The sequence below is a fragment of the Diospyros lotus genome, chromosome 12, assembly GCF_014633365.1.
Source record: "Diospyros lotus cultivar Yz01 chromosome 12, ASM1463336v1, whole genome shotgun sequence".
In the NCBI taxonomy this organism is placed as follows: domain Eukaryota; kingdom Viridiplantae; phylum Streptophyta; class Magnoliopsida; order Ericales; family Ebenaceae; genus Diospyros; species Diospyros lotus.
The window spans coordinates 29,334,101-29,406,189 of record NC_068349.1 but is presented as its reverse complement, the minus strand read 5'-3'; the positions used below and the strand labels follow the sequence as shown (position 1 = coordinate 29,406,189).

General features: G+C 37.3%; 2 protein-coding genes across 3 annotated transcripts in view; both read right to left on the bottom strand.

Moving 5' to 3' along the window:
* The window catches only part of LOC127786969 (uncharacterized), a gene marked incomplete at its 5' end in the record, with an annotated part of 5,157 nt that extends 4,427 nt beyond the window's left edge, over nucleotides 1–730 (bottom strand). Inside the window, one exon of the mRNA XM_052314781.1 lies at nucleotides 412–730. Within this exon, the coding sequence (XP_052170741.1) occupies nucleotides 412–730 (319 nt within the window). The remainder of the gene's footprint in view (nucleotides 1–411) is intronic.
* A 15,561-nt stretch (nucleotides 731–16,291) lies between these two features.
* On the bottom strand, nucleotides 16,292–61,105 carry LOC127814083 (ubiquitin carboxyl-terminal hydrolase 24). Of its 2 annotated transcripts, none has more exons than XM_052355333.1 (7): nucleotides 60,628–61,105; nucleotides 50,092–50,775; nucleotides 49,805–49,992; nucleotides 47,478–47,725; nucleotides 40,449–40,594; nucleotides 32,919–33,095; nucleotides 16,292–16,867 (listed from the first exon to the last, which is right to left on the bottom strand). In XM_052355333.1, exons 2-7 carry the CDS (start codon nucleotides 50,773–50,775, stop codon nucleotides 16,673–16,675), a joined length of 1,638 nt encoding a protein of 545 aa, XP_052211293.1. In that variant the 5' UTR covers nucleotides 60,628–61,105; the 3' UTR covers nucleotides 16,292–16,672. The 2 variants fall into 2 exon arrangements, with proteins under 2 accessions (XP_052211293.1, XP_052211291.1); XM_052355331.1 differs by having other exon boundaries at nucleotides 60,624–61,104.
* Between the last annotated feature and the right edge of the window lie 10,984 nt (nucleotides 61,106–72,089).

Here is a 72,089-nt window from a genome sequence, read left to right as displayed (position 1 = left end):
CTTCCACTTCTTTTATTTCTTCAAGATCTTGATTTCCTTCTTTGGGTCTTCTCATGAACTCTTCAAAACAGTCATTGGTCAGTGTTTGGATCAAGTCTACCTCCTCCACTTCACTCTCAGTGTCCTGATGTTTGGCTACCCTAAAGATATTCATTTCTACAGTCATGTTCCCAAAAGATAACTTTAACACACCATTCCTACAGTTGATGATGACATTTGATGTGGCAAGGAATGGTCGACCTAAGATGACTGGCACAGGAGGTTGAGGCCCCTGATGCGGCTGGGTGTCCAAAACGATGAAGTCCACTGGAAAGTAGAACTTATCGATTTGTACCAGAACATCCTCCACAATTCCTCATGGAACTTTGACTGATCGATCAGCCAGCTGAAGGGTCACTCTAGTGGGTTTAAGCTCACCTAATCCCAACTGTTGATACACACTGTATGGCAACAAATTGACACTAGCTCCTAAATCCAAGAGTGCCCGATCAACCTTTTGACTTCCTATGATGCATGTAATGGTTGGACAGCCTGGATCTTTGTATTTGGGAGGAGTTTTCAATTGGAGAATGGCGCTGACTTGTTCAGTCAAGAATGCCTTTTCATGCACATTTGTTTTCCTTTTGACAGTGCACAGATCTTTCAAAAACTTTGCATATGAAGGTGTTTGTTTGATTGCATCCAACAGCGGGATGTTGATTCTCACTTGCTTAAACACTTCATATATATCTGCATTTTGTTGCTCTTTTTTCAAATGATTCAACCTTTGTGGAAAAGGTGGTTTAGGCCTGTATTGAATTTCTTTCTCATCTTCTTTTTGTTTTTCATTTTTTTCATTTTTCTCATTTTTCTCATTTTTTTCATTTTTTTCCACGGTGGATTCATGATCTTTTGGTTCTTTTTCTTCATCAACATGTTGGTTTATCCTAGGATCAGTTGGTTTCTCAATTATTCTTCCACTTCTTAGGGCAGTCACTGCTTGCACTTGTTCATGAGTGTTGGTTTCACTATTTGAAGCTTCTACCTGGTTGGTTTGCCTAATTGGGTTAGGATTAGTTTGGGATGGAAACCTCCCGGGTTCTCTCACACTCAATGTTTGTGTTATCTTGGTCAACTGGCTCCTAATGTCTTCTATGGCTCTGTTTGTTTGGTCTTGATTTTTGACAAGCTGAGCAACCTAATTATTGATACCTGTTTGACTTTGGATGAACTGGTGCAAGGTATCTTCCAAAGATCTCCTATGAGGAGGTTGGTAAGTATTGGATGAAGAACCTTGATTTTGTTGGAAGGTATGTTGTTGTGTAGGGAAGGGAGGTTGAGAATGATTTCCAGAATCATTTCTCCAAGAAAAATTGGGGTGATTTCTATTATTGGGATGGTATGAATTGTAGTTCTGATTATTCCCATAATAGGCTCCACTCTGATTTTGATTTTGTCTCCCCTCAAAGTTGTGTGAATGATTGTTATTAGTCTGCCCATACAATACCTCCTTGAAAGCAGGTAGGGTAGGACATTCTTTAGTTGAATGATCTGTTGCATCACACACAGCACACTTTACTTCCACTTGATTAACAGATTGCACCTTTTTGGGTTGCATGTTTTCAACTTTCTTTGTTAAAGCAGTTAGTCTTGCATTTAAATCGTCACTCTCACTCAGTTGGTATCTCCCTCTAGGTTGTGGATTTTCTCTTGAATCAAGAGCAGATGTTGGACCAACTTCCCAGTTCCTTGTATTCTCAGCCAATGTGTCAAAGAAGTGGAAAGCTTCTTCTGGAGTCTTCTCATAGAATTCTCCATTGCACATTGTAGAAACTAGCATTTTCAATTGGGGAGTGAGTGAATCATGAAAGAAACTGACCACTCTCCATTGCTCAAAAGCATGGTGCGGACAAGTGTGAAGAAGGTCTTTAAACCTTTCCCACGCTTGAGCAAAATTCTCATTTGGTTTACAGGCAAAGTTCATGATTTGTCTTTGAAGAGTAGCAGTTCTGTTGGCAGGGAAGTATTTTTTTAAGAAAGTTGTTTGTATTTCTCTCCAAGTTCCTATAGATCTAGGTGGGAGAGTGCTTAACCATATTTTTGCCTTATCTTTCAGTGAGAATGGAAAGAGTTTTAATCTTATGACATCCTCATTTGCTGTATGGTCCATGCAAGTGCTACATACTTCCTCAAATTCTTTCATATGAGTATATGGATTTTCAGAATCCATGCCATGAAAAGTTGGCAACAATTGGATTGTGCCAGGTTTGAAGTTAAACCTATGATGGTTGATGGGAAGAATAATGCATGAGGGGGTTGTCTGCCTAGGAGGATGAAGATACTCCCTAAGGGGTCTGATCATCTCCTGATCAATGGGATCAGGGTCACCGTGGTCACTACCACGTGCAGACATGTTCTGTGGAAGTGGCATGTTCTCATTATGTTGAGACATGAGTGACTGATTTTCTACAGTTTTACCTGACCTAAGTATCATACACTATGCACAAATAAAAATAAAGTAAAAAGAAACAGAGTTACCGAATTTATCAGGAGATGCTTATTCTTATATTTTTTTTTTCCTTTTTGTTTTTGCCTCAATCTCCCCGGCAACGGCGCCAAAATTTGACTGCACTCTCACCCTGCAATTAAAACACAAAACAAAACACAATAAAAATTTTATATTTTATTTATTTATTTAGGCGAGAGGTTTATACTCGTCAGTGTACGAGTGCAGTTGTAGTTCAAATTTAAATTTATACTTTCTGGATAAGTCCAGGTCGTCCACTGAGAGATTTATTTATGGCAAAAAAAAAAAAGAATGTCACACACACCCACACGCATTTAGATGGATTGATAACATGATTTTTTATAATTTTTTTAGATAACAAATACTAGAAAATAAAGCAAGACAGAAGTTGAAATAAATACTAAACGTGAGAATATGAAATTGGAAAGTACTTGAGTTAAGACAATTTCAGTGCCAACCCGTTGATTCCCAAATATTAGCATAAAAGATTAGCAACATTAATTTAATTTCATATATGAGGATTTGTTATTAAATGCAATTAAAGATAATGATAGCTTTAGTTTAAGCAATCCCCATACATGATATGCGGGATTCTAATTTAAAAAACTACCATAAATTTAATTACAATTAATACACAAAACAACTAAATTAATCATCCGGGTTTGGGTATGATAGCGTTTCCAGTTCTAGTAACTCTCATGCGTGACATGAAAGCTCTAAGTTAGGTTTACGCTCCAATCCAAACCTAGTGATTTTTCAATAATCAAAACAAACTCATATTGAAGTTTAAACCAATGTTACTCATTTAAAGCGTAGCTTTCTTTGGGAATCATTGGCGTTAGACACTGTCCTTGCCTTAACCCAAGATTAGATTTAGCTACTCATCTCTATTAAATTAATTGACAACAATTTAAATGACATAATTTAAATAACAGAATTTAAATGACAGGAATTAAAATAGAAGAAACTAACCGGCCATTTAGGCGGTAGATAATTAAAATACAAAAATTAAAATTACAAGAATTTAAAGGCATAAACTAACCGTCCATTTAGGCGGTGAATAATAAAGTAATAATAAATGACATAAGAATTTAAAAGAAGAAAGGAAGAAAGGAAGAAAGTAAGATCACAAGAGAAAATACTAAAGAAAATGAGAGAGAACAAAAGCAATTCTCAAAGAGAGAATTCTAAGGAAATAACTAAACTTTGATTCAAGAATAATAATCACACTTACAAATGCAATCAAGTGATCTATTTATAGGCCACAAGATGCAATACAAACCACACAATTTCAATTATTCAACTAGACATAATTATATCTAATGGGCACTCACACACTTAAAGTTAAATGGATTTTAGCTATAATACACACCTAATATTAAATGGATTTTAGCTAAAATACATACCTAATAAAGCATTCATAAAGTTAAATGGATTTTAGCTATAATATCCACCTAATAGTTAAATGGATTTTAGCTAAAAAACACACCTAATAAAGCTCTCACATAAAAAATAAAAATAGATTTCTATAAATTGGTTTTTAATCTTTATTAGGATTAAAAATAATCCTTGGGCCTTCTCCAAATAATATCTTCCATGGGTTGCTCAAATTGGGCCTTAATTCTTCATGAGCTTGATTTCTTCATGGACTTGAATTCTTCATGGGCTTGATTTTTCCATGGGTTTGATTTCTTCATGGACTTGAATTCTTCATGGACTTTAAGTCTTCATGGGCTTTAATTCTTCATGCCTAAAAAAAAATAAAAATAATTTAATATTATTAATAAATTATATATTATATATATGTATTACACATGGCACATATATATATATATTATATTATATTATATATATTACATGAATGCATATAATGATGTATATGTATTATATATAATTTTATATATTATTATTATTATTATTAAATTTTACTTTAAAATTTCATTTCATTCATTTTTCAATTTAAACTTGCATATAACCATAAAATATATATTAATATCTAATTTAAACTATTTTTAAGATCAAAAGAAGGGTATAATTATAACAAAATTTTTATAAAATTAACCACTAATCATACCCCCCAACTTAAACATTGCTAGTCCCTTAGCAATCAGATTATACACCTGCCAAACTTTATTCACAATAACTGTATGAATGTAAAAATTTCAAATTCGAAACCGAAATGCATAAAATTAAATAAATAATTTAGCATTCTAAATCAGATTTTTGGTTAAAGGTCATACAATCTCAGGAATGGAAATTAGGATAACCAACACACAGACTTACTCCCTCGAAGTTTTGACTTCAAATCTTACTATGGATTTTCTCTCCAATAAAAAGGATTCCTCAGGTGTACACACAAAGGGGTGCACCGTTATAAGAGTAAATGCAGAACAAGTTCAAAACTCGGTGCCATCTCAAATACAAGGAACGTATTTTCATGAAAGAACAAGGAAATTGACATAGCTTCATGATTGGAATAATGCTCTAGATGGGTAACTTCTGAATTTAAACATGATTCCCTACTCCAATTTAAACTTGCATATAACCATAAAATATATATTAATATCTAATTTAAACTATTTTTAAGATCAAAAGAAGGGTATAATTATAACAAAATTTTTATAAAATTAACCACTAATCAGTCCCTCATGTGGTTGTGTTGATGCCAGGGAGGAGGTTCCTGCTAGAGGGTCGGTTGCGGTTGTGCTTGCGGCTTGGCTTCTGTGTGTCGGGCGACCGAGGCTTCTTCCATGTTGATGTACCCCGCCAAGCGTGTTGTAAGATCGGCCAGGGTGGTAGGGGACTTTCAGGCCAAAGAATCGGTAAAGAGACCTGCTCTTAATTCGACCGTAATGGCGTGTAAGGATACCGCAGGGTTGAGATCTTTGATCTGGAGAGCTTCTTGAAAGAACTTGTTCATGAATGCCAGTAATGGCTCGTGCTCGCCCTGTTTTAGGTTGATAAAGCTGGTTGAAGTCTTACAGTAGGCTCGATTAGTGGAGAAATGAGTGAGGAAGTAGGTGGCTAGTTCGAATAAGTCATGGATAGAATTCGGTTTTAAGGACGAGAACCATAACATAGCCAATTTCCTCAGGGTGCTAGGAAAGGTCCAACACATGATTGGGTCCGAGCTTCCATTTATCAGCATGACGGCGTTGAAGGTGGTAAGGTGATCTTGGGGGTCGGTGGTGCCGTCATAGGGTTCTAAGGCATAGGGAGGACGGAAACCATCAGGTAAGGGGACATTCATGATAAACTCGGAAAAAAGGATGGCTGTGGGAGTATAGGGATGTGGAAGGTAAAGGAACATGGGTGTTGTAACACTTCAAATTTCTTGAGCGTGTTATAACTTAGGATTTCGGGAATATAAAAATTTTTCATATCACAATAACTGTCATACATCACATAATATTCCAAAAACCCTAATTTTCACATTCTTAGCTTAACAAACCTAATAATGGAATAGCTAAGACTGGCGTTAAAATCTCGAATGTGGAAGCTAGATCGAACTTGATATAGTTCACAACCATAATCCTTTATTTATCATAAAATTGTTTAAGATGTCTACAAAATATATTACATGGACATCATCAAGTGATAACTGAACATCTTAAACATATCCAAAATTACATAGGTTCGCACATAAACAAAAATATGCTAATCATGCTACAAACAGTAATTTAAGCTAATTCTTCAACTACCTCCTTTCCCTTAGAGCCGCTCGTCGAACCTGGAACATTTAAATATTCTAGGGACATAGTCCAATTAGAAGATGAATATTCTAGTGAGAAACTCTAAAAACAGTTTATATTGATGCATGATCAGGTATAAAATGTATGAGAAGACAACGAGAACTACTCGGAAGTGCCTCGTGAACACGTCAACCTTTTCCAATGAGAGCTTTCTCAATGGCGCACGCATAGCGCCTCTCGGGAGGTCCCTAACCATGTCATTTCGGCCTGACCTCATAGAACTCATGCAAGCACCACATCCGTTGTTCCTTAGACTCACGGTCTTCCCCACGAGAACTTTCTCGATGGCGCACGCATAGCGCCTCTCGGGAGATATTCAACTTTTGCCCTCGGCTAACAACAAATAGGCACAACAGTATGGCCACACGAATTTTATAAATGCAACAGTTAAAAAGCTAACAACATATATTTTTCAGAAAAATATATTTCATATATACAATATGATTTCACGTAAGAGAATAACAAGAATCTACGTACAAGAACTTCACAAAATATGTCTCATGCAATAGAAGTCTCTCATAAGAGAATAAAAAATAGGATTTGGAGTATAGGAGTCTCACCTTGTTGGTTTATCTCTTCGACGGTATAATTTCACAGCAAACGGCTTAGATTTCTGCAGAAAACACATGTTTTGGTAAACCTAACCTCAAATATTTTTATATAGGGTTGAGGGGCATTAAAGTAGGGAAAAAACTGAAAAAATTGGAGAAAAATAGGCCTCTCACTCGCACTCACGCGCTCTAGAAAGGTGGACCACGCGCCTTCACGCGCAGCCACTTCCGGCGTGTGTATCTCAGGCGCTGCACAGCAAAATTCAGATAACATTGCGTTGTTTTCGTATTTCGGCCATATCTCCCTCGTTTTAACTCCGATTCGACCCCCGTTTGAATCTACGCGACCCTCTCTTCCCCCTCTACAGGATTATCAAAAAAAAGGGACTTACATCACTTTTTTTCTGACTGATTTTGGCGAACTCTGGCAAAGCCTCATAACTACAACGAGGCTCGTTCTTTCCTGGCTTCTCCTTCGATTTCTTCTCGCCTTCTTACCGAACTTTCTCTTCTCTCTCTAGAGCAAGCTCATCCTCTTAGAGTGCCTCAACTCTCAAACTTGCTTGGAATGATTTGAGAACAACCCATGATGCCTATTTATAGATTTCTTCAACTAATCACATTATGCCATTTGTCACAATCTAAGCCATGGATTCCAAAGACTCAAAGATATAATTGAATGGCTTTTGAAATCCAAAGTTAGAATGAATTTAACTTTTGAAATTCAAGCTAATTCCCCCAACTTCTCCCAAATAGCATTTTAGCCCTTATTTCAAGTCCTCAACTTTAATATTTTACCACATAAGCTCTTAATTTTATCCTTATTTCGTTTGGATAATTCTTTAATTATATTTACACCCTTAAACATCAAATTTATCGAGATACTTAAAATCTCAAAATTTCTCGATATGTATGATTTTCAGGAAGCCTTTACCATCATTCGGTCTTTTCAGGCTACAACCTAACTTAATCGAAAAACTGTCTCTGATTTAATTTCTTTCAGTGTCATAAATCTCGCCTCGAGACGCTCGTAAAAAATATACCTTTATCCTTAGGTATCTAAGCTCTAGGGCACTCCCTGCGACTGATTTGGTCACTTGTTGTCATTTCAAACATATTTTTCGATATTTTAAACTCACTTAAAATATGTGGCATCTTCACGAAAATATGGGGTATTATAGGTGTGGGTAGCTTGGTGGTGTTGGTGGCCTGCCTTTTGTATCACAATCAGTTTGCTCATTGGGTGGTCACGCTGCTGGTTTTGTGTTAATTTGGCGACTCGATTCTGGAGCTGCTCGACTATCTGGAGAAGGACCTCTATGACAGCCGGATTTTATGGAGAGTAATTGGGGTTATTTGGTTCTTGGGTAGGGGCGCTTTTGGTTCGCATCATGGTGTGGCAACAGGGAGGTTGGTTCGAAAGAGTTTTTGTAAGCTTATGAGGTAGGTAAGTTTTATCAGACCCCACGGTGGGCGCCAGATGTTCCTTCTTGACCTAAAAAAGGACGATCGAAGGCAGGGCACAGGCTCCGGGGACGGGTTCGTCCTGGGGGCGGCTGGCACCTGCAAGTACTCCGACGGTCGAGTAAGTAAAAGAGTGAGGAGAGACAGTGTATCAGTAAGTTAGAGTTCAAAACATACATTGGCTCTAAAAAAAGCTGGTTGATATAGAAGACGGAGATGTCCTCCTGCATGCATGAGTTGTGCATTTGCAGGTGATGAGACTAGGTATCCGGCGCAGGTGGAGGTTCCCAGGCAGTAGCATGGTGGCGACATAATCCTCATTAATGTGGATGGGATCCGCCATTAATGAGGACAGGATCTGGGATTGCCGCTCGGATATCCAGTGAGATTGCAATGATGATGTGGCAAGTTGGCGCTGGGTCAAGGTGGGGTCTAGAAAGAAGACCATATTGGGCCTAAAGAGATGGTAGAGATTGGGCTGGACGGTCCAATTAATAACAAATTATTAATCCTTTTAGTCATGTGATTTGTTATTAACGTCACATTTGGTGCATTATTCAACTAACAATCACCCACATGTTTACTATATGTATTTTATTCTTTATGGCATGTGACTCACCATCCTTTGTTTTTAGTATCTCATACAAATCAAATGAAATAAATTTATGTGTCAGTCCATACTCAATTAATTAAAATCCCCATTTAAGGAATCTAAGGATTATGAACAATTTACGAAATCTCATACTAAATAATCTTATCCACATATTCTTAACAACTTAAAAATGATATATTTAATAAGAAATCTAGAGATTCATTTATAAAATCATAGAGGGATATGAATGAAGATACTGTGCCATATTATAAATTATAATATGCAAGAGTATGTCAAAATGCCCTTTTAGATGTCATCTATATTTAGTATTAGGGCATATCACTAAAAAATACAAGTGCAACTAACTTATCCAAAAACCCAATATTACACTCAAGAACAAAATATGTTGAGATTAGGCATCATTTTATAAGAAATCATGATCAAAATAAAGATGTAAAACTTGAATATGTGTCTACAGAAAATTAATTAGTAAATATTTTTACTAAAAGAGGAAAGGTTTAGTATAATTAGAAGAGAATTGGGTATCATAAATCCAAATGTTCAAGCACAAGTTAACCACTTAATTTTTTTTTTAGTGTTGCTTGATGACCTTAATATAAAGTATTTATAAGATATTATAAGATAAAATATTCTATCTTTATAATGTTTGTGTGAATTAACAAAGTACTTATATAGGTTCTAAGTAGAAAATGACAAGAAGGTTTACAAACTAATTTAATTCATCTGAACATTGGTTATACTGAAGACAAAGTGCATGCAAATCCTCTAAATTAAAACAAAGTACAAAGGTATATCAAAGGTTTGGTAAAATACAATAATTTTAGAAGGTTGGACTCAAATAGTCGACCTGAAAGTAAACTATTAGGTATGACTATGCCAATTAATTAGTCAAGTAGTCAAAGTAGTAGTTGGCTACTAGATCAACTATGGAAGTGCATAAGTGAAACAATGGTGTTTTCACTTAAATTCAAACCCTTATTCTTTTCCTCCTCTTTCTCCTTGATCTTTTCTGCCCAAAAATTACAAAAAAGAAACCCTAAGCCTATTTCGAACATACCTTAACCAATCCCTAAATCTCTTCCCAAATACCTCCAATCCATTGAGATACTCACCAAATTAATTAGACATCACAATCCCTCCAATCCATTGAGATACTCACCAAATTAGACATCACAATCCCTCCAATCCTACATCTTAGAGAGTCAATTGGTCTGCAAATTGGTTCTTGACAGTCCATTATTCAGTGATTTTCAATTCGACTACAACTGTCTTTTGCACCTATTTTTTTCGATTATACTTGACTAATGGTAGTTATCTCAGGCAACTTCTAAGAGACAAAAAAATATCTCTAATAAGAGTAAGCACACTAACACCTGTCTATTTTAAGATTTTCCAACTATAGAGTCAGGAGAGAGATACTTTGCCTTATTTGGAAAACATAATGTTTTCAAAGGGAACTACATGGACAAATTAAGGTTTGATTTAGATGATATCTTAATTGAGAAATGGCTATATAAGGATAGAACATCGGGTAAAATTTTAGACTTGAAAGAATCTGTATACCCCCATTGATGAGGTTTTTTTTTTTTTTTTTTTGCAAATTTGGAAGGGGAATCCTCTATTGTGAAGGTATTCAAATTCCCGTCACTGAGAACACCATGGCTAGCAGCCTATTTGATTTGGGTAATGATGACAGTGATCTGCCCTGAATCAAATGAACTAAAATCCTATGGTTTGAGAAATTGCCAAGCAAGACATATTTTAGCCAAAGTGAACATGTAAGGCAACTCCATTTAGTTCTATTAATCTCTGTGGCACATAACATACTGTGTCACTACATTCAATCACTTGAATAGTTTAATTCCGAAGAGGAAAAGTAGTTGTGGGCATTTGTGAATGGATAGAAGCTTTTATCTTTCATTCCTTATTGTTCGATACATGTAGTACACCATAGAGGGATTCAATGATCCTACCCTATTGGTTGATCATTACTATGATCTTTTGACATTTTCATGTTGATTTAGAGGACGAGAAAGGCAAAGCTCTGGAGCATTATGAAGCTATTGACAAAGAGACAGTTACACGAATAGACTACAAGTGGTGAATAGGTAGGTATACACACCTAAAAAAGGAAAGATGGCAGTGCAATCTGAGCATCTTTAATTTGCATGAGATCAGTGATGAGTTTGACGCCATGGAAGTTGATCAACAAGATGGTTTGTTTGAATCCACCTAATCCTCCACCTTCTAATCCTAGACCGTCCCGTTCATCTACCCTTACCCAAACCATACTCGTTGCCCTTGACACCTTTTGTATCCATGCAGACACTCTTAACAGTATCGCCTCCGCCAGTACCCAAATGGTTGCCCAACTTTCCACCCTTTAAACATTGATTTGAATCCCAACTCAACCAAATTGCTGAACATTTATCCTAGGTTCAAACCAGTACCAATACTCTCACATCCTCTTGACCTCTAACCACCAGCTTTTTCTCACTCTTCCCTTGCCACATCCACCACCCACTTGGCACACACTCTAAAACTTATGCTCGTAAATCCGAGTCAACCGAAACACCACCTTCGTGGGTGTCATGTCTCGTTTAGATATTTTGTCTTTTACTTAATAATATTGTTCAAATCCTTTTTGCTAAAATTGTTCTATGTTTGCTATTAGTGACACCTTTACGTTAACAAAATTGTCTATTTATTTAATTATCCTTTGGTTATTGATCAACATTGTCATTTTTATTGCTTTATATTTGTTTTACTTTGATAATGGCAAAAGGGGGGCAGAAGTTGTATAGTTAGAAATTGATGAGCAGCAGCTATGAATAATATTGGTCATGTTTAGTTATTCTGAAGAATATTGATTGTTTAAGGTAAATTTTTTTGTCAATTTCTGGAAATTTTAATAAAATAGGGAAAATCTATTGATTTTTTTGTCCAAAATTTAAAATTTTGAAACAACCAATGTAAGTACAAAAGAAAAGGGGAATCAAAAATCTATTTCAAACTGAACTATTGAAGCTCTACCTATTTTCTATTGTTCATAGAACTGTCATTTGAAAATAAAAACTTTAGTTCTTGCAAAAATGAAAGTCTTAAAGTGTAAAAAAGAGGATGAGTAAAGATATATATATATATATATTCTAAAACAATTTATGCTTCTCATCTTATCACTCTCTTGAGTTTTTTCATAATAAAAAAATGAGAGATTGTTGGGTTAACTTGTGGTTTTAAGACTATTGATCTTAAGTTTTAATGGCTGACAAAACTAATGTGATCCAAGCACAAAGTTTTTTATTGAAACTTTTGTGTTGAAATATGCTTAAAAATATTTTCAAAGTAGTGATAATTGAATAATCAAATCTAGGATCATAGTTGAGTAAAATAATATTCTGACCCAAAATGAGAGAACTCGTAGTCGACTACTGTAAAGTAATTGATCAAATATATAGGTCCCAAAATGGAGAACAAAATAATATATTATTTTAGAGTAGGTAACCAAATCTATACATTCTCTTAAAATAAGGGGACTAATAGTCAACTACTTTGGAATAGGCAACCAAACTTATATTTTGCCTCTGGATAAGAGAACCAATAATTAACTACTCCAAGCATAGGGGAAAAAAAAAAATTCAAATTTCCCATAAGAAAGGAGACTAAGATAGTCAACTATTTTGTTTTAACGACTAGTTTGTCTTCATGTTCAAATTCCGTCCAGAGCAAGCATTAAATGCACTTTTGGTCATTGGAAACATTCAAAGATGGTCTTGAAGTATTAATACAACTTCATAAACATAAACACAAGAGAACAAGATTGATTGCACATTAAAGGCTCTCAACTTACAATCATCAAAAATCTCTCATTTACAAATCTCTCAAAGTTAATTGAAGCAAGAAAGGCATTCAAGGTACTCAAAAAAACAAAAAATTCTTTTTAAACCCTTGATCTATCAATTTTACAAAACATATTTTTCTTTAGGATTTTTGTTTTGTTTGAATATTTTACTCATTACTATTATTTGTTCATGTATGTGTGGACTTTAAGTTTCTATAGTTTGTATAAACCTTTACGTGGATTATAGAGTGGCCGTTTTGATAGTGAAATGCAAGTTTTTGAGGTGAGCTTGTGGAAAACATTAGTGGACGTATTGATAGTGAAATGCAAGGAAGGTTTGCCTTATAGAGTGGCTGTAAGCATGGTAGATGACTAACTACTATAATTTAATTTTCATGTGCATCCTCTTATTACTATTTTTTCTTAATATTGATTGGGTATATTAACTATCTCATATTTTCATTCAAATACAAATATATTTGAAGAAAATTATTTTAAAAACTAAAATAAACTAAGGGCGCGTTTGATAGTCCAAATTTTCCAAGGAAAATGTAGTTTTTCCACCAATTTTTCATCTTTTGTATTGTTTGATAGCATTTTTTTTCTAGGAAATTTATTTTCCTATTAATGGTCACGTGAGGCCATTTTCCTTCAAATTAAGGAAATCAAATTCCTTGGGGGGAGGAGATGAAATTTTTCAGGGAATTGGAAAATGGAGTTGGGCGGCCGCTGGGGGGGGGGTTGGTTTTTTTTGAGGGGTTGTTATTTAATAAATATAAATATATAAATATATGTATAAAAAGTGAATATGTCAAAAATTATATATAAATTATTTCTTTAGAAAACAAAAAAAAATTAATTTTGTAGTTTTATTTTTTGAGAAAATAATTTAATTAATTTAAAATATGTTATTATTTTAATTTTTCTGTACAAAATTTAATATTTTTTAATATATTTTTACCATTGAATTCCATGAAAAATGTGTCATTTTTCATGAAAAATAATGCCTATCAAATACGAAATACCAGAAAAATTATCCAATTCTATAAAAAATATTATCAATCAAACACCAAAATATGAAAAATAACATTATTTTCTAAGTAGAAAATTATACTAATCAAACAGCTTAAATTTTCAATTTCTAGGAATTCATTTTTCTTAGAATTCAATTCCCTAAAATTCATTTTCTTTCCACTCAAATTCTACCATTGCAATCAAACACACCCTAAATTCAACTCCCTTGAGTCTATACACAAGAAATGGATCAACAATTGGTATGAAGACAGAGCTCTTAATAAGATTAACAAATTAGTTGATCAATACTTGAAGAGATCTATGAATGATCAAACACATCACACCTCATAGATGAAGGACCCTCAACATCTGAATCGCCCTCGTTTGATTGCAATAGCTATACTTAATAGAAAATAAAGATGGAATCATACTTAACTTCCAGAGATTGAACTATGAAAAATTATGAAAGTAAAGTAACAAATTCTAAAGAAAAGGAAGAAGAATGGACACAAGAAGATATCAAGAGCAACATGTTAGATGATAAAGCTAATTTCATAATATTTTTTGCAATATTATTAAGTGAAAATGAAAAATTGACTATTTACTCTACATCCCTTGAAATATGGGGTAAGTTAGACATAGTATATAAAGCAACTGATCAAGTAAAAGATACAAAGATCAATCTAGTCATGTCATAATATGAATAATTTAAGTTGTTACCTAATGAAGGGATTAATGATATGGGTGGAAGGTTCCAAAAGATAATGAATAGGTTTAAAATGTTATCTAAATCTATCTTAAAAGAAGAACAGTACTTAGATTTCTATTAAAGAAATTAAAAGAAGTGATGGAAAAAAAAAAAAAAAAAAAGGAAAGAAAACACTAGCACTCAAAGTAGAAGAAGAGATTGAGTGAGTGATAGTGATGATGATGAAACAACCCTCATCACAAAAATAGCAAAGAAGCTAATTAAAAACAAAGGTACCCTTTGTGGCAACAATAAATAAAGAACGCCTCCCGCTTCTTGTACATGTAAAAAGGTAGGACATCCACAATATGAATGCCCCGAAAAAAAAAAAATAAAAGAGAAAAGATCGAGAAAATATAAGAGGAGAGCTTTTGCAACATAGTTTGCGGATGATTTAAGTGAATCATCTTCTAAAAAGGAAGAAGAGCATCAAGGTCGTATATGCTTCATGCCTCATAACATAGAAACAATTTTCGATTCTTCATTGGAATTGGAAGAATTCCAAAATGCATTTAAAGAACTTTATAATCAATATAAAGCCTTGAATAAAGAGCTAAAGATAGAAAAGAATAAAAATATGGAAGAATTAAGAGATTGAAAGAAAAACTCAAACTAAGCGCAGGAGAAAAGGAGGAATCAGTCGATTTGGATCAAAGAAAACTAGAGGAACTTGGAAAGGATAATAAAAAATAACTCAAAGCTAAAGTAGAAGAACTACAAAATAAAAATAAATAGATTAAAGCTAAAAGAATAGCAATTGGGATAACACTTATAACAGATTTAAATCAAAGAAGTCAAAAAAGAAAAGGATCACACTAAAAGATATAAAAGAAATCACTCCAAGAGAAAATACTACAACAATAAAAGAACCCCCCAAAAAAAGACCCCTAAAATGTGGGTGCCAAAGGATCACTCTTAAGTTTCAACTTTAACAAAGGAGTGAAACAAAAATACTGTATTGTGCGTACTAATTATTATGATTTGAATGTTTCACAAACAGGGATTGTACATAAAGATGGCATCAAGACAAAGAGACACTACTCAAATAGGTGTCTTTAAGTCTAAAGCTTGACTTGTCTCTTGTAGATGTGTGTGAGGACCTCCATAAAGAACAAATGATATATGGATGGATGGTGGATGCCCGCGGGTACCCAACAAGAGAGAGAAAAAGAGAGAGAGGGAGAGGAATTGTCCTTGAATAAATGTAAACAAAAATTCTAAACCTAAACTCAAAACTCTAAAACTTGTCATACCCAAAAGCTGATCGGATTGAGTGGTACAATAATAAACCTTGAGATGCACCAAATACCAGTACGTCAGATATTAGTTATTTTTTTTGCTTTGATTAGTGCACGTGTAAACATGGAATCAAGAACAGCACATATGCTCGGTGCAATAGGTTACAATCTATGTATGAGCTGCAGATACTTCAAATATATTTTAAACCTCACTTGATTTACCATGCCAAGTTGCGTCTATCTATTTAATCTCCCTCCATGTTAAAAACATTGTTTTTTTCTTTCCGTATCAGTTGACTCGTCATGATTAGTACAATGGAAAAAACAAGCATGTGAACAAATGAACAGCTGCAGAAAAATAAAATACATGACACTCACATGAAAACGCCTTTATCCATCCCATGCCAATAGATTTTTTATTTTTGAAAAATAAAATAATAATTAGAACTAACTAAGGGCGGGCAGCAAATAATAAATTGTGGTCAAATAATCAAAATTCAACATGAACCACCTATCGAAAAAAGAATGCGCAGCCAAGTCCGGATCAGTTGAATGAAGTCGGTATAAATTAACGCGAGCGGATGCTCGTCTACTTTCATTCAAGGATGCCAATCTCTAGTCTCACAGTGCAACTGCAACACCACACAAACTTCGTTTTCCCTCTTTTAAACCTAAATATCAATCTCTCGGAGAGAACAGAGACTGAACTAACATTAAAGATTTTACATAACAAAGAAACAAAAATCTGTACTCCATACAAACCTCGGTTAGCTTCTTCAAGGACCTGACGATTCAATCCCAAGATAACGATCTGGCAGAAACTTTTCAATCCCAAATCCATTGATCCATCTATCGCGCATGTGCCAAATAAATAAATTTTCTTCGCGGTTAATAGTGAGTGCGATAAATATCTCTGAGGATGCAATTTGAGGACAACGCTACTTGTTACCCTGAGACCTGTTTGTAGAAAAGAACATAGGCCTGGTCGTGCAAAACCTTGTTCTTGCCAATGGCAGTGACAGATGCATCATCAAACCGTAACCACTGGCCATTAGATGTGCGAGCATCAGTAGTGTAATGCCCCTTTGATGCTTCCCTCCCGTGGTGGGTTATTGTGGAGACAAGTTCATATCTTCGACCCTGTATAACTCAAGAAGAGTCATTAGTAAGTATGTGTCCAAAACTCTTAAGACACCACCTAATTGGATTATAGACTAGAAGGGGATTAGAGACCAAGCATGTTGAATGAATATTCATTATACAGTTCCACGGCATAGGAAATTTCTTCATATGCATGATGAATCATTTTCAAGGATTTATCTGATCTAGAACTCAGTTATGATTCCTTCAATAAACTTTTAGAACAAAAAGGTGCACTAGGCTCCCACATTGTGGGAACTAGCATAAAGCTAACAGCAGAACCCCCCCCCCCCCCCCCCCCCCCCCCCCCCCCTGCCCCCCCAACAAAAAAAAACAAAAAACAAAAATCACCCTGTAAAACAGCATCTATCTCTTGCATTGACCAGTTAGGAAAATGTGTAATCTTCACTGTGGTTCGTGTAGAATGAGTAATGCCTCATCAGCTAGGGTGGTCTCCCAATCTTGGAGGGGAGGATGCCCTTGGAGATGAGATAGCAAGTAAAGGAAACAACATTAATTGTGCTTCATGTGGTGCCTTGAAACAATGTACAGCATTGTTCTTTTTTAGGCTTAGACTGCAGCCCCAAATTAGCTTCAATGGGTTGAGTTGATAGCCTGCCATATACAAATGGGTTGCATATGTCAAGATCATGTACTTCAATGTGCCCTAGGCATTGTTGTTAAAATCCTGATTTTATGCGTACGATTTTACGATTTTACGATTTGAAGACCCCCAAACGATTCAAATCCCATGTAAAATCCAATTTGGGATAAAATCCTATAAAATCTCGATTTTACATGTACGATTTTACGATTTTACGCTTCAGAAATCCCCAAACGATTTTATGATTCAAAGACCTTCATTGATTTAAGTTGTAATTTAGAGGATGCTTCCAACGTCTCAATGTCACATAGCATCTGACATTGGAACTTATGCAATGAATTGTTATATTTTGCCTCTAAATTGGAACTTGATTTAACATTGATTGCATAAGTTCCAATGTCACATAGCATCTAACATTAATTGCATAAGTTCCAATTTACTTGATTTAAATTATAATTTTTACTTGATTTAACATTGATTGCATAAGTAAATCAAGACAAACAAGTAATTAATTAATGGACCACCCAACTCCAAATCGGGATATTACTTGATTTAATCAATGTTAAATCAAGAAAAAATTGCAATCTAAATCTAATGGAAGACGTTGGAAGCATCCTTTAAAGAATTTTAAGCTATATTTTAGCTCTAAATTACCTATATTTTGCCTTTAAATTGCCTATACCAACCTGCTAGTTTTTGAGCTATATTTTGGAAATATCATCTTTTGAATTATAATAAGGAATAATTAGGTTATTAAATGATATTAATTCATTTTCTACAAAATTATGTTATTATAAACATATATTTACAAAAATTAAAGGGTATTTTTAATTATCTCTAAAATCTTACGATTTTACGATTCGATTTTACGATACGATTTTATGGACCCTTTGTCGATCCCACTTAAAATCCCGATTTTAACAACCTTGGCCCTAGGTATTTTCCCTAGTATAGGATAATTATGTGGAAGTGACAAGTAGTCCAACAGCCATTATTCAAGTTGAATTTGGAGTTTGGAGGATTTCTGTAGGACTTATCATGATTCTTGAAGCATGGAAGTGTTTCTTGTTGCCAAAGTGAGGATGGGTCAGGTGTTGGCTCTACTCCCCCCTTAAATACACAGGTGCTAGATGTAAGTAAGCAACTCCTTGACATGGATGTCTTGGAGGGTCAATCATGCCACAAGGGCATTACAGTTGGCATTGAGCTTTATGATTGGTAGGTAATTTTGCTTATAGCCAAGGTGGGGCCAACTCCACAAGGACAAAGGTTCTGGTGTGATTTGACATTAGGTCATGGGGGCGCTAGTAGAGCTGGCAATTTTGGACACGACCCGATTACACGACACGACACGACACGGAGTTAAGCGGGTTAGGGTTGGGCTTAATCGGGTTCGGGTCATAAACGGGTCAACCCGTTTATGACACGATTATTTTCGTGTCTTAGGCGGGTCAACCCGTCTAACCCGTTTAGACACGAAATGACACGTTTAATTAAACGTGTTAACGGGTTGACCCGAACACGTTAACACGATTATATACGAAATGACACGTTTAATTAAAAGGGTTAGTGGGTTGATCTGAACACGTTAACACGATTATACACGAAATAACACGTTTAAAACTAAATAACACGTTTAACAGGTGACACAACATGACCTGTTTAAATTAAACAGGTTAACAGGTGACACGACACGATACGACACGTTTAGTTAAACGGGTTAAACGGGTCGTGTCGTGTTACACGTTTAATAAACGTGTCGTGTTCGGGTTTAAGGAATTTGACACGATTATTAAACGGGTCGTGTTCGGGTTAACCTGACACGTGTTATACGTGTGTCTCGACACGACACGATTACGACCCGTCAACACGAATTGCCACCCCTAGGCGCTAGTCTTAAGCGAGCACCTCCTGACATAGGTGTCTTGGAGGGTCAGCTATGCCATGAGGGAGTGTTGTAGCCCCCACATGCCACTGAGTTTTATACTTGGTAGGCAATGTTGTGCGTGGACAAGGAGGCCAATATGCAACTTCAAAAGGGCAAAGGTTCTAGTTTGAGCTGACATTAAGCCATGGGGTTTTCCATCAGTGTCTTGCATGCGTTGGATAAAAAAGGCTATTGCATGTCATGTTCCATAAATGGACATATGCTTGGGTTTGTCCTCGTCCTTGCATCGGTGTAGATTGGCTAACATGAATATCTAGATAATGAGGTTACTAGTGTGGGATTCCATTAGTATATGCTTTTAAAGGTAGCTAGGGGCAACCAGTGCCATTAAGGCGCTAGGTGCCAAGAAAGTGGTTGCCTGAGCACAGTGAGTTGCTAAATTAACAAAAGAATAAAAACAACAATAATAATAATAAATAACATATTTAATATGCAAAAGACAATCAATAATGCATATAATAAAAATATCTAATCAACAATAATATTTAATATTCAATATCCAATACTCTTAATAATATATTCGATATAATATCATATTTATTATTATATTCAATATTCAAGACACCCACATAGATCTGACAAGACTCCAAAGGGAGAGAGTGAAGAAGTTGTAGGAAGGGTAGGCCATGCATCATTACATCCCAAGGGTTACTTGCACGTGACAACTTCAACCAACCTCTAATGAGTCCACTCGAACTCGCCTACCTCAAATCAGCAAAATTATGTCCATTATAACAATTGAAAAGCAAGAATCATTGGAGAAAATGGAAGAAAGTCACAGTGCTTCATGTTGATTTACTTTGCAATAGAGAAACGACCTTGTGCATGCTTTTCTCTAACTTGATTTCTCATTTTTCCTCTACCTACTAGATTTTCAAGTATGCTTTGTGTTCCTTCTCCAACTTTTGAAGTCAACATCCTTTCATCTCCTTTTCTATTTGTAGAATTCCAGCTGTGCATCACAATGTCCTACATGCTTTCTATCTGCTAGTGCCGTGAATGAAGAATGGGCTGGCTTAGGCTTATCATCTTATTTGGAAGAAGAGCTTATCATCTTTAGAGTTATCTTATTTATCTGTTCGTGTATTTTGTTTATCTTATGAATTAATCTAGTGTATAATCTAGTCCTAAAAATTAGGAGTCCTCATCCTAATATCTAGAAGCTAAAGTCTAGGATAGCAAGAGCCTCTCTCACCTTTGGCTACACTGATACTTATAGCTTGGTTGTGGGAAACAATATCGAAGTCTGGCCTATATTAATAGAAGGCACCAACCCTTGCAAAGGTGCTTTGTGTATCACTTGGCTTGCTAGGTGCCTTGCAATTATGCATGGTCCCGAGATGGCTTGTGAAGCAACAATACTAGACAATGCACACTACTAAAAGCCTTACATGAGGAAACAACTTGTGGCCTGTTGATTGTGAGAGACATCGTATCTGTGGCTAACTTTGATATTGCAGAATCCCTTAGCATATGAGGGCGAGTGTGCTACACTAATTTGCTCAAGGCATGCATGGATAAGTTCCATAAGGAGATCTTGGACGAGGAGAATCTAAAACCTCTTTCAAAAAGGAAAAGTTGAGCCCATGGGACTTGGTCATTACATGTTCCTACTTCCCTTGTGTATCAAGAAGGCTTGTTGGGCAAAAATGAGTATCATAGCCACAAAAGTCCCAAACTAAGTGTCACGAACCTAGGGTCTACCTAGGGTTTGGGCGAGAAATTGGAAGAATTCGAGGGAGAATTAGATAGAAATGGAAGGAGAACAGTGTTCTAAAACACGGCCTAGGTGGCCGCCTAGGCGTTAGGTGGCCCCTTGCTATCGTGAATACATGCAAGTCAGCATCCTAGGCGGCAGCCAAAGCCCAAAACGACACTGATCCCCAAAGAAATCCCCCCTTTTGTACTTTGCGTGATACTTCAACCTTTTCCTCAAAGAAATCCCTAATTCTCCTCACTCTTTCCCTTGTGTCGTTGCCGCTACAACCTATAACCGTTGTCTCTTTCCCCCATCGCCACGTTGCCACCACTACAAGTAAGTCTACAACCCGTTGTCATTTTCTTCTTCGAATCGTTCCTGTCGTCGTTCTCTTCTTTGAACCCAACCCAACCCATCTTCACTATCATTCTCTTTGTCGTCATTTTCTTGTACTGTGCAGAGTATCCAACCAGAAGAAGAAGATGAGCAAGAAATCAATGAATTTGATTTTGAGTCCAATGAATATCGTGTTGGAAGAATATGGGGAGGAAGAAGTCCAATTAGATACTTAGATTCTTCGGATATGGTTTATGTTGCATTATTGTTGCTTCTACTTTCCTGAACCTAGAACTAATCTACAAGACTACAACAGTTTGTTTTCTCAGACTTAATTCTATTATTTCACTTGTCTTTCCAACTTTGATTTACCTAAAAATAACATCAAATTACATGATATATCAAAAAATTAAAAAAAAACACGATTTTTTCTAGGCCTCGCCTAGGCGCTGCGCCCCAGTCTGGCACCTGGCGCATTTTAGAACACTGAGGGAGAATAGCCAGAATAGAGGAGATTGAGAGGGAGAATTAAGAGAGAATTTTAGAGAGAGAATTCAGATTATCATTCACTATCTGACTAATTCTCTAGGATTAAGCCTATTTATAGGCTTTACAACTGAGAGGTACAAGCAAGTAAAGCTATAAGGTACAACACTAACTAATACATGTGAAATACTATGCCAAATATACCCTTGGGGTCGTGACAATCCGCCCTCCTTGAGAGGTTTCTAGCCCCAAGAAACTATTAACAATTGAGCCGTCATTTCTTCATCCAATTCCCATTTTCACTATCTGATTTATCCTCCTCTTTTTGTTTTTTTTCCTTCTCCTTTTCAGCTTCTTCCTCTTTTCTCTTATATTCCTTTTCTTTTGCGTTTCCTACAAATAGAAAATGTAGACCTCAATGATCTCCATGTCACAGCTCTATTCTCCACTTGATAGCTTTGTTCCAGTAATTTCCTTGACCTCTACTAAGACCAGCACCAGTGGTAATATAATGAATTTTGCTTCCTCCGTCAGTCCATCGAATAATTCCTCATTCTCCTCTTGCAACCTCTCAGTAGGCACATCTTGATTTATTAGCGCTTCTTTTGGATTCTTAACGACTGTAATTGAACTCATTTCAACAGATTTCTCCTTCAGTGGGGCCTCAACAACTTCTCTAGCCTGAACTCTATCCACAGCTACAGTAGAAAAATTCTAATTAGGTAAACTACGGTCCTTTGCAGCATCAGCTGCCAATCTATCTGCAACGATATCGCCTCCAACGTTAGAATCAACCATCGACTGATCAAAACTGCCGATTGCAGGTAATTCATCAACTTCCTGCAAATTGGATGTCATAGGTAGGAGCCTATGCTTTTTGTCTATTGCTTCCAAAGCAAGCTCTTGTAACCTTGCTTTCTCAGCAGCCTGCTTAACAGTGGCAGGCTGCATCATCTTGACAGTTGACCGTAGTTCATCTTTAAGGCCACTGATGAAATTGAAAACAAAATATCGCTTCGTTAAGGCAGGTTGCGAGGTCAACATCAAGGACCTTAATTTTTTAAAATGGTCCTGATACTCCATCATTGATCCAATCTGTTTTAGTTTATGAAATTCTGCAATCACATCAGCCCTTGCTTTCTCTCCAGACATGTCACACCTATCCTCCACAAATTCAGTCCAATTAACCTCGATTTCAGTCAGAATTGCCTGGAACTTCTTGGCGATCATATTCATTAATTTGTCCAGTTTTTGGACAACATGATCAAGAATTTCTCTGTATTTATCAAATTATCTTTGCATTGTGTGGTTGCCTTCCACCATTCCCTCAATTCACCTAAAAAATTGGCTCTGCTGCTTTGAATTGTTAAAATTAGAGTCAGGAAACAACCTAGATCTGAATTCCAACAATCTGGATTCCACCATAATCAGTCAGAATTGAGAAATCAACAGCTTGAGAATTGCCTCTAGCTCAGCTTCCGGAATCACCTCATGTGACTCGATCAGTTCCGTTGCAGCCGAGAATTGCTTGCTCCACTTCGCAGTCAAAGGATAAACTACTTTGCTCAGTTACAACTGGTTTCTGATGTCTTCAAAATCGAATTGGAACAATTGCTAGTAATCGCCTATTAACAACTGAGACAAATCATCAGGTCTCTGTTACAGCAAATAGAAGTCGGCTGGATAGCTGAAAATCATTGTTTCACTGAAGCTGCTTCGTCTGCCTAACTCCACCACTTTCCAAACTTAATTGGCTCTGTACAGCCTCTTGATTATGAAACCATTTCTAGAATTCTCCTTCGCTTAACTGAATCGCAGCAGCCAAGGAACGTTGGTCTGGATCAACAGCCGGAACTCACCTTCAATAATCCGAACCAACTGCTACGAGTTTGCCGGAATCCCAACTAAGGATTGATTAGCTCTGATACCAAATGTCACGAACTTAGGGTTTACCTAGGGTTTGGATGGGAAATTGGAAGAATCTGAGGGAGAATTAGACAGAAATGGAAGGAGAACATCAAGAATTGAGGGAGAACAAAGGAGATCGAGAGGGAGTACAAAGAACTAAGAGAGAAATTAGGGAGAACCAAGAGAAAGAGAAAGAATTTGAGAGAGACAATACAGATTATCATTCATCTGACTAATTGTCTAGGATTAAGCCTATTTATAGGCCTTAGAATTGAAAGGTACAAGCAAGCAAAGCCGTAAGTGTCAGCTCTCGAAAGATCTAACTTAGAATTCCCGATCAAGTAAGAAAGATTGAGAGAAAGAGAGATAGATCAGAGGTTTAGGGAGAATAGAAGGATAGAACAGAGGGAGAAAGAGAGAAATGAGAGAGAGGATAATCAGAAAATTCAGAGATTTTCCCTATATCTCTTGAGGGTGTAATCAGCTCTTATTTATAGCTGATTCTAACCGCCCATGTGAGGGTAACCGCTTACATTACCCTCACATGGGCTGGAATGTACAAGCTACTCAATGCTGCAACAAACTAAGTACAATCATTCACTGCATACTTTCTAATATACTACTCTCCCTCTATAGTACATTATAATTATAGTATTTCCCCCCTTCATAGCTAGTACATGACAAATTACCCCCCACTTCAAAATTTTCTTGTCCTCAAGAAATGTAAAGGAGATTAGCCACTATAGTTGTAGGCTCCATAACAGTGTCTACTATGTTGGGAATGGAAGGCAAGGTTGAGCTCACTGGCTGTGCTCCCACCGACTTCCTGAGGAGTGATACATGGAATACCGGATGGATATAGGAGTCCTCCAGTAGTTGTAGTCGGTAAGCCACATTACCCACTCTAGCCGTAGTTGGAAATTGACCATAGAAGTTAGGGCTTAGCTTTGAACTAGGTTTCTGAAGTAGGGCTTTTAGATGACTCGATTTGAGCTTCAAGTACACTACTTCCCCAACTTGAAACTCTCTTTCACTCCTTTTATTTGCAAACTGCTTCATACGATTCTTGGAGGTAGCTAACTCAGCTTTTAGTACCCTTAGGGCCTGCTGCCTTTGTTGCAGATAAGCATATAGGGCTGCCACTGTATAGAAATTACTCAGAGCGGGTAACAAGGGTGGCTTGTAACCATAAAGAGCTTCAAAGGGAGACATCTTTATGGAGCTATGGTAGTTGGAGTTGTACCACCACTAAGCCATGACAAGACATTTATGCCAAGTCTTTGGTTGTAGAAAATAGGTGCAAAGAAGGTAGGTTTCCAAGCACTGATTTACCCTCTCTATTTGGCCATCTGATTCCGGGTGATAAACAGTGGACATGTTGAGTTTCACCCCCAATAATCACACAAGTTCCTTCCACAGTAGACTTGTAAAAATTTTGTCTCGGTCAAACACTATTGCTTTAGGGGTACCATGGAATTTCACTACTTGGTCTAGAAATACCTTGGCTATCTCCTGAGCAATGTAGGGGTGGGTCAGGCCTATGAAATGAGCATATTTTGTAAATCTATCCACCACAATCATAATGCAATCTCTCCCTTCCGACTTGGGAAGTCCTTCAATGAAATCCATGGAGATACTTTCCCAAGGCTGTCCTGAAACATCAAAAGGCTATAATAACCCTGGGGTAGCCACTGTTTCAGACTCGCACCTCCTACAAGTATCACAACTTAGTACAAACTCCATCACATACCTCTTTAGCCCTGGCCAATCGAAGAGCTGATTGACCTTATAATGGAGTGTTTTTCTGTTTTCTCAAATTTATTTTAATTTTTCCTGATTATTACTCGATGGATTATAGCAAGCCATTCAAAACAAATAGGGCACCTCAGTGTGAGGTGCACCTTAACACCTAGGCGGATGCCTCATAGAGTGAGGCACCCTCAACTGACCCTTGAGCCTAGGTGTGCATCAGGCACACTTTTGACAACTATGACAGGTGGGTAAACCTGTAACCAGGAAAGAAGTTCAGAATTGGTTTCCTAGAAAAGTTTGAAAAAATAACTTTAATAACTGAGGGAGTTACAGGAATAGCAATTGAGTGAATCACAGATCAAATTTATCTAATGCTAGTATAGAAGCTGTAAACCTATCACAAAATATCAATGTGCAACATACTATGAAGCTCGATGTCAGCAATAACATTGTTCATCTTGGATGCAATACAATGATTTGAGCTGTGGGAGTATATGAAATCTCCTTAATTTCCACAATCTTCTTTGTTTTACCCTTCATGTTTCAGTCTTCAAATTTTTTTTCAACCATGCATAGAATTCCATAATTCAAAATCTCACCGCATATTATTTCTTTCAAATTTATATTATAGGACTTTCCTTCAATACTGTCATTCCCATAGATAAAAATGTAAATGAATTGACAACAGCCATAAGAATTATTTGGATAAGTTATACCCCTTGAGGATAGGCGAACTTTAGGGGACTGTAATGAACCCCAGGGCAAGATCGAAAACAGAACACGAGAAAAATACCTCAAGCAGAATTTTACTTAAAAGATCAAAATAATATCGCACCTACAAAAGAAATAGTAAGCTGCTTATATATGCAGCTCACTTAACAATAGAGAGGCACCGCCTTACAAGACTTACACAACTACAACATCAATAATCAAAAACATAACAACAGCAATTATTATAAACATAACAGCAACAACAACTATCATAACAAAACACTAGATGCTTCCACACTCCCCTTCAAACCAAACTCCGTAGATGACAAGAACTTGTGTGTATACCTAGGGTCACTGGATCAGTTTTCTTGGACAGGAATTCTGCCACACTCAATCACAGATTTGAACTTAAGAACAGATCTAATGAATTCAACAGAAATAATAAATGTAATCAAACAGAACAGGATGAAACAAACAAGAAACAGAAAATGCAAACCACAAACACCAGATTTTATCCTGGTTCGGATTGCCTTTTAAGACATCCCTACATCCAGTCTTGAACCCCCTCGAGCAGCCTTCTTTTATTTCAAGAATGAATGATCAATATATATCTGAGATCCCTTCCTTCTATTTCTTGAGTACATCAAGCCTTCGCCCCCAAGATTACAAAGCTCTCTCTCAAGCCTTTCTCTTAAACGATCAGTACTCATTATAAATAGAAAAACGAGAACTCTCACTGTCTCGGCTACCCCTTGCCCTCTATTTATAATAGTGGGCGGATATCCCAATATATCCTAACTAGGATTAGGTAATTACAGTTTTAACCCCCAAACATATACTAATAACATTTAGGAATTATTTCTAACTGCCTATCTACCCCTTTGCCGACATAAGCAACTGTCTTCAATGATCTTCTACTATAATTCAAGACAACATTTTAACAACTTGGATGACACTGTAGCAGCAATTTTCAAATCAGCACACATAGGTGACAACTTTACACCAAGCCTTTTACATAAGAACTCAAACCAGTCTCTAGGCAGTCCTTTAGTAAGTATATCTATCACTTGGTCAGATGCTAGGACATATATAATTTCAAGTTCACCACATTCAACCTTCTCACGCACAAAATGAACATCAATCTCAACATACTTCGTTCTAGAATGAAAAACTGGATTCTTTGCCATACTCTAAGCAGCCAAGTTATCACTCCACACTATTGGAGTGAACACACACGGATATCCCAATTCAACAAACAAGGACTTCAACCACGAGTTTGGTCACACCAAGGGCAACCACCTGATATTCAGCCTTTCCAACGGATCTATCAACAACTGATTGTTTCTTGGACCCTCACACAATAAGATTTCGACCAAAATATACACAAAAACCACTAGTAGAGCACCTAGTGACCTTGCAGCTAGCATGGTCTGCATCAGTATAAACCACTAAAGACAAATCATTCGGTGAAGGACTAAAGACCAACCCCATACCAATAGTGTCTTTAAGATACTAGAACAACCTCTTGCATGCTGACCAATGTTGAGACTTAGAATTAGACAAAAACTAGCACAACTTATTCATTGTAAATGCTATATCCAGGCGTGTATATGTAAGATATTGCAGTGAACCAATTAAAGCTCTATACAAAGAGGGATTAGGAAGGGATCCCCATCATCAATCAACGAAGCCCCAGCAGCCATAGGCGTGCTACATGGCTTGCAACCTTGCATAGTAGCCTTTTTCAACAAATCAACCACATACTTGGACTAAGTGAGATAAAGACCACTGCCATCCCTATAGACTTCAAACCCTAGGAAATAATTCACAAAACCTAAGGTCTTAAAGAGCAAATTGTGTGTTCAAATCATGAATACAAGAGCTAAGAGCTGCTAGATCTGATCCTGTGAGGAGTATACCATCAACATAGACTAGAACAAAAAACACATAATTAGCTATCCATTTTATAAACAAAGATGCATTTGATGTAGATCTTACAAAACCCCAAGTTTGCAAGGCAACCCTCAGCTTTGAGTACCAAGCTCTAGGGCTTGCTTAAGCCCATAGAGTGACTTATTCAACCAACACATGAGTAGGAGACTGATGATCTACAAACCATTTAGGTTGAGCCATATAAATTGTTTTAGTCAAGTTTCCATTAAGAAAGGTATTATTAACATCCACTTGTTGTATGTCCCAACCAAAAATTGACTGCTAACGAGAACAAAACTCTAATAGTTGGGGCCTTAACTACCGGACTAAACGTCTCTGCATAATCTACACCAGGTGTTTGGTGAAAACCTTTGGCAACCAATCTAGCTTTATACTTTAGAATTGACCCATCAACATTATATTTCACCCAGAATACCCACTTGCAACCAACTAAGTTCATATCTTTTGAAAAGGAAACCAAGTCCCAAGTATGATTCCTTTGCAAGACTATGTACTCTTCTTCCACGGCCTTAACCCATTGTGAGTCTAAAAGAGCCCTATGAACAGAGCTAGGTTCAAGATTACTCACTAAGGAATGAGGTGAAGAGGTTACGAGTTGTTTGGCTTTAAGTCTAGTAAGCACAAGATGGATTGAAGGGGCTGGAGCAACTTTGTACTTGGGTAAGTTAGATTTAGTGACTAGTAGCTGAGTGGGTAAAGGCTATAATGTAGAGGAAAGAGGTGGAGTTGCGGCCTAAGAATTGGTGGATATAGACTGAGATCCAACAAGAGTTGAAACCAGAGGAGATTGTGCTACTCGAGGACACATTGAAGAAACAGGAGAAGAAACAATAGGTTGAAGAAAGTTCGTAGAATACCCCAAAGAAGATGGCACAAGTTTAGGTATAGAAGAAGAAGTAGGAAACAAAATAGGAAAGGGAAACTCACTAGCATTAAACTTCACATTCCGAGACACATACACTCTCCCTAATGGATGCAAGCACCTATAGCCAGCTTGAGTATATCCAATAAAAATACACTTAGTGGAATGAAAATCAAACTTGTGCTTGTTATAAGGACGAAGATAAGGGAAGCAAGCACAACCAAAAGGTTGTAGCAATTGCTAGTTAGGTGGCTTTTGATAAAGCAATTCAAAGGGTGTGTTAAACTTAATAGGTGAAGCAGGTAGCAAATTTATCAAGTTACACATATGTCTGAAAAGCTTTTATCCAAGACTTTAAAGGCATTTGTGCATGAGACAACAAGGTTAGGCCCATCTCGGCTATATGTCTATGCTTTCTCTCTGCCACACCATTTTGTTAATGAGTGTGTGGACATGTAAATTGAGGTTGAATGCCATTAACATGAAGATAAGGTAAGAAAGCTTTACATTCCCTCCCATTGTCAGTTTGTAAGGCTCTAAGCTTGGTTTGATATTGGATTTCGACAAATTTATGAAAGATAGTGAAAATTGATAGGGCATCAGACTTGAGTTTTAAGGGGTAAAGCCAAGTGTACTGAGTGCATACATCCACAAAGATTATGTAGTATCTAAACCTTTCAATAGACACAATAGGTGTAGGTCCTTAAAGATCTGAATAAACCAATTCTAACGGTTTAGTAGCAGTAATTTCCTAGCTAGAAAAAGGAAGTTGGCTTAATTTGCCAATCTTACAAGAGTCACTAAATGATAAATCTAAGAGAGAACAAAACATACCAATTTTATTCAATACAAGCTTTAGTACATTTAAGGAGGGGTGTCCCAATCTATCATGCCACTACTGGCAGTCACTAGTGCTTTGAGCAACACTTGTAAAATTTAATAGCTCGTGACTAAATGAGTTATGTATATTACATGCATTTTGTTTATTACATGTATTCAAAGAAGGAAAAGTAGAATCAACAGATAAAGGCTCTAAGGATTGGGCAGAATTCCTGTTGACAACAGACCAAGATGCTGGCAGCAACCGATAGAGCCCATCCTTAAGATGTCCCCAAAGTAGCACCAGTTCGGTAACTTTGTCCTTAATCAAACAAATATCCGAGTGAAACTCAGCCGCAACATTATGATCACAAGTTAATTGAGAAACACTAAGTAAATTTTTCTTCATATTTGGAACATGAATAACATTAGGAATTGAAAGGATTGAAGTAGGTAAGGTGAGTACACAAATGACTAGTACCAACATGAGTAACAGGCAGCTTCTTACTATTGCCTATAGCAACTTTGTCTCCACCATTGTAAGGAGTATGTAAGGATAAATTGCTCAGATTTGAAGTAATGTGATTGGTTGCCCCTGAATCGACAAACCAAAAGGGATCTAAAAATGAAGACTGAGCAACAAAATTATCAGAAGTAGGTGGTCTAGGGTGACTGCCATAGTGAGAACCTAATATAGAACTTGTTGCACTCATGTAGGCTCCATTAGAATCACTAAAGGAGGCCATATAAGCTCTGGAATTATACTGATTTCCACCATTAGAACGAACAAGACCTTGATTAGCTTCAAACCAGTGATAACACTTGTCTACAAAATGCTTTGGTTTTCCACACAACTGACAATAAACTCATCTATTAGATGCTCTTCCTCGACCTCTCCCTCCTCTATTCATATAATTGTTTCCTCTCAAAGTGTAACCTCCTCTATTATTATCACCAAAACTAGTATTGTTTCGTGTAGAAAACAATGCAACATTTGCATGCATAATTGAGTTCATAGAATCAAAACTTAGTAACGAATTCTTAACCGACAACCTTTGTTCATGCATTAAAAACAAGTATTGAACCTTCTCAAAATCAATGTCATCCATTTGATATGTAATTAGGCTCACAACAGCTTCGTAATCTTGATCTAGTCCATTTAGTATCGCAAGCAACAAATCTTTGTCAATTAATGGCTCTCCTATAGCCGTTAGAGCATGGCTGATTGTCTTAATTTTAAGGATGTAATCATTTATAGAAACATCATCCTTCTTTAATCGATCTTAACTTTTGCTTCAATTGAAACGACTTAGCTCTTGTTTGGCGAGCATAAAGATTTTCCAAAGAGAGCCATACCTTGACAAATGATTCATAGTGAATCACCTGCACTAAAACCTCTTCGCCAATGGTAGAGAAGAGCCATCCCAACAGGAGCTGATCGAACCGGATCCAACTTAGGTACTTTGGATTGACCACAACATCTCCTCCCTCTAGATCGGACAGGCTTTTTAATGGAGGAGGTGTTTTGTTGAAAAACGAGACTAGATCAAACACTCTTACTGTAGCAAGAATTTGAGCCTTCCAGAAGATATAGTTACTAGAATCGAGCTTTATAGGAATAAAGCTAAACGCCTTAACTGCTGAGAAATCAGCTTGAGAAGCAGAAGACGAGGACGATGAGGATCGAGGAGAAGGAAAGGAGGATGAACTAAGAACTTGATTCGAGACCATTAGAGAAGAGCAATGGCTCTAATACCATGTAATGAACCCTAGGGCAAGATCGAAGATAGAACACGAGGGAGAAAAATACCTTGAGCAAAATTTTACTTAAAAGAACAAAATAAGATCACACCTACAAAAGAAATAGTAAGTTGCTTATATATGCAGCTTACTTAACAATAGAAAGGCACCACCTTACAAGACCTTACACGACTACAACATCAATAATCAAAAACGTAACAGCAACAACAACAACTATCATAACAAAACAGTAGATGCTTCCATAGGGACCACCTGCCAATTTTGACAAATTTTTACAAGGATCTCTCCTGAGGTTTCAAACTTGCATCAGTCACTACCCTTGCCGTTAGACAACAAAAGTTAAACTTTTCCAAAATGTCAAAAATCCCTCCTCCCTCCTCCCCCCCCCCCCCCCCCCCCTCTCCTCTCGCAACAAAAATAATGGCAACTGTGCAGTGCTATGTTCCCCCTCTCACTCTCTCTTTCTACAAAAAGAGCTCTTCAATTCGGAGAACCCAGTAGCTGGGATGTAGCCTTTCGCAGATAACTCCTCCCAATAATCATTTGCCTGTCACTGATGCCAAGGAAAACTAATAAGAGGTTTCCCCTAAAGTTTGCAAGAATATAACTGTCAAGCACTTCAAGTTTCCCCAGGAATGGTAATGCCATTCTCAAACCTATTGGACATCAAATACAAATGGGACTCACATCCAACTTGATGATAAGCGTCATGCTGGTTCAAAACCCAATGACGAGCATCACAACAATTCTTGAACACAAAACCCAGCCTTGGGGTCACAACCCAGTGACGGTGCTGGACAATGCTGGGTATCACTGGTAGCCGGCAATGGCCGTCAACAACTACCAATTTTTCTTATTGAATTTCTCTATAATTTGAGAGATGAAATAAAAGGGGGATAGAGGGAGGAGAGAGAAAAAATTAGGTGTAAAAGGGTCATTTTATTTTATTTTTTATCATAGGAGGTCTCTGCAATTTCTCAAAATGGAGCGGTGGTCCCTTGAAGTTAACCTAAACTTAAGGGCGGTCAGTGTAATTTACCATAATTATTTATGCATAACAAGAGACACTCAACCAAGGACCATAAGAAGCCCTTTCATGTAATCCATAATCCAAATTATCAAATTATTCCGCTAACAAAAACAAAGATTCCTCATATCTTTTAAACAAAGCTTAGGAAACTAGACAAAATAAATCTTAATAATACACATTACCTCAGTAGATGGAGAAACTAGCAATTCACGACCTAGCACCAGTTCAAGAGGAAAGTGAACAGGTCTATGCAGCTTGGTGCTTCCATGGCTTCCATAGCTGAAACGCATGAGATGCAATATCATTATCTTTGGAAGTGCTTGAATGTTTACAAATTTTCTGGCAGGCACAACTCCAACCTGAAAAAATAGTAAATTAAATTAATACTAGGTAATCTATAAATACCATGCATTTAAACAACAGCAAATTCTATTACGCCACTGAATTTGAGGACACCAGATCTAAATACTCATAATTCCCTAGTGGATCTGCAAAATATAAAAAGCAACAGGTTTTCCAGGTGAACTGAGATTAGCTCAACATTTTAATTGAATAACTCTGGAAGAGTTACTCAAAACTGTATCACAGAAACAAGGAAAGCATTTCATATTCAGCATTAATAAAGAAAGCTAAACAGGAGAATCAATGTGAAACCAGCCCATGGCTAACAATCAAATCAACAAAAATAAATAACTTAGAAGTAAAGTGCAGAGAACAGAAATCATTAAATAACCAAAATTGACCAATGTTTTGTGAATGCAAATCCATTAGTTAGTGAAAGGATATTTGTAAAACTTAGCTAACACCACCTGAAAAATAGTGTCAGTTCTAACATATATGAAATCGTGTGTGTATAACCACAATATATCTGATATAGCAAAGAAAATGTGTATCCATTAGATTTATGACAACATGGAAGGATGAGAAATACATGACACAAATTTTCTACAGCCATTACACCAAGTCCATTAAACCAGAACTGCAGCACTACCTATAACAAATTGAGGCAGCCACTGTTGTTACTGAAATATATATTGTGTAAAATTATCAGGTAAATAATTTTCAAGAGAATAATTTCCCTATCTTTCCATGAATTTTTTTTTTCTTCTAATATTGAAGATAAGACCAGAGGCCATCAAAAACAAGGAGAGGTGTTGGAACGAGGATAAGAAGCTATGGCAAGATAGAGATAGGTTGTTTTTATTCTTTTATCTTTTGTCTCTATTTTGTATTTTATCTTCTTATTGTATATTTAAATTGATGTAATCTAGTCTTAGATATTAGATAAGTAATCTAGTCCTAAAATATAGAAGAATTCTTAGGAGAATTCTTAGCAACTTCTTGTATAAATTCTATTATTGACATCAATAAAATTATTAAGGAATACCGCTTCCTTTTTCCACATGGTATCAAAGCTGTAGGCAGAGTATGATACATCATAACCCTAGTGCCTTCATTGCACAGTCCTTGATTTGATCCTCCGTTGGTCCTGCCTTCATTGCCCTAGCTTGGACCATCCTTATTGGCCCTTGGCGTGCCTTTATTGCATCCACAAGCCTGCTGTTTCAAGAAATCGCTGGTAGCCGAAAGCAAAGGATTCCAGCCCCTCTAAGGTTGCAATGGCAGAACTATCAGATGTCGCAAGCCCAACCGGTGATACAAATCCAGCAGAAGGATATCAGCCAGATCACTCTCCAGTGGCTGGTGAAATCCCTCTGGCCTCAAAACTACCTATAGTCCATCCATCTTATAGGTTAGACGGGAAAAATTATCTCCAATGGGCCAACTAGTGAAGACTCTTCTAAAAGGCTGTGGGAAGGGTAACCATCTGATTGGAAGTCCTCCCAAAGAAACAGATTCAACATACATAGCATGGGACATAGATGATTCTCGCATCATGTCTTGGTTATGGGGAACCATGCAACTAGAGATTAGTAGGAACTTTATGTTCCTAAGTACAACCAAAGCCGTATGGGAGACAGCACAACAAATCTACTCCAAACTCCAGGATGCTTCTGTGATTTTTGAAGTCAAGACAAAGATTTCAGCCACCAAACAAAGCCAACTCACAGTCACAGATTACTACAACGTGATGAGAGGATTGTGGCTAGAACTTGACCAATATCAGCCCATCAAAATGGTATGCCGAGAGGATGCTGCAACACTCAATCGAAGATATGCTATGTAAGGAGTGAGGAAAATCTTAATGAGGTTTTTGCAATTGTAAGGAGTGAGGAAAATCGAAGATATGCTATGCTAACTGAACATACCATTGAGGGATCTTCCCTTGTGATTAGCAAGCAATAAGGTAGAGGAAATAAAACTGAAAAATTAGGGTTTCAGAACCCTGACAAACCAGGATCAAGCTTCCAGAATCATAGCCCTAGTAATAATCGAGACTCACAATGGTGTAGCTTTTGCAAAAAGCCCCGCCACACTAGGGAAACATGCTTTAAACTGCATAGGAAGGAGGCAGTCTTGAGCAGGATCGGAGGCTTCAAGAACATGAAATCCCAAAGTTTTCATGTAAATAAAGAGCGAGAAGAGGAAGCTGATAAAAGGGAAGCAGAAGTTGATTCTACTCAACTGAATGCTGAGGAGCTTGGTAAGTTAAAAGCCTTTCTCCGGACGTTTCAAGATGGAAGAACCTGCTCCTTAGCCCATCAAGGTAATTCTCAAAGTAACTTCCCTTCCTATACAGTTTTTTCAGCTTCTAAAATTGATAAGAATAGCAGTTGGGTCCTTGATTCAGGGGCTACCAACCACATGACCCCTAATATTCATTGTTTTGTGACTTATGACACTCTTAAGCCTACCAAACATATCCTGATTGCCAATGGAACCACTATTCCTATCCTAGGTAAAGGCAAAGTATCATTAAACTCTCAGCTTTCCCTTGAACAAGTTCTTTATGTTCCATCCTTAACTACCAACTTGATCTCTATATAGAAACTAACCCAAAATCTTGATTGTTTGACTGTTTTCTCTCCTTCAATGTGTAAGTTTCAGAACAAGAAAACGGGGCAGATGATTGGTGTGGCTAATGTTCGAAATGAGCTCTATATCTTGGATGGGGAGAATGATTGTTCTACAAGGAGACAACAACAACATGTGGCTTATTCTTCATCCTCCCAGTCAGCCTCTAAATTATCTTCTATTTGGTTACATCATTTTAGACTAGGCCATCCTCCATTTAGATTGTTAAAACAATTATTTCCAAATTTGTTTAAGTCATTAGACCCTAGGAGTCTTAGGTGTGATGAATGCATTGTTGCTAAACATCATCGAGTCTCATTTCCAATCAGTAATTTTTTATCTTCAAAACCATTCTACTTGATCCATTCTGATGTTTGGGGACCATCTAGAATACCCAATTGTTCTAGGGAAAAGTGGTTTATTACATTTAATGACTATAGCACACAAATGTGTTGGGTATTTCTTTTAAAAGATAAGACTACTATTGGGTCCACATTGATCACATTCTACAAAATAATTCAAACCCAATTTGGGACTACTATAAAAAGGCTTAGAACAGACAATGCAAAGAATTACTTTAACACTCAGTTGCAAACTTATTTCCAACAAGAGGGAATCATACATGAGTCATCTTGCATTGATACACCCCAACAAAATAGGGTGGCAGAAAGAAAGATGCGTCATCTTCTCAATGTCACTCGAACCTTACTTTATCATCATTATGTGCCAAAATATTTTTGGGGGAAAGATGTGTTAACAGCTACTTACGTCATTAATAGGGTTCCATCTAGGATTCTAAATGGTCAAAGTCCTTTTCAATCTTTAAATTCATTTTTCCCAGACTTTAATCTTCATACTCAGCTACCCTTAAGAGTGTTTGGATGTGTATGTTTTGTTCACATACTCAAAATCCATAGAGACAAGTTGGACCCTAGGGCCCTTAAGTGCATCTTCCTTGGATACTCTCCAACACAAAAAGGGTATAAGTGCTACCACCCAAACACCCGAAAGTTCTATGTTTCAAAAGATGTCACATTTAATGAATCTCAGCCCTATTTTTCTCCCATTCCAGCTAGGCCAACAGGTACAAAACTTGTAGATTTGGATTGGGAATTTCTAAATGCAAGTCTAGAAACTAGAGCAGCCGGTCAGGATCCTTCAAAAAATTTCAGCCCTAGTATAATACCTCAACCCTTACCAACTGATCATCCTCACTCCAGCCTCGGTTCTCCTATAAGGTACAAAGGTTCTCCCTATGTTTACAAGAGAAGGCAGCCCATTGAAGAACTGCAGCCAGTCCCATCATCAACTCCGAATACTAGCCTGGAAAGTATACCAAGTAAAAATCCAACCACCAACCCCAGTACATCTCAACCCCAATCTGAACCCCTAGACTTGGACCTTCCCATTGCCATTCGAAAAGGTGTTAGAACTTGCACCAAACATCCATTAGCTTCTTATCTATCATACCATCGTGTATCCGATCAATATCAAAGCTTCCTAACATCATTGGATGCAATTGCTATTTCCAAATCAGTAGAAGAAGCTGTAAAAGACCATAATTGGAAGAAGGCAATGTTAGAAGAAATGGATGCCCTAAAGAAAAATCAAACCTGAGAATTAGTTCCTAGAACAAAGGATACCAAACTTGTGGGTTGCAGGTGGATTTTTAATGTCAAATACAAAGCCAATGGAACTCTTGACAGGTATAAGGCCCGCCTAGTGGCCAAAGGTTATACTCAATCTTATGGTATTGATTATCTAGAAACCTTTGCACCTGTGGCAAGAATGACTACGGTAAGAATTCTAATAGCATTGGCAGCTAAATTTGGATGGAAATTGCAACAATTCGATGTCAAAAATGCCTTCTTACACGGAGATTTAGAGGAAGAAGTTTTTATGGAAATCCCTCCTGGCTTTACACATGAAGGAGATGGGAAGACTCAGGTTTGTAAACTCAAGAAAGCTCTATATGGACTCAAACAGTCCCCTCGAGCATGGTTTGGAAGATTTTCAAAGGCCATGCTTTCTACGGGATATCAGCAAAGCTGAGGAGACCACACTCTATTTATCAAACATACAGGAGAAAAGGTAACAGTTTTGCTTGTCTATGTGGATGATATAGTGGTAACAGGGAATGACACAACTGAACAAGACTGTCTCAAACAAAACTTAGCTCATGAATTTGAAATCAAAGATCTCGATCAATTGCGCTACTTCTTAGGCATAGAAGTAGCACACTCAAAGGAAGGTATTTTCTTATCTCAACGAAAATATATCTTGGATTTGCTTGATGAAACAGGGTTATTAGGGGGAAAAGGAGGAAAGCTACCTGTTGATCCCAATACAAAATTGCAAGCCAATAAAGGTGGTCAAGAGGTGGACAAAGGGAGACTTCAACGCTTGGTAGGGTGATTAATATATCTATCACATACTAGACCTGACATATCATTTGTTGTCAGCCAGTTCATGCATGATCCTAATGAAGAACATATGGCAGCAGTAAGGAAGATTCTATGTTATCTTAAAGCTACACCTGGAAAAGGGATCTTATTCACTTTAGGGATAGACTTAAAGCTTCAAGGATATACAAATGCAGATTATGGTGGCTCATTGGTTGACTGAAGATCTACAACTGGACATGATTGATATCTACTCCCCAGCTTGAGAGGGAGTGTTGGAACGAGGATAAGAAGCTATGGCAAGATAGAGATAGGTTGTTTTATTCTTTTATCTTTTGTATCTATTTTGTATTTTATCTTCTTATTGTATATTTAAATTGATGTAATCTAGTCCTAAATATTAGATAAGTAATCTAGTCCTAAAATATAGGAGAATTCTTAGGAACTTCTTGCATAAATTCTATTATTGACATCAATAAAATTATTAAGGAATACTGCTTCCTTTTTCCACAAGAGGGGCTAGACCTGTACATATGCAATCCAAGTGAAAAACATTAAAAGACAGAGGGATCAAACTATAGACGAAAGAGACAAAAGCAGCTTCAAAGGTGGGGGAACTAATGGCTCAAGTGAAATGATCATTCATGGGAATCCTGCCACAGATGAAAGAGCTACCAAGGTGTAGCTTAGAGGTCCAAAGACCAACAGAATGACCTTGCAGAGCCAGAGACAGCAGAAAAAGGAAAAAGTTAAAAGCCCTAAAATAAATAACCTAGGCTCAAACTTTTCCATGGGAACTTAAACAAAGGCAGGACAACAAACCCTTTTCTAGCATTGCTAGTGATTGAGTAGAAGCCAAACACGAACCAGGTTCGGGGTTGGTTGCTAATCTCTGGTGAACAAAAGAGGGGTCACATGGTCGTGACAATAGCAGAGCCACCATTCAAACCTTCAAAACCACAGGCAGTAGAACCCGCTGCAGTATGATTTCTTGGTACAAAGCCCATATGCAAACAGGGACTTCCAAACCAGCTCATGAAGTGGAGATATGTGATTATTTGAGTCAGAGATAGTGGAATAAGAGTTGACAACAGGAAGGGTTATGATCAATCTTGGTGTATAAGGGTCATGTGAAGGGTGGTTGAGGGAATGGGAAGGAATTAGATAGGGGGAAGGAAGACAGGGAAAGAGAGGAAGGCAGAGAGGAAGGGGAAAAGAAAATCTGGAAAAGAGAAAAGGAGGAAAGAGGGAAGGAGAAATAGGGAAAAGAAAAGGAGGCAGAGAAGAGTTGGGCTGACCTGAAAAGGAGAAGGAGATTAGCGGCACGAATGTTTGAGGGCGGTGAAGGGCAGAGCCAGGCTCAAGGAGGTCGGCGATTGAGGATTGGAGATCGACTAAAAGCACCACTCAGCACAGTGGTGAAATCGCTCTCTAAGATTTTAGAGAGTAAGAGGTAATCATAAAATCCTGACATCTATCTTTCCGTGAATTAGTTTGCAGTTCCACCTATGAATTGAATAGTCCTCAACATTTCCAACGTGAGCAAAATTAAAACACATGCAACATATTGAACATAAGATGTGACACGTGATTCAAATGGTTTAAATATGTGAGCTACAGACCCATCAATACACAAAACAGACGAATGAATGGAATGAAAAAAGTTTGTAGCAAAAAGTAGAGGTAGACCAAAGAAAACCTTGTGAAAAATCCTTAAACATGACATGAGATATAGAGACCTTTATAGAGGATATGACCATGAATAGAGATGATTAGAAAGCTATAATTCATGTAATCAAGCCCACCTAATATGATTTAAGGCTTGTGATTGTTCTTCGTGAATTAGCTTGTTATTCTCACAAATAGGAGGAAAAAAATTGAAAATAGCACCAAGTTGCATATGTTACAAGCTTACAATGATGATAATGATAATGATGTCTTTCAGAGTTCTACTAAAACAGGCCAGTTTCAAGAAAACGTTTATGATTATCTTCTGATTTGTCCAAATTTCAAGGAACAAAATTTTGTAACAAATGCATTTTCAACTTTTCCATTATGTTCATTTCACAGCAAAAAAGAAAAACATAAACGAAAATTGTAAGAACTAATACCACACAGGTCCAATATGGAATAGAAACCAAACTACTTGAAAATTATTGTGCTTCCTACGAAAGACATAATGGATGCATGTTGAGAAATAAATTAAAGTTTGACAGAAGATTTCTTGTGTAAGTCATAAGATCCATAAAGCAATAGCAAAAGAATAAAAAATATGAGCTTGACTAGATTATAAAATCTAATGCTGAAATTAGAAAAAGGAACAAGGGACAAGACCTTCGAAGATGCTGAGGTTCGGTACTCCTCAAGAGTTTCTGGAGCAGAAAATAGACGAAGAGCATCCTCAATAGCGTGAATAGCTTCATGGGAAATATCAAGATGAAGCAAGAGAAAAGGTTGAACAGTTGCAGAAGCTTTATTTCCTGTTACAGATACGGAGACACAAGCATGAAAACTCAATGTCTAACAACAGCAGTTGACTAGATTAAGATAGTTTGCAGTTCTTGTACAGTTGCATGTTTTTACTTTGCCTTATTTTGGCAAAAATCCGTTTCCTTTTTAATCAAGGGAAGGATGGTCAACAAGAAAACATGAAGAGAACCTATATGAAAGCTTTCATGCTACCATTTCTGACAACTCATTCAACTTTCTGATATTTCTAGTTCAATTAAAGCAGGTGCTGGATTTAACAGCCAAATCTAAGGCATTTGAACTTCAAAACTTGATAGAGTGCTTTTTGATTATTTCCCCACATAGGAGAGATACAAAAACACCATTTTGAAACTATACAAGACTTATAAAACAAATTGCAGCCCCAGTTTGGTTTTTCTTTCATCTTCCACAAGCGAACAGACAGGCATGTGGATACATAGTAGTGAATTGAGAATTGTCAATCAAAAAATAGCATACCGAAGTTTGTCTAATTGCTGTTAATCCAATTATAAGTTTTCTTTTTCTTTGGTCCAAATTTTTCCTGATTGCAATGTTGCTAATCTTGAATAAAGCCTTCAGACCAATTGCCAAGACAAAGATGTAAGCAATATCCTATTGACTCATCAAATTTAAACAGAGGAGTCTATATTTCTGTGACACTACTGACTATTTGTAGGAAAATTGGTTTGTTCCCCCTCCCCCCACTCTATGATAAAATGAACAGAAACTTTACAACAATTACTTAATGGAAGAAGTAAGTAATTCAACCTAATAAAAAATCATTTCCAAACAATATCAAAGGTCATCATCAACTGCATCTATCCTAAGTTAATGTCAGTGGTATGCCATTATTAATGTTAATTGACTTCTAAAAGTCACATTGAAAATATAACTACATGCAAAAGAACAATGTGGCAAAATTTTGCACCAGATGCCCTTCCTGATGCAACTCTCTAATGAGGACATCCCCTGATGCAACCCTCTAATGAGGACATCCAAACAATATCAAAGGTAAAAAAAGAAAAAAGTAACCAATTATGTGTACAGCAAACCCAGAAATCAGTGCAAAGGTACAAAAAGAAAAAAGTAATCAATTATGTGTACAGCAAACCCAGAAATCATTCACTGACCTAATTGAGTACCTTTACAAGATGTACCTCAACAGAACTTAAGAGCAATGGCAAGAAGGGCATTATAGGTACCACCAAAGCCCAATAACGTAGAGAAAATTAAGCACTGAAGGTTTAACTCAAACAGTAGAGAGAACAAGACTAACCCTTTATATTTGAAGAAAAACCTATGCGAGGGCATGCTTTGTCCTGGGTGTCTTGGGCTAGGAACAAATGCCTTTCCACCCAACTCCCCAAAAACAAGGAGTAATCCAGGTTTGTCTGATTTCCCATAGGGCATGGACCCTAGCAGTCCCTGTGTCTTGGCCTATTTTGCTCTATGAGATCAATTGTTGGTTGGTTCATGCACAGTATAAATAAGCCCATCGATAACAAATACTACAAGACAAGCTTCCTATTGCAACCCTTTGTTGGGTAAAGACAAAAGAGTCATGAGACGAAAACCCTCTTTATCATATCATTCACAGTTATTTTTTTCTAAATACTTTTTCAAGTGGATCAAAGTCCAATCTTTCTTTTTTATAAGAAAGAAAACATGTAAAGTACTTCTCTGTTACAAGTATGAAAATGTGAAATTAGTTTACACAGGCATGCATGTCATGTTTACTCTTAACAAGCCACTGATTTTCTATCTCTATTAATGAAAAAGGACATGGGTAATGTGTTGTTCGTTTCCAAGGTTTATGTCACTTCAGCTTACTCAACTCTACTCTAGCCAAGGTTTATATATATTTTTTTTTAACCTACTCTAGTCCAAAACAAAAGAAGCTTGTGCTTCTTGTCACAACACTGAATAATTCGCTCCCTTTCTCTCTACTTATATATACAAGCATATGCATACATGTATAATCTACCAATAAGGTTGCCAACCAAACTAGTTATATGGGTTTAAACATGTTTAGACTAAAATTATTCTTAACAATTACGATTAGTAGTTGGAGCTAGTCACAGACTAGCCTTGAATGATTTCTCAAGAGTCCCAAAAGAGAAAAAGAAAAGCCTATTGGGGACAAGCTTGGGAAGCAATGGTAGAGTTGCTCATTTGTGAGCGGAAGATTATAGATCCAAGCAAGGTAGTTAAAGGCAAACCACTGGCTTGCCTAGGCGCTCGAGTGACACGAGGCACTGGGGGAGCACCTCACCTACTACTAGGCAAGGTCCCTTCACTCAGGCGATGCCAAGACTACTGCCTCTATTGAGGCGTTGAGTGCCAAAGGTGCTCATCTAGGCCCTAAAGAAGCAAATCTGAGGGCGTTCAGTACCAACCAACTCCTTTAGTTAGACCCTAACGGTTTACAAGGTTAATACCCTCCCAATTACAGTACTACCCCCTAGGGTCATGACAAACAGTAGATTGTCATGACCCTAGATTGCAAGGTCCCTCCATCATTCACCTAACCGACCAAAACCCACAAGGTGAGTTCCTCCATTTTGTTAATTTTCAGTAGCTTCAATCCCCAAGGTGAGTCTAGTATTTTGGTAGCTTCAGGGAGGCAAATTCAAAAGCAATCGCCAAAAATCTTGGCGCGTTGCAACATGTTGCCAATCCTTTCGATGATTGCTCACCACCAAGAGGCTCACCTGTTACGAGCAACCCCTCCAGTGGCCATCCCTCCTCTAAACTCGTGGCTTTTGTTGTTTGTTGGTTTGGTGTCCTTCCTTCCGTCCGTCCATTCTTCTACAACTTTCTTTCTTTGAATATTTTGTATGGTTATTGTTTTGATTTTTATTGGTACCAACTTACTATATTTTATATTATTATTTGAGTCAATGTCCTTGAGATGGTGTATTATGTATTGGGGTTAGGGTTTTAAAGTTATTTTGTTTTTCAAAAATTATTTTTCAAATTAAAAGTTCAAACTATTTGCAGCTGGTGTTTGTTTGAAATTTTTATATTAATTATTATATATTTAATTTATAATATAATTTAAATATATTCGCTAATTTATATTTTGTGATTTAATAACTATATCTTTTGTCTTTGTTAGCTACTTAGCTTTGCTTTAAGTATTTAAAATTGCTTATTTTTTATATAATATTGAAGATATGTTATAATTATAAAAATAAAACTTATATTTTGTGTTATTATAATATAATGTTAGATATTGTACTATTATATAGTTTGTTTGCTTGTTTTTCTATAGCCTATTAAGTATTAAGATAAGTATTGTTTAAGATGGTTTGCTTATTTTTTAATATAATATTGAAGATTTGTTATAATTATAAAAATGAAACTTAAATAATAAGATAAGTATATTTAAGATTGTTTGCTTATTTTTTAATATAATAAGCCTATGACTACGACAAATGGCTTCTGAATCTATTTCAAGTGGAGTTGGGAAGAAAAATCTGATGTGGAAATACACCTTTTTGCAAGACTCGAAGGATGGACATTCTGTTACATGCACATTTTGTTGGAAGGTGACTAAAGGTGGGATATATAGAGGAAAACAACATCAAAGTAGGAACTACAAAAATGCAAAAGCTTACCTAAAGTGTCTTGAAAATGTGAAAGAAGAGCTGAGACAGTATATGGAGGAGACGAAAAATCAAAAGTAGAATTACAAGAAGTTGCAAGACTGATGATTTTGACAACATGATTGATATTGATGATGAAGAGGAGGAGGATGTTGTCAACATTGACAAGGGAAAAGACCTGCACGTGTTGCACAAAAACCAAAAGAGTTGAGTAGTTTGAAGAAATCAAAGTGGAAAGGCCCAATGGATTCTGTTATTTATCAGAAGCCAGGAAAAATTGTTCAACTTCATAAGGAAAAGAAGTTGAAGCAAGGGAATATTCAAGATGTTTGTGATAAAAAGAAGAGGGAAGAAACATGTCAGTACATTGCTCAATTGTTCTATCAATTAGGAATGCCATTCAATGTTGCAAGAGCTCATTCATTCAAACATGCAATTGAAGTCATTGGACAATACGGACAGAATATGAAGCCTCCAAGTTACCATGAATTGCGAGTTACATTCCTCAAGAAAGAACTAGATTACATATAAAATTCATTCAAAAACCATAAGGAGGCTTGGGCAAAGCATGGTTGTTCGATTATGTTAGATGGTTGGACTGATATTCAAGGTCAAAGCTTGTTCAACTTTTTGGCGAACAGTGGAATTGGTACAATGTTTGTGAAATCTGTTGATGCTTCATCATATGCCCACACTAGAGAAAAGATGTGTGAGTTATTAGATTATTTTCTGGAGCAAATAGGAGAGACTAATGTTGTTCAGGCAATTATAGATAATGCATCCAATCTTGTATTGGCAAGTAAGCTTCTCCAAATAAAGAGAGCACACATTTATTGGCCACCATACGCAGCACATAGTATTGATCTTATGTTAGAAGATATTCGGAAGATTCCTCAAGTTGCTAGGACATTGGAAAGAGCAATAGGAATTACTGGTTTTATCTACAATCACATTGGTGTTCCCAATATGATGAGACAATTCACTAAACAAAGGGATTTGATTACTGCAGGGAAAACTCGTTTTTGCACACCCTAACTCACACTTGAAAGCATTCATAAGTTAGAGGTGAATTTGAGAATTACGTTCACTTCTCAAGAATGGGTCCCTAGTCGGTGGGAAACAAATCTAAAAGGCAAGCGTGTCTCAGAAACTATTTCGATGCCATCTTTTTGGAATAGTGTTGTGCATATCCTTAAAGTTATGGGGCCCCTTTTACACACTCTTAGACTTGTGGATAATGAAAAGAAACTTGTTATGGAATATATATATATCAACAGAGCGAAAAAATCTATCATGAAAGCATCTGATGGAAATGAAGCCAAAATACAAAGATATTTTTAAAATCATCAATATAAGATGGGAGTCTCAACTTCATCATCCTCTATGAGAATCCCAAATTCTTTTATGAGAATCCAAAGTTTTGATGAGAAAATGATATCAGGATTATATGCTTCCATATCAAAACGAGTTCCAAGTCTTGAAGTTCAAGACAAAATCATGGGTGAGTTATATAAGGAGGCCTTTTCTGACTTCCAATGGCAATTAGAGCAAAAAAGGTTAAATCCCCATGTAATTATTATTAAATTTATAAAACTAGTTTTGTTAATTGAATACTTTATATTCTTTTAAATTTTATTGCTTTTGTGTATTTTTAAATTGCAATGAGGTATATACAATTTGTTTTCTTTTTACGCAGCGGAGTGGTGGAGTTCGCATGGGAACTCAGCTCCAAACTTACAACAACTGGCAATAAAAATACTAAGCTTAACTTGTAGTGCTCCCGGATGTAAACACAATTGGAGTGTGTTTTAACAAACACACAAAAAAGGAGAAATAAGCTTGAAGCAAAGAGGTTGAATGATCGTGTCTTCATCAAATACAATTAAAAGCTCAAGAAGTGATATGATCAAAGAGATGTAATTGATCTCATCTCTTTGGAAGACATTGATCAATGCAATGAATGGTTGATTGGGAAGATGGGCCTCACTGTAATGATGAAACAGAGGATGAGTTAATGTTTGATGGTGATGACTTAACATGGGGGACAGTGGCAAGTGCTGCAAGTGTTGGTGAAGGAAAGAAGAACACAAGATCTCAGGCAAGGTCTAGTCCCTCTAGCTCACAAACAATATTTGAAAAGGAAGAAGAAGCCCATACAGATGAGACAGAAGATGTGGAAGAAGAATATCAATCTGATGGAGGTGAAGATGAAGAAAACTTGGGCTACAATATGATGATAATGACTTTTAGTTTCGGGTAAGAAAAAGTTAATTCTTATTCGTATTTGGGAGCATTTTAGATATTTTTAATTTATTAGATGCATTATATATTTGGATTATCTTTTTCATGTTAAGAAGATGGAGATGAAAACTTAGAAGGTAGCTAGTAGCTACAATTTGATGGATGATGCCCTGCAGATTAAGGTAAAAAAAAGTTGATCATTTTGTTTAAAGAATATTAGAAAAAATTTTGTTTGACATTATTTTAGATGTTTTATTATTGTATGCATTATATGATTTTTTTTCATATTAAATATATTTTTTATTTTTTTGTTAATTTAGTGCCTGGCTTTGGTCAAGCAAGTGCTTTTTTGGCACATAGCGCCTCAGGTGATAGAACATTCTTAGCGCCTTTTTGCCTCCGACTAACTTGGGTTCAAGTGGTGGAAACAACCTCTTAATGGGGGAAAAAAAATAGGGCAATCAGAAACAACCTCTTTGCAGTATAACAGGATACGCATGTAAACACTGCAAGAGCAATAATCTGAGCTCAGAGACTACTATAAAGAAGCTGTTAGCAACAAAAATAAAACAATCTTCAGATACTCTTGGGCATGTGTCTGCCTTATCTGAGACATGTCAAGGAATAAGAATTAAATTAAATGGAACTAACCCCCATCTGCCTTATCTGAGACATGCCAAGGAATGGGAATTAAATTAAATGGAATTTACCCACATGAAATTACCATTAAGCCATCCTTGTTTAACTGGACAGAACTAACAGGGATACAGTTCCTTTGTTTTATTTTCACCCAAAGACACTTGTAAGAACAGTACACCTGAACAGCAGGGGGGAAAAACAAATCATACCAAAAGGAAAAAATGATTCTATGACAAGGATAAGAAAGGCAGCAAATGAATGCATATGTTATTATTTACCATTATTAAGCCCATGCCCACCAATACATTACAATGTGATATCATGTCATATCCATTGCACAACAAAAGCATAGAACAGAGCTGAGCCAGTTACCAAATAAACCTACCTCTTGCCTTCACAACACTTCTCAGTTGTCCTCCAAAAATTGCACTTAGCTCTGAAGGAACAAAGCTTTGAGTTCTTGTAACTGCAGATTTATTCTTCGGGCCAACTGTTTCCCATTCATCATCTTCAGCAGAGGAAACCAGAGATGATTTCCCCCCATTTGAGCTTGTTACTTGTCCATCAAACTTAAGTAATTCATCATGCATTTGGTCCATAATGAAACTTAGGAATTCCTGTGCATCTTCCTGTCTGAAAAGGACAATAAACAATAGGAAATTTAAAACCTGTTAAAGATTATCTAGAGTTAGTGATAGGTTTATATGCAGTTTATATGCGCTTAAGGGTTAGTTAATAGGTGGGTGGCTCTCTTGTAATATTAATTATTAGTGGGGGGCAAAACCGGAACTATCATAATTAGCCCTGGGAAATATCACCCTATTTTCTATAAATAGGGCAGGGGGGCTAAGAGATAGAGGACCTGATGAGATCAATGGAGCTGTAAAAGATGTGAAAGATCCTCTAAGCCTACAAGGAGGTCCAATCACTCGAGCAAAGGCAAAGAAAATGAGAGAGACACTCAATGGGCTAATTGAAGACATTCGAGCCAAACAAGCCTTTACTGATGGATCTACCAATTGGAAGATAACAAATGGAAGTCAAGCCTATGTCCATTTAATCAGCATGCTAGCCCATTAGAAGATGACACGTGGCAGCCATTTGAAGATGACAAGTGGCATCCAAGCTTATGTCCATTTGTTGCTGGCCAACAAAATAGTAGTTTAATTTGTTAAATTGTATTATGGAGAGAGAGGGGCCAGCCATTAAGGTAGTGGGGTGTGTGTGTGGCTGGTAGTTAATGATCATTAAGGTGGTGGGGTGTGTGTGTGGCTGGTAGTTAATGATCATTAAGGTAGTGGGGTGTGTGTGTGGCTGGTAGTTAATGATCATTAAGGTAGTGGGTAGTTAATGATCATTAAGGTAGTGGGTAGTTAATGAGCATTTGGGTAGTGGGTAGTTATTTCATATTTGTTTTTCTATTTAAAGGGATTTGTAAACACTTCAAAAGGTTGGTTAATTTTCATGATTATTGAAAAGAGAACTTTCTCACTTGGTTTTTCCAAGAACTCAAGACTTATCAAGATTGTTCCAATCTTGTGGCATCCAATTTCCAAGGCTTATCACTCCCAACTTCTTCTTCTCTTATTCTGGAGTGTGGCTTCTATATCATTCTTTTTCTTATTTTGTTTTGTTGCTTGAATCTGGTTTAGCTTTCTTGGGATGATGCTCAATTTGTTCGTGGGCTTTTAGATGCAACCAAAGGGATCTACCTATGCTCGCATCAGGACCACATGTTCTCTTTTGATTTTGCGAGAGCCTAAAGAGTGTGAAAACTGTAATCTTGTACACTTTTGGGAAGGCTAGTATCGTGAGAGAGAGAAGAGGGAAGTTTTGTACTCTTTTCATCAACAAAGAAGGCTGCTCGGTGGTGGTTTCAAGGCTGGATGTAGTGCCAATTCAATTGGCATGAACCAGGATAAAAATCTGTCTTCTCATGTGGTTTGAATGTTTCTTTCTTGTTCTGTTCTTATTTACATTCTGTTCTTTATTATTTGTTCGTGTTGTGATGTGTTGGCCGGTGAGTTGAGAATGATTGAGAGTGTATTGGGTGGTATTTGATTGGTTTCTTGAGAGGATTAAAGGCTGCCAATGCTCCCAATTTATAACAAAACCAATAATCAGAAGTGTGCTAATACAAACCAATTAATTAAATTGAATATTTTCTGAATGCACTGGGCAGGTAACATGTCTAGTTGCTTGACTACTACATCATAATAAATTATTCACAGCATTACTCAAAAATGCATGAATAAATAAATAAATATCCACAGTATAAAGAGGAGCATCTGTAAACCATCCACAGCATTTTTCATAAAATAAATAAACATTTAAGTTAATTATCTACATCATTAGAAGACTATCCAAATAGATGGAGCATCTTTCTCATATGTGCTTTACCCGGGGAACATTGAATGCATGACCCTAATCAAGTGTTTTTTTTTTTTTAGGCAAGAAATTGTCATGAAATAATAGATAAATGTTACTTGCAGGGCCATCAAGGAAAGCAAGAAAAATGACATTTATAAAGAGAAGAACAAAATTTTCATAAGGATCATCGATGTGTTGCTCTCACTTTTTCAATCAGCTTGAATAGTAAGATTGCAGGCTTTGCATTAAGGTGACACTACTACCATGAACTTCTTGATAAAAGATAATAGAAGAGCAGGAGAGTGAGTGACAAAATCTAATGGAAATAACATAAAAACACACCTTGGTCGGCCAGAGATGCTAATAGGCACATCAGGGGTGAACTTTTTTAGCACCCTATCAAACATGGCAGGCCTAAAAGGCCTACCAGTTTCAGGTACAGCCATTTCTCTCTTCTTTAGGCTTGTATCAACAGGCACCTCAAAGTCAGCAATGAACTCCACAAATGCAGTTAATGTTGGATAACCAACCTGACAATCAGCCATTCACATTGGGAATTTCAGAATCATCTAGTAAAAAGATTATGTTATCCATAATATGACAGTGAGAAATTAGCATACAAAGCAAACCTTGGGAATGTTGCTAGTTCTTAGTCCCTGCAAAAGTTGAATAAAAGGAGAACATGACAGAAGAGCCTGCAGTGTTGCATTAAGAAAGCATAAATTTCCCGAGTTGATCAAGCCACGAGGCAGCAAGTCTTTAACAGCTGTAACAGGTCCATTAGATGCCTTCTGGATGACCTCTTCAAGAGCTGCCACCGCTGCTGCTGAACTAGTACCATTTAAATTTACTTCCCTTGAAGGTCCACCATCATGCGTTTTCAGTTTTGAGACAGGCAATTGGTTTGCTGGACCAGTTTCACTCTCCGATACATGTACAGAAGTTAAATCAACGCTATCTGCTATTTTTGATTCTTCATTCCCATTACTAAGAGGATAATAATGAGCAGATTTTTGGAGAACTTCGTTTTCCAGTGGACATCCTAAGACTCCCGGAAAGAGATGAGTTGTGGCTTTCACACTCCCGCTCTTATTTTCCGTATGATTACCAGAAGCCTGAGACCCTATTGGGCCTTCTGAAGAATCTAGTTGTTCATGTGCCACATTACTGAAACTACCAAAAGATATCTGAGTTTGCAAATTAGGAGAACCAACTTTCAATTCTTTCTTTTCCACAGATTTTTCACTCTTTTCAGATGACTGCTTCAACCATGACCTAGTTTCGTCCTCAGTGAAAGACCCAAACAAAAGCATCTACAAAAGTAAGAGAATATTCAAGAAATTGGACAAGAAACTACCTACGAACAGCAAAATGATTATAGCATTTCAATCAAATACCTAAAACTAAAATAGGACATAATATATGAATACTAAAACACACACACACTACCTCATGCAAGGCGCATGGCGCACATCTTGTATACACAAGTGTATTAAACCCCTATTCTTGTTCATTTGTCATCTTAGATCTTATTTCTTGTTGATTTGGTTACATATTCTTGTATATTGTTGAGAGCCAAACCTAGTAGTGTAAGCCAACGGTCTCCTAGATCTCCCACTAGTCGTCGAGGAATTAGTACTTATTATTTCAAAACAATTGGAATAACTCATGTATTAGTACTCATGATCATGTATTTAAAATTCATTATTAACTTTATAGTACTTATTATTTCAAAGCAATTGGAAAACTTAAATGATTAATGCAAATTATTAATGCAAGTTTTGGGAGGAGATTTTTTTTCAGACTATCTTACTTTTATATATATAAAGATATAAAAATTAGATTTTATTTAATGAACAATTTTCTGTGACTTAATTAATACTTTAAGTGTCTATTTATATTCTTTTATTTATTTTTGATTGATTGATGCATTAATTAAATATTTAATATTCACATAATAATGTATTGAAAAACCTATGATTAGCATTGAAAAACTCATGTATTTAAAATTCATTATTAATTTTACACCAAACCTAGTGGTGTAAGCCAAAGGTCTCCCAGATCTCCCACTAGTCCCAGATCTCCCACTAAGCCAAAGGTCGTCGAGAAATTAATTGCTTTTTTGCAATAATATTAGTTATTACAGGGTTGGTAATTTGTCATATAAAATTTGCATCTACCTCCTTATAGGTACATATTTAAAACAATAGTATATAATTATTTAGTGAGCATTTTGAATAAATGTGTGCCTCATGTGCTTGAGGCCTACGCTTTGCCTTGTTCTTAGACACCAAGCACTAACTTGCGCCTCGATGCACTTTGCACCTTTGACAACTATCCACTCAACAAGAATCATCCAAAACAATTCTCATATTTCAAAATCTGTAAGTTTATGCATGAGAAAGGATGAAATGACTAGATGTGAACAGGATTGTAGAACCCACATAAGAAAGAAAAACACCACTAAAATGAACAAAGTAGAGCAAGAAAAAGGTATTGATACTTCTATCCTGCTGTTGAAGAGCCATCCATAAATGGATGAGAATTAGGTCTCAGAGTATATTGTTATATTTTTATAAAGATTAAATTCTATAGGCCAACTCAGGTATGCATTTTCCTAACTACATAGGGCTTGTGATTTTTGTTGTACACATCCTCAGGGGAATCAGCTTTTTCAGGAGACAAAATTTCTTAAAACACAATGCATTAGCAAGGGTATAAAGGGATGCCAAGCATGTACATTACAAGAGGGATAATCAAAAGAATCACAATACACCAACAACATATCTGACCCAAAAACTCTACAAAACCCAAAAGTAATTTAACTTGTCAATCTAAAAATCAGGCCTTGCAATCCATAAAAAGTCCTCCAATTGCACTAGGCACAAAATAGGCCACTTTGAAGCATGTGCAGAAAAACATGGTCAAAAGCCTTCTTATTTCTTACTAACGCTAGCTTCCTCTCAAGATTGGTGATTTATGAAATACTTAATTCTATTAGAGAAACAACTAGGAATCAGGAAACAAAGCTCATTAACCACAAAAAGATGAATAAGGGCACAATTAAATGATTTCCACCTTTTTTGACCATACAACATCTACTCCCTCCTAATCAAATCATCAAATAGCAACAATCTTGCCATGTACCATCATTCACATAAAAAACTCAATCTCAATGTTCTAAAAGACACTAGGCGCTAATCGGGTGGCAGACTGGCGCCTAGCGCCTAGGCCGCCTAGGCGAGGACTAGGCGGTGCCTAAAAAATTTAATATTTTTTTATTTTTTCTTAATATATTCTCCCTGCTGCAACAAGCAGCGAGCAGCTACAGCAAGCAACAACGCAAGCTTGCTGCTGTAGCTTCTTCAATGTTTTTTACTAAATAACCGGAGGCAGAGGCGGAGGAAGATGGATACAAACCAGAGGAAGACGAGATCGGCGACGAGAGATGACAGCCAACAGGTGAGATTGGCGGCGACGAGAGAGAACGACCAACAGGTGAGGTTGGCAGCGACGAGAGAGCGAGACCAAGAGAAGAGATCGATAGCGGCGGCGAATGACCAAGAGGAGATCAAAGGCGCGAGAGAGAGAGAGAGAGGACCTGCGATGAACGACCAGAGAGAGAAAGGGAAAGGGGAAATAGAGAAAGGGAAGGGGGAAATAAGGTCGACCCACGCTGCCGTCGTGGCCCGATTAGTCGGGCTGGCGCCTAAAGGTGTCGACCAGCCCTAAATCGCCGCGGCCAGTGGCCGCCCAACGCCTAGGCGGCGCCTAAGCGGAACTAGGCCGAATTTTCGAACACTGCTCAATCTCAGATGACATAGTATTAGGTTCCTCAGGTTGCAACAGGTTGTAGCCATTTAATTTGAATGTCAGCTGTAGAATATTAATTCTCTAGAGAATAGTTACAGCTTGTAACTGAATTGTAACGACTGATTGATTTAGTTATATATAAAGCTAATCAATCTGTTTGGAAGGCATTCAAGGAAAATACTACATTTCAGTTTCTCAATTTCTCTCTCCAATTCTCTCCTGATCTTCTCTCTCAGAATTCTTTCTCTCTCTCTATTTCTCTCTCTCCTGAACATTCTCTCTCTCTCAATTCTCCTCTTAAATTCTCCCTATTTCTGCATTATCTCTGTCACTTCCTGCCCTAATTCTCGCCATTAGCTGAGAATTTATTCTGTGAGGTCCAAATTCCAAACAAATTGGTACTAGAGCTCATCCTAGGCCACCGAAATCTGTTTCTTGTGCAATTGCCGCCGTGGCTGATGGTACACGCAATCATAAGGCGTTGGACAGAAAGTTGGAGGCCTCTGTGGAAGGAATTCATAGGAGATTGGACACATTAATGCTAATGTTCTCTAAAATGTTTCAGGTTAGTATACGTCATGATTTTCCCCCTAGAGAATGGACTGATCCAATCCTTCAAGGATTTGGACCAGCTCCTAGGACAGCTGCTTCCTGGGATTTTGACATGGAACCTGCTGCTGTAATTGGAGAGAATGTTAGAGGAAAGAGCTACAGGAAGATGGCAGGAAATACAAGCTACACCTAATCAGCCTTATTTTCCAATGCCAAAACTAGAGGCTAAAGAAAAGCGAATGAAAATGAAAAAAGCTCATGAGGTATTCATGAAAATGTTGGAAGAATGCGAGGAACTCACTTCATCTACAAGATGGAGTAAAGCTATCATTATGTTTGAGGAAGATGAAACGTTCCTAGTGATAGAGCGACCTATAGAGTGTGAAGATCCGTTCAAAAGCTACTTGGTCGATCTTCAGAAAAAGGAGCAAGAAAAAGCTCAGGAGTATAGGTGGAATAGATTAGAGTTCAAACAATTCTGGAAACCTATGGCTTAATCAAAGTGAACATGGAGGAAAGATCGATTAGAGGATGATGAAAGATGCTCGCACCTAGAAAAATTTGTCCGCATTTAAATTTTCCAAGAGTATATTTGTAATCTAGAGCAGAGGAGAATGCAGAAGGAACAATTGAAGTGAGATGAACGGAAGAAACGTTATGCATTTTGGAAGCTGATGGAAGAGGTAGTTGCTGTCATAATACTTACTACTAAAGCTCACTAGTGTGATTATTGCATGAAGGTCAAGGATTATGCACCTTATCAGGCTGTAGCACTAAATACATTTGGTTCTACACCAGAAGATTTATTTGAGGGTGTTTCCAAAGAATTAGAGAAACAACATCATGATGAAAAACTCGAATAAAAGATGTGAAACGGGGAAGGTTACAATTACATCAACTTTGGATTTTGAAGATTTTAAGTCTGTTATTTTTTAGGGAATAGGTATCCCTCCAATACCTGATGTCAATGCAAAGCTAGTATTTGAGGATCTACTTGAGAGAGCTTTGTGTCATGAACCTGGGTTTCATAACGGTTGAAATGGGCAATCGGAAAGATCCGATTGAATTAAGGTCAAGAGTAGAATGTATTAGAGGGAAAATTGAAGAAGAATGGGGGAGAAAGTAGACAGAAATGAGGGAGAGCAATAGAGAGAAACAAGAGGGAGAAGGGAGAGAATTATAGAGAGAATCAGAATTTTCTTTAATCAATTCATGCATAATCCCTTCCTACAGCTAAGGCAATATATATAGCCTCACTTAGCTATCAAATAAAGCTCTCAAACCAACTAAGCTACAAGACAAAAAAGGAAAATAACAGAATAACAACACCCATATCCTGTAACCGAATTACAAAAATACCCCCTAACTGTAATTGTAACTCAATTACAACTTTACCCCTATAATACCCAAGGTCGTGACAATTTCCCCCCCTTGAAATGTTTCTTGTCCCCAAGAAACTTATTACCACCTAGCCGTTGCTTCTTTATCCAATGCTCATCTTCACCTAGCGGTTTCTTCTTCGCTTTTCCTTCTTCTTATCTTGTTTTTCCCTTTTCTTTTGCCTTCTCTTTTCTTTCTCCTCAGTAGCAACAGTATTATGTCTTGTTGCCACACCAATTTCAGCCATCCGCCTCTTCCTTAGTGCCATTAAAAATGGTTCCAAATGTGCCGTCAGCCCTACAACCCCATCCTCCAACTCTTCTTGCTGCAATGTTACCTTTGCTTTGTCTTGTGTGCCTGTGCCAATGACATACATGTGAGACGTTCCAAGCAAGGTGTCCGATGCAATCATTTGTTCCTTCTCTTTAGGCTCCTTATTCTACTGTTTCAAGAGATCAATGGCATCAAGAGTCTCAACTCTAGTGGCAATGCTTGAGAAGTTGCCAACTAATTGAGTGACATCCTCCATTTCCTCCTCCCCAATCTCTTCTTTCATGTACTTCTCAGCCCTCTCCACAGCCAAGACCAAGGGAGTAGTATGTTTAGACCCTTTCATATCTTCAATAGGGGCCTCCTCCAATGGAAATTCTTTTACTTGTTGGTAGCTGGAGTACACCAAGGATTTACTTTCAACAAGGCTGTCCTCATTCAGCTGCTCCACTTTAAGGAATTCCTCCTTGTTAAAACTCCCACAATAATCATCGAAGTATTCAATAGGAAAGTTGTAATGATACTTCTTGATTAGTATCATTGCAAACTCTTGTAGCTTCTTGCGGAACATAAGGCCAAATTCCTCATATTGTTCATGAATCCCACTGCTTGTTCCTTTGTCCCTTCGGCTAGACTCATTCTCAAACTTCTTTCCCCATGTTTGATTCTTCCAGCTACACTACTGCTTATCATTGTTGCTGTCAACTAAAAATGCAACCTTCTTTGGCTGCCATTGAAGCTCCATTCCAGCTGAAAATTAAGCATTCATCTGCTGCAATTGAGGCTCCAATGGTCTCCTACGTGCACTGCTTTCCAAGGCTTCACGAGCAGGACATTCCATTGAAAATGCAGCATCCTTCAACTGCAATTTAGGCTGCTCTCTTGCATGAAAATTAACCACTGAAAATGCAGCATCATTCAGCTGCAATTTAGACCCCATTTCAACTGAAAATGAAGAATTTTTCTGTTGCAATTGAGGTTCCAATTGTCTCGTGCATGCACTGCTTCCCATGGCCGATTTCTCACAAACAAGACACTGCGAAGAATAGGGAGTAGGAGTTCTATACATACTAAATCCCACACTTCCCTGAGCTAATCGAGCCTACATTAGAATCACCTCAATGTAATTCAATAGCCTAAAAGCACCCGCTCCTCTTCGTCTTACCAATTTGAACAAATTAACCAGATTTCAAAATTGAATTTTAGAGTTGCTCATTGTAGTGGTCCATTGTACCGCTTCTAACTTAGCAATTGGCTGCTTGAACCCTATTGCTGTGCTGATTGGTCAACCACAAAATTTACCAAATTTGTTTTTCCTTTCCACAAATTCGAACCGAGAGCCGCCGAGAAGTTACAACCTATGAACAATCAAAATTTATCTGTCAAGGAGTGTCGAAACCCACTCGAGAGCTACCTCCCGATCTACGCAGCAGCCAACACAGCCCTCCTAGATCTGAATTTCAGCACCTCAGATCTAGGTCCTCTTCCTGGATCCCCAGAATTTAGCAGCAGTAAGAGGAATCGAAAGCTAGACAGTGGCCAAGATCCGTTGCTAAGGAGAAACAACCAAGATCGCCTGGGTTTGCTTGCCTCAATCACACACAGTGACTTGGATCCAGCTACTAGGACAACTGTGGCGCCTTCCAAGTTCGAGGTGAGGGTGCTCGCTTGCTTGGAGATTAACACCTCCCAGCGCCTAATCACCTTCCAGATGTCCAGAGTCGCTGGAACACCTCTTGAATCTGTTTCACCTTCCTTGTTTGTCTTCAAGATCCGATCGGAACTGTTTGGTCTTACTTACCCACAACACCAAGTCGCTTGCACCCCAGCTCCGTTCGTGGACCTCGTTTAATGCCAAGAACACTACTAGCCTTGCTCGTCTCACCGTGCTGGACCCAATTGCGATTGCTGCGGATTTAACAATCTTCTCCGACCGACTCCTCACCCAATCACCGACCACGGCTGGAGGACTGCAATACTTTTTGAGTTTGCCTTGATCGACAAGCCCTTGGAATCCAACTGCGATGGCGGTAGACTCTAATTGTACCACCAAAATGGTTCGACTCCGTCACCTCGTCAATTCCATGTTGTTTCCGGAATCGCCTCCTGCGACTTGTTCATTTCCTCCACCTATTGCTGGTCAGCTTCAACACCTATCGTGGATTGGTGTCCGTCGCTGCTCTCCTTCAGATTCGAGTTGACACTCACCCCCTGGCAAGTCAGAATCGACTTCGAGATTCAACCAAGAATATTCTGGTTGTTTCTCTGTCACTAATGCGCAGTTCACCGGAATAGCTGGAGTTGCACCGAAAGAGGAAACTGATGGCTGTTGTTGATATCCGTTGGACTTAAATTTGTAACAAAAATCGCCAAGGAACAATGCTCTGATACCATTTGTCATGAACCTAAGGTTCATAACGGCTGAAATGGGCAATCGGAAAGATCCAATTGAATTAAGGTCAAGAGCAAAATGTATTAAAGGGAAAATTGAAGAAGAATGGGGGAGAAATTAGAGAGAAATGAGGGAGAGCAATAGAGAGAAACAAGAGGGAGAAGGGAGAGAATTAAAGAGAGAATCAAAATTTTCTTTAATCAATTCATGCATAATCCCTTCCTACAGCTGAGGAAATATATATAGCCTCACTTAGCTATCAAACAAATCTCTCTAACCAGCTAAGCTACAAGACAAAAAGGAAAAATAATAGAATAACAACACCCATGTGCTATAACCGAATTAAAAAAATACCCCCTAACTGTAATTGTAACTCAATTACAGCTTTACCTCTATAATACCCAAGGTCGTGACACTTTGCCAAGGAGATCTTTGAGGACCACATCTTACATTTGCAGGAAAGGCAAAAGAAAAGGAACGTAAGAGAAAAGAAGAAAAGGCCAAGAAGGAGAAAGAAAGAGAGGAAAAAGAAAAAAGAAAGGAAATAAGCAAAAGCGAAGGAATGGTCTTAGAAGGATGAAAGAGAGAGTGAAAATATAGATGAGGATTATAGGTAATGGTTCAATGGTCTCATCTAAACCCAGACAATAATACTTGGAAATAATTGTCAGATTTGCTCAATCCATTTCGCCATGCTATTAAGCTTCTTTGTTTTTTCTTAAGGACGAGAAAATTTTCAAGGGCGAGAAAATGTTAGGTTCCTAGGGTTTCAGTATGTTGTAGCCATTTAATTTGAATGTCAGTTGTAGAATATTAATTCTCTAGAGAATAGTTACAACTTGTAACCGAATTGTAACAACTGATTGATTAGCTATATATAAATCTAATCAATCTGTTTGGAAGGCATTCAAGGAAAATACTACATTTCAGTTTCTCAATTTCTCTCTCCAATTCTCTCTCCTAAAACTTCTCTCAGAATTCTTTGTTTCTCTCTCAATTTCTCTCTCGCATCTTTTTGTTCTCTCTTTCTCAATTCTCTTAAATTCTCCCTATTTTCTGCCTTATCTCTAGCCACTTCTTGCCATAATTCTCACCATTAGCTGAGAATTTATTATGTCAGCTCCAGATTCCTGACAAACTCCCCCTTGCCCACTCCCATGGCCATGGAGCCATTTAGTGAGTCCTTGCCCACTCCAATCACCATTGGACCGAGTCCCCTCCAATTGGAGAGGAAACAGGCTCTCTGGCTACTCTCTAATCAATAATGCAAGCATACCCTTTCCCGTCCCAACAAGTGACCTTTCAACAAATATCCTTTCTAGCACCTTCATTCCTTTTGCATTCAATTTCTCCCAAGTCCCAACCCCCTTTGCCCCTCCAATCACCCCCAAGCCCTTCATTCATGGCCCCCTAGTCACCAAGGTTTGTAAATGCAAAATCATAGCAAATGTCAGCTAAATTTAGGGCTTAAGGCATAGTCATCAAAGGCGCAAAGAGTGCTTGAAGACTAGGCACAGGAAGCAAGGGGAAGTGCAAGCGCAAGCTTCATCCATGTGAGGTACGCATTTATTCAAAATGCTATAAAATACTATTCTACCATTTTTTTCAATATGTACCTATAAAGTGGTAAATGCAAACTCATAAAATCATGAATGAAAATTAACCAACACTATAATAATTAATAACTATTATAATGACAACTAATATAACATGAAATAAAGTGCAAGTAAAATGAAAACAATTAGTTTATGGTCTTTTAAGTTTAACCAAACTAACATTGAAAAACAAAAAGGTAACTAGAGGTGTAAATGAGCCGAGTCAAGCCGAGCTTGGCTATATTTGAGCTCAATTCGTTTACTTTTAAATGTGTTCAAGCTCAATTGGTTTATGAGTGGAGCTTTATAAACAGGTGTTCTTGTTCAAGCTCAAGTCATTTATGATAAACGAGACCAATTTGAACTTCTTTGTGAACAATAATAGCATCTTTTAATGAGCATGTTCATAAACGACATAAGCGAGTTCGTTAATGAGTTTTTTCGTTAACAATAAACAAGTCTATTAATGAGTTTGTCTATTGGCAATAAATGAATTTGTTTGTGAACAATAAATAAATTTTTTCTATCTCTAAAAGAGAAAACAAATCTTCTTTCTTGTATACTAAGGAGTCCTTCACTCTAATATTGCTCGAGAACACATACTGCATTAACTGCCTAAAAACAGGGAAGAAATCAAGCCATAGCAAGCAGAACACAAAGCACAGCTAACCCCATAAAAGGCTCTCCAACAAGAAGCAAAACTCCAACCATAGAAAGAAAACCACAAACACCATGACACCCAGCCAGAACTCCTTCCTGGAACCTTAACTAACAAAAGCCGAGAATACCCATAAACTAAAACCTTACAAAGCGAAACGGGAAAAATCAGAGACTAAAAAAGAGAGAAAAATATAAGTTAGTTCTAAACCCAGAACCCTTCCGGAACTCAAAGCTGAATGAGACACCCAAAAAATGCTGAATATTAACAATTTTTAAGAAAATCAAAAAGGCAAGATTATCTATCCCAAAGAATTTTAACACCAACCTATGTTAGCCACAACCACCAAAGCAAGAAGCCAGAAATACGCATTCAACATCCTATCAACTTAACAAGAGAAAGAAAATAAACTACCAGATCTGTCAACCAAAAAGCAAGATCTGGGTTTTTAGTTGCAGAACACATATATACATGTACATATAGCAAAAAAAAAAACCTTACATACGATCTTGGTACAGCGATCGACAGTGATGAAGTGGTTTGTGAAATAGAGCGTGAGAGGCCGTGAGACTGAGAGACTTGAAACAGCGAGAAAGTGAAATCGATTTTGGACTTTTGCTAGCTTGCGGTGAAATCAAAAGACAGTCCAATCGAGATCGATCAAGAGACTGAGAGATAGCGAGATAGCGACAGGCAGGCAGCAGGCAGCGACGGCGAGAGAGATCCAGAGAAAAGAGATCAACAGAGAGAGAGAGAGAGAGATTGGTGGCAAGGATATCGAGAGACAGAGAGACACCGTGCGTGAGAGAGACCGCGAGAAGCAGCAGTGGCCGGTAGGGGCGGTGGCTATGGCGGCAGCGAGCACTTAGGATAGGGTTTGAGGGATAGAGTCCGAGGGAGAAAAAGAGATCGGGCAGCCGGAGAACAGCATTTGATTCGGTAATTGCCAGTAGGTCGAAGTTTGAAGGAAATCGTTTATGATTATTATTTTTGTTTTTACACCATCTTTATATAGTTTATTACATATTATAAATTATTTCATATTAGGTTGTAATTGAGTCGAGATTTTCCGCTTCTATTTTTTCTTTCTTCCTTCTATTCTTTTTCTACTTCATGAAACTCTTGCCAGTTTCGGCGATCCAACCTCTCTCAAAAGCCAAGAATGTAACCGTTAGGAGTAGAGGCCAAGTTTAACATCCTTTGCATCCAAATATTAAACTATTGTCCACCTTTCACACAAAAATAGACACAAAACATCGAAATTTAAAAATTAACAATTGCAAACTCAACAAGGTTGAGAAAGAGAAAGCCCTAACCAAATAAGGTCACAAATAATGGTTACTTAGGTTACTCCTTGAACCGTACTAGACTTGTAGCTCAGCTCGTGAAATAGGGGACAAGTGATATGACATAACAAAAATACCAAAATGCCTATTCAAAGAATGCAATCTAATATTACCACGTATCTTATAATCAAACTAATAATATGATAACATGTGGCACTTCCTTCACCCCCAAATCCAAATCCAAAGAAATAATATAAATTCAAATCCCAATCTAGAATGGCTTAGGTTACATCTAATAGGTCTATCCCCATTCTAATTATAACTAGAGATTTCATTATCTAATAAGAGGGCATTTGTTAATTAAGATATGGAATGAAAAAATCAAGATATGGAATACATCCCAAACTTATATTCTTTTCAACATTTTTGTTAAGCTTATCTGAAAATTTTTGAAAACATCATTAATGACCCCTTATTTTGATCTTTTAACATATGTTTATCTCTCACCCCCTCAAGATAAGCATATATTGATCTTTATAGATAAGAAGAAAAAGACATTTGTGTTCTCTAGTGCATTTTAAAAAATTTAACAAACAGTTTGATAAAAATCTTAGAATGTTTTACAGCCTTATCTTGATCATTCTATATCTTGATTCGGAATGCATTCCAACCTTATATTAATACCTCTTATCTTGTTTATTTTAATAAATGCCCAATCTCGAGAATCTCGAAAGCAATTTTGGAACCCAACCACCTCGATACAAATCCCAAATGTCTCGCTTATTTCGATCTATATAAAAGAAGAACCTCCACATGTAAAATTATCTAACGACAAGTTTCTCATTTCTTCTTTCTAAGTTTGATTACTAACTTAATCATTATAAATCATACTAGGAGACCTTGCCCTACCTGACTTTCTCACAAATATAATCCCCAAGAAATTAATCCTAAGGTCTAGATCCTAAGGCAATATGTTGTGATCGGTCTTAGTTTCCATCATTAGATACAATCGGACCTTTTATTATTCAACATAGAGATGAGAAATGGTAATGATATTTGTACATTAATTTTTAACACTAAATTTTAACATTCATAGAATTATAAATTATTAATTATTTTTAAAAATTATAAACATGTTCAAAATTTAAAAACACTTTTAATTTTTGAAGTGTTTATAATTATTGAAAATTAGTTAATAATTTATGAAGAAATATTGTTAATTTCTTGAAAAAGTACTTATAATTCTATAATTATCAAAAATTAGTGTACAAACAGCATTACTAGTGAAGAAAAGAGACAAAAATAGAAAGGTACAAGCTATAAAGAGCCTTCATTTTTTTTTGGTAAAGATGGAAATATGGAGAATATGGGCAGGGGATTATATTCATGTACTTGTACTCTCAGCATATTTCATTTAATCCTTTATCCTCTTATCTATAGGCTAATAAGTACTCAATGGATACATGTATACTTAATATATTTCATCCTACTAAATTTATATTCTTAACTTAAATGAGTTCACAACAGTTTAATAATAATGAAATTTGACATGTGCAATATTTTAGATTTTTCTTGATGATGGCGCATCTTGATTTTAAGAAAATTATGAAAATGCCTTCCCTAAGAAGCTCCACAAGTGATCGGGATATCTTAAACTTGGGTTAAGACCAAAAGACACCCCTAATTCTATGTCCAAGCCTAAGATCTAACTTAGAGGGCATACTTGGCCCAAATGTAAAAGGCCTGAAAGACTAGGTTTATGTACAAACATGGACCTCAACCCATATTACCCTTAATTAGGATGAACCTCTAGTTTTAAATCCAATCATCCACATGACTTGAGTTGATCATAGTCCTCCACCAACTCTTAGTGTGCTTTATATAAGGGTATTAGTTCCAAGACTTAGATGCTCAATTAATTGCATCATTATTACATTTGTAACACCCCATTTTTTCTGAGCGTGCCACTATGCTGGAGCTCAACATATAAATACATATTCTTTTTTTTTAATACATTTCTTAAATCTCAAGTACTGTATTTCAAAGAGAAACCCCCACTTATATACTTCCCCCAATTTCCTTTTAATTCTTACCATATAAATTCCTTTAATTTTATTTATTTAATTCTAACTTAAATCTCCAACCTAGTCTTTAAGTCTTGGACTTTTCTCTTCCCAAGTCCATGCTTCTAGAAGCCAACTTCAATTACCTTTTTGTGCCTTTTGAGAACACCACTTCCTCCATCCCAATTTGGCCACTTTTTGACTTTTCAACTCTCCTCGTACTTGACTTTTTCACTACCCTCATTCCTATACTAGACTTAAACTTTTTCTCCAAGCCCACCATTTATTTTACTTTGAATTTTCAACCATAGTTAGACTAACTTCCAATTTTCTATCCCCATATTATACCCACATAATTTACATAATTTATTGGAAATACATTAAACAAGAAATTTACCTACTTGGCTCTTCGGATAAAAATCACCAATTTTTCTTGGGCAACCCGTTGCTAACTCTCAATACCTGACAATAATTAGATTGCGTTTATTAACCCAAATATTCTAATAATTAAGTTACGAAAGAAAAATCGGGACGTTACAATTCTCCCCCCCTTTAAGAATTTGGTCCCCCAAATTCATACATGGTTGCTCAAATAAATGAGGATAGACTCGCTTCATTTCCTCTTCTAGTTCCCACGTTGCTTCTTCTGGGCTATGTCGATGCCATAGAACTTTCACATATGGGATAACTCGATTTCTCAACACCTTTTCTTTATGATCCAATATGTAGCTGGGGGGTTCTTCATAGGACATATCTTCATTAAGCTCTAAGGGATGGAAGTCAATCACATGTTGAGGATCGGGGATATATTTTCATAGCATAGAGACGTGGAAAACATTATGGACATTCGCCAACTAAGGGGGCAAAGCTAGTCGATACGCCAAAGGTCCGATACATTCCAAAATCTCGAAAGGGCCTACATAACGCGGACTAAGCTTCCCTGACACTCTAAACCTTCGAACTCCTCTTATTGGCATGACTTTCAAAAACACATGATCTTAAACAGAGAACTCTAAATCTCGTCGACGATGATCCACATAACTCTTTTGCCTATCCTGTGTCGCTTTCATCTTAGCTTTGATTTCTCGAATTTTCCTCGTGGTTTGCTCCACTATTTCAGGCCCAAGGAATGCTTTATCTCCCATTCCTTCCTAACAAAGAGGAGACCAACAAGGTCGTCCATAAAGGGCTTCATATTGTGCCATGCCAATGCTAGAATGATAACTATTATTATATGCAAATTCTGCAAGCGGCAAATGGTCATTCTAGCTACCATTAAAATCCAGAACACATGCCATTAACATATCTTCTAAGGTACAAATGGTACGTTCTGTCTGGCCATCCGTCTATGGTTGAAATGCCGTACTAAACTTTAGCTTGATCCCTAAGGCGACTTGTAACACACCCTAAAAACACGAAGTGAATCTAGGGTCACGGTCCGATACAATGCTAGCAGGCACTCCATGTAATCTAACAATCTCCTCGATGTATATTTGAGCCAGGCGATGTAATGGATATGTCTTCTTGACAGGCAGAAAATGGGCCGATTTTGTTAACTGATCAACAATCACCCATATGGTATCATACCCTTTAGAAGTCCTCGGCAACCCGATCACAAAATCCATAGAAATATCGTCCCACTTCCACACAGGAATGGGCAATGACTGAACTAGTCCAGCGGGTCGCTGATGCTCTACTTTCACCTGTTAGCATACTAAGCATCTAGAAACAAATTCGGCTACATCTCTCTTCATGCCAGGCCACCAAAACAAATGGCGCAAATTCTGGTACATCTTGGTCACGTCTGGGTGAACAGTGTAGTGTGCATTGTGAGCCTCTGACAGAATCTCTTACTTCAATTCTTTATCATCTGGAACACAAATACGGTCCTGAAGTAGTATTAGTCCTTCTCCCCGCAGACTATATCTCATAGGGACAAAATTAGCTACCTGCTCTAAGACTCTTGCGAATTCTTCATCACTGGGCTGCTGGCCTCGAATTCGGTCCACCAAATCTGACTGCACTCCCAAGTAAGCATAATACATCCCAGACTCCTCCTCAGTTGTAGAGATAGATAGGACACTCATCTGTTCTATCATCAACCATTCTTACACCATCATGGTTATAATGGAGGCTCACCGAAGAACTCAATGCGTCCGCCACAACATTTGCTTTGTCAGGGTGATATAGTATTTCACAATCAAAATCTTTAAGTAATTCAATCCGCCTGCGTTGCCTCATATTCAATTCTTTTTGGGAAAATAAATACTTGAGGCTTTTATGATCCGTGTATATCTCTACCTTTTCAACATATAAATAATGCCTCCATATTTTCAGTGCAAAAACAATAGCCGCTAAATCTAAATCATGGGTGGGGTAATTTACCTCATGTTTCTTTAGTTGCCTTGAAGCATAGGCATTTACATGACCTTCTTGCATCAAAACATATCCCAAGCCCATGCACGAGGCATCATTGTAAATGGTGAACTTTTCCCCACTTCTAGGTATGGCTAACACCGGGGTGGTAGTTAGCTTTCGTTTTAATTCTTGAAAAGCGGCTTCACATTCTTCATTCCACTCAAACTTTGTATCTTTTCACGTTAACTTTGTCATAAGGGAGGATAATCGGGCAAAATCCTCAATGAATCTCCAGTAATACCCGACAAGTCCCAAAAAGCTACGAATCTCGGTCACTGATGTAAGCCTGAGCCAATCCATAATTGCGTTAAATTTCTCAGGATCCACTGATATACCTTCCCTTGACACGATGTGGCCCAAGAATCCTATCTGCTGAAGCCAAAACTCACATTTACTAAACTTGGCAAACAGTTGCTCATCCCTAAGCCTCTACAACACTGTGGCAAGATGCATTGTATGCTCCTCAAAGCTAGGAGAGTATACCAAAATATCGTCTATGAAAACGATCACAAAATGATCTAAGTACTCCCGAAACACTCGATCACTACAAAAAAATTGATTTTTCGCGGCGATTTCTAAAGTCACTACAAAATACGGTGTTTTACGGCAGTTTGTAAACCGCCGCAAATTACGTTTTTTATGGCGGTTTCCTTAATATTTAGCGGCGATTTTTTAAAATCGCTACAAAATTCATTAAAAACTTAATTTTACCGTGCTAAATCCAGAAAATAATTAATTAATTAAAAAATTAAATTAAATTTTGCGGCGATTTTTGAAAAATCACCGCTAAATTCAAATAAAATTAAATAATTAAATAAAATTTAATTAATATTTGTGGCGATTTTGAAAAATCTCTACAAATATTTAAAACATATTAAATAATTAAAAAATATTAAATACTTAAATTTAGCGGCAGTTTTAGAAATTGCCACTAAATTTTAAAAATAATTAAATAATTAAATAAAAATTAAATTAATATTTGCGACGATTTTTCAAAACCCCTTAAAATATAAGTTTTTAATCAATTTAGCGGTAGTTTTTAGAAATCGCCGCTAAATTAAAAAATAATTAAATAATTAAAAAAATTCATTAAAAAATTTAATTTTAAAAAAAATAAAAAAACATGCGACAAAATTTTAATAATTTTTAAATTAAATTTTAAAAAAATATATAAAATCTTCATTTTAGTTTTTAATCAATTAATTAATTTAATTTAATTTAATTAATTTATTTAAAATTTATTCCATTATCCTTTTAAAAAATAATCCATTAATTTAAGTTTTTCAATTTATTTCTAATTTATATTAAAAAAAATATAGAATATAATTTTGGAAAATGAGATTGATTTACTATATAAATTATATGCGTGAATAATTAATAAGGGGGCTTCACAGATCAGCTGGTTTCGCGCGCACACGCGCATGGGGAGGTTACGGGTTCGAATCAACGAATCAAGGGAAATGAGAGGCTGGAAAATTAAATTTCCAGCATGGCCACGTGGCATGCGGACATGCGGGAGGTTACGGGTTCGAATCAAGGGAAATGAGAGGCTGGAAAATTAAATTTCCAGCATGGCCACGTGGCATGCGGACATGCGGCCACGTGGCATGTGCGGGGGGGCGGGGCCAGGCGCGGGCGTGCGAGCCCACGCCTGCGAGCAACCGGGCGCTTAACCTTGCTTATGCACTGGTGCGATAAATAGTGGCGGTTTTAAAACCGCTGCTAAAATTCAAAATTTTTGAATTTTTTGTAGCGATTCCAAAACCACCTCTAAAATAAAAAATTTTGAATTTTTTTGAAAATTCAATATTTTGCAATTTTTTTTGCGGTGATTTCGAAACTGCCGCTAAATATTTTAAAATCACCGCTAAATCACTTAGTTTGCGATGGCGGTAATTCCAGCGATTGCTGAAAACCGTTGCTAAATACTTCGCGACGCTTGATTTAGTGGTGGTTTTTAAAACCGCCGCTAAATTACGTTAACCGCCACAAAATGCAAAAAAACAAATCGCTGCTAAATGTTAATTTTTTTGTAATGAATTTATCAAGTCCATGAAAACGGCAGGGGCGTTTGTTAGGCCGAATGGCATCACAACAAACTTGTAATGGCCATAACGAGTCCGAAAAGCTGTCTTCTAGATATTTTCATCTCTGACTCTCACCTGGTGGTACCTTGATCTTAAATCAATCTTAGAAAAGACTCTTGCTCCTCGCAACTGATCAAGTAAATCATTAACTCTCGGAAGAGGATACTTGTTCTTTATTGTTACTTGGTTCAATTGGCGATAATCTATACATAGCCTCAAGGATCCGTCTTTCTTCCTCACAAATAAGACTGGGGCACCCCATAGAGAAGTACTCGGCTATATAAACCCCTTCTCAACCAACTTTTGCAATCGAACCTTCAATTCTTTCAGCTCATTAAGCGCCATTCTATATGGAGTCTTTGAGATGGGCTGGGTTCCAGGCATTAATTCCATTGAAAACTTTACTTCTCTATGAGGTGGCAACCCTGGAAGCTCCTCGGGAAATACATCGAGAAAATCACACACCACTGGAACTTCGGATGGTTGCAACTTGTTTCCCCTATCTGCTGTCACAAATGCAAATAGGCTTTGCAGCCTTGACGCATCAACCTCTCAACCTTCATCACTGAAATCATGGGAGTTATAGATATAGGCTTCACACCTCTGAATACAAGGATAGGTTGTTGAGGTAACTCAAAATAAATTATCTTCCCTCGGCAATCAACTTTGGCATAATGATGCGACAGCTAATCCATCCCCAAGATAAGATCAAAGTCTTGGAGATCCAATATTACTAAGTCTCCAAGCAGCTTCCTATCATTGACTTCAATCTCACAATCCGATAGTACTTCATTACCCCATAGCTCATTACCTCCTGTGGTAGACACAACCAAATGAAATGGCAATGCAATCGAAGAATGAGGAACATAACATGCCACACGCAATGCAATAAAGGAATGGGTGGATCCTGTGTCAAAAAGTACACTAACGTCACAATCATGTAAAGAGAGTATACCTTGGATCGTGCTAGAACCCTTCTCCGCCTCAGCCGCTATAAGGGTAAATACTCGGCCCTACACTTGGGGCCTATCCATGGCAACGGAACACTGAGTAGCCGGCGAAGACCCTAATGGAGCTGCTCCTGAAGCTCGAGATGTTGCTAGCCTATGACTGCCCCTCTGACTCTACCCTCCAAACCTCTTCCCTCGTTGCTGTGGTGGTCGCGAACAAGTATTCGCCATGTGCCCCTTCTAACCACATCTGTAGCAAATCACCTCGGAGTGGATGACACCTCCAAACTCGAAATGCAGTCTCTAGGCATATGCCCAGCCTGACCACATGAATAGCAAACCTACTGCCCAAAGTAACATGGTCCTCGATGCTTCTTCCCACAACAGGCACAAGATGGGTACCTCCCTGTATCGCGGCTCGAACTAGCTTCACCTCTTCTCTTCTTGCTACCAGAAGATCCTTGGGAAACTCCTGCTCCCTTTGCCAGGGCTTGAGCCGCCCTTGATTCCCCACGGTCCTGCTCAATAGCATAGGCTCTTTGCACCACCGTGGAATAATCTATGACTTTCGCGCCGCCATATGCATGTCGGATTTCTAGGTGCAACCCTCGTTGAAATTTGGACGCTTTCTGCTCTTTTGTAGAAACCAAGTTAGAAGCGTACCTTGTTAATGAGGTAAACTCAGCTTCGTATTGGGCTACTGTCTTGTTTCCATGCACCAGTTTAATAAATTCATATACCTTTTGTACCTTGAACCAAGCTGGGCAATAGGTATCGTTGAAAGCATTTTGAAATTCAGTCCAAGTGGGCTCCCTACGCCCTTACCTTTGGCCAACTATTTCCCACCATCTTTCCGTATCATCTCTTAAAAGAAATGTGCCCAGTTGCACCTTTTGGGCATCGCTACATCCCATGGAGCGAAGGTGTTTTTCCACTAAAAGCATCCAATTCTCTACTGCTGTCACATCCGTGCCCCCATGGAATTCTGGCAGCTAAAGTGTCATAAAATTCTTCAACAACTGGCCACCTTCATTGCTTACTGCCCCTTGCATCGTCGGATTCACTACAGGTTCCTCCACTCAACCCTCATTATTCTTAGCCACTTGCTCTTGCCTAGGCTGATTATCAGCCAGTCTGTTAATAGCTTGTAGAATTCCAGCCAAGGTGCCCTACATCACAACCATCCCTTGGCGCAAGTCCCCACTAGACCCTTCTGATGCCCCTATCCTGGCCTCAGACGCTATATCAAGGACAACTACTGCTCGTCCATGGCCTAGAGTTCGTCATCGTCCCTGGCGAGCACTCATAATCCTGCTCAATCAACACAATTAAAACATCATACCACAGTTTAAAGCCCCCTTAATGACTCATATTAAAGCATGACTACAAACCCTAACTCTACTCAGGATCCTATATGTGCGAGGTCACCACTCAAATTGCTCTGATATCAACTTTGGAACACCCCCTCCCCTGGACATCCTCAACACCTAGAGAGCCCCGGGCAGGGAGCGTCACATAGGAGAGTAGAAACCTAAATATTCACATCATAATATGCATGAGAGAAACTAAAACAAAGCTTAGACTTTACATAGCATTCATCATTTTACAATCCAAAACATGCATGGAGACTTTCATCACTTTACAAATATACATTTACAAAATAATACTTTTACTTCGGGAGGAAAATCCTAACATACTAGTCTCCCAAAACACTCCCAAGACCTTTGTTGAGGGTGCCCCGACACACATGGTACTACCCAACCACCTTACTTGGACCAGCATTCGCTACATCCTTGCCCTTACCTGGAATGGTGAGGAATATAAGAATGAGCCACAAGGCTCAACAAGTAATAAGCATAAAAGAATGATAAAGTTGAAAAGAGGACATAGGTTTTGAAATATACAATGTTGTTTTGCTATGTTTCAGAATTTAAGATATGTAGATTTTAACTCATTTTGAAACCAAAGGGAAACCATCTAATTATTGTCCAAATGATTTTAATTTTATACCCACTAGAAGGCTATTGAGTCTAGTTTACAACGCTTTAAACGGTTCATCAATCGGATATCTACATAAAAAGTTATGGCTAAAATCGTACAGGGTGCGCAGGCTGGTAAACATACATGTTTCGAAACTTACATAACATGTTTTGAAACTTGGTAAACCAAATCTTATAGTTCGAAACTTGCATGACATGTTTCGAAATGTAAGACCTTGTTTTAGTTATTTCGAAACATTCTGCTTAGGTTTTGAAATGCCAAGCCAATACACTATCACAACACACCTAATGCAAGTTATACCATGCAACATGCACATTAAAGCCTATAACACAGACATGGGGAGCCCACATAATAATCATAATACATACCAGGCCTGTGACTGAAACCTGCATCCACAGAAACTGTAATAACTCCGGGGACCATTGGTCCTTGGCTATAGTCAAATACTTATACATACATAAACTTTCGCCCATGGTCATTACCAATGGACGCACTCCCCAGTCGTTACCGAATGAGTGTATACCCCAGTCCGGCTAATACCCACTGGTTTTAGGGGATATCTCGGCGGAGATGCTCCGTACTGCACGCTATAATGCTCATGTAATGCAACAATTTCAGTGGCCACATTCAAATGCTCGTTCAACAGATAAAGTATATACTCCATGCTCACTCATGTATGAAATGTAGTAAGCTCATAAAGTAAATCATGTCCATGATGTACAATTACCACTTTTTCCAAATCATGCCATGCCAAAGCTTAGCATTCATAAAATTAAAGACATCTACAAACCATCATCATTGCCATGCTTTCTTTAAAACTTCATTAGAACTTTGGGGCATTTAGAATTATAAGGATATGCACCCTAGCATTGGTTCAACACATTTTTTATCATTTGGGACCAACCATGATAGGAATACACAAACACAAGGCATGGGAGAAGACTAATTCTCTACCATGCTTAATTTCAAGAACACACCATTCCTTAGGAATTGTGGGAGAATACAAACCCCACTTAAGCTCATAACAAACATACACAAACTTAGAAGCCTTCAAATTCAAGAATTTACCCAAAATTAAACCAAAACCCTACTTCACCCAAAACTGGATTTCTCTTCCCCAAAACCACTACCAACACATAAACACCATATTTTACAACCTTTA

Bases quoted from the DNA above. Each gene is read 5' to 3' on its own strand.
- LOC127814083 (XM_052355333.1), bottom strand. From the start codon at position 50,775: ATGCTTTTGTTTGGGTCTTTCACTGAGGACGAAACTAGGTCATGGTTG. The intron at 49,993-50,091 runs GTTTGCTTTGTA...GCTGATTGTCAG, and splicing joins GAACTAGCAACATTCCCAAG to GTTGGTTATCCAACATTAAC. The intron at 47,726-49,804 runs GTGTGTTTTTAT...TGTCCTTTTCAG, and splicing joins AGCATCTCTGGCCGACCAAG to ACAGGAAGATGCACAGGAAT.